We start from the raw sequence: 60948 nt of genomic DNA, 5'->3' as shown, positions 1-60948 counted from the left end.
GGTGTTTCAAAAAAAAATGTTTTGTATGAAGTGATGAAAAATACCATCAACAAACAGTATGTAAATAGTGTCTATAAATATTTTGCTAACTAGTTTTTGGCTGCAGCGGTGGTCGCGTGGGATAGTGATATATTTAGATGTGTGTTGTTGCGCCATCTATTGGTAGTCGCTTTGCCTTTTTTGGATTTCGCTGATATGAAAATGATTACGAATAATCTAAAATTAAAGAACCTATTAACAGATAATATTATTTAAGTAGGTATTAAAATTGTCTGTTCGCTAGAGTTTGCTCCGCTATCATACTACGAGTATCTTAGAAGGTGAGCTTATTTCTAAGCACCTGAAATGAATCTAGGCTTTTTGATACTACATACGTGTTTGTCTCAATTTTGGACAGCATAAAATAACTATGTCAATACCACAATAATTTCTAAGATACCTATTTAGCCATGAAACATTTTACTATAAGAAACATTCATTCATTGGTTTTAATATAAATTCGCGGGTGTGTAGCGACCAATAAAATCACGTTTGTTTAATAAGGTCACGCAGAAATAACTGTCGCGCCGAAAGCATTCCTTCAATTTACGTCGGCTGCGGCTAGACAAGAGAAATATTACTATGAGCTTGTCAGTTGAGCGGCATTTTGCATGTAACATGTAAAATAAATTAGGTATATCTTTTTGCAAGTAATAAATGTAACATTGACATTATTTTATAATAGCGGTGAAAAAAAAGTTGCCCATGATTATCATCACTATGAGGACTGCCTGGAGGACACGGTGGAGCATACGGTGTATGCTCTATCCTCAAGGATGTGGTCGGCGACGACGAACTCTCGCGTTCCGCATTGGTTCAGGCCATGGCGAGGGGGAATGGGAAGCCGTCTCCTCCTTCAGCCAAGAAGTCATGCTAGTTAAGGAAAGGGGCGGGGCGCGTGAGGGAACGAACCTCCACAAATGGCTATCAGACCACCGCAGATGGGGCCCATTAAGGCTAATGCCCGACTATATGATTATATTCAGCGTAAAATCTATGAGCTAAAAGTCATCTCGGGAGATTCAGCTCATGTACATGTGTATGTGTATGAGCATATTTTCACGCACAAATATTATTATTTGTGCGTGAAAATATAGCAAACTATATTTTTTGAATGTACTCGATTTAGCTTGTATGACGTTAGATTCTTACAATTTGTGTTTTTGGTGATTGAAATATGTGTGATATATAATACTGTTTTGATCTTTGTTTAGCCACTTAACACAATTCGCTCGTTTATTCCCCAACATTTTGTTAGTAATCACATCTTTGGTTTTCCAATAAATATACAAGAAAATAGTATGACATAATTTATTTAACCTATTTACAACAATAATTAAATTAACTTTATAATTATGTAAACTAATCACAGATTATCGTACTTCACTTAATGTAATTATCAAGAATACTGTTTTAAATAGTCTTTGTTTATTCAGTTTTCTGGTGAATCATTTCTATGGTATCAGAGATAGTGACGGTGCACCCTGAGACGAGACTGAACATGCCACAGAAGACGATGATGATGTTCTTGTATAGAATCCAGTTGTATCTGCCAAGGTCTTCCCATCGGAAGACGGTTTCAATGACGCCTGGTATGATGAGACCAAGGATGGAGTAGAACAGAGCACCGACCAGGTTGATGATCTGTTCCAAGAATGGAAGCGCGATACCAATGCCACCTGTGAACAATATAATTATATTAACATGGGTTAGTAGTAGTAGTAGTATGGGATGCATGGTTGGCGAGGTGGCTGAGCATCTGGCTGTCGTGCAACGTGTCGATTCTCGCACGGAACAAGTCTCCATGTGATCCACAGGTTGTGGTTTCGTGTCCAGACCAGAATACTAAGGTGTCATGTGTTATGTAAACATACACATGATACGCATGCACGACACGAGAGGAAATTAAGAGTGGGGCAACGTATTATTAAAAAAATGTAGATACGACGAAAATGGATAAGATGACCATTAACAGAAATTAATTAAACCAATAACTCCAAATATGTTTAGGAGGTAATGAGATTGTAGTTATATAATAACAAAAAGTAAGGTATAACAACTAAATGAGTAAAAATACTAAAACTGGAAATACCATTCTTCTCACACATCTTCTGAGATACTATTAAAAGTAATAAAGTAAATTGTAACAATTGACCCAGTAGTTACGACCAAAGTAATTTACTAATTAGCACTAAAATAAATAAACAGTGCCAGTATGTTAAGGTTATGTTTTACACAGGGCTTAGTACGAGTTTGTTTTACGTTGAACGAAAACAAAACGAGAGCGTGTTCGGCGCTCTGATAGGCCGGTGCGAATGAACCAATGGGAAAAAGGTACTGAAATGATACAAGGTCGCTATCCATTTAACATAAGTAGAACACTCATAACAATTTTCTAGGATTTAAATATTATGGCTTGTATTAAGGCGTAGGATTAAGACGACAATTTAAATTTATTATTGTATATTCTATATGTGGGTCAGTAATGTTTGTGCTGTTGAGATATTCATTTTATATATCAAGGTGCAAAATTATGTCTTTTATTTGCCCCTAATTTCATTAATCTCAGTAATCAAATCGTTTTAGTATCTGCTGAAATAAACTTTAAGACAAGTTCATGGTAGGCAGAGGTGTAAATTACGGCACGTAATGCCGCTGTACAATGTACACACACTTCTCACCATTTGTTTCAGGTAATAGTGGGTGAGCGTATTGTCATATACTGGGCACAATTCCAGACTTGGTGCTACGATTATTACTGAGAAATTTTCGGAAAACCGAAAAAAGCCCGACGCGGGATTCGAACCCGAGACCCATTATCCGATAGTCGCACTTGCGACCACTCGACAAACGATGTAGTCTACGATATACATACATACTAACATTTATGTCTTTCATCTTAAATTACTACAAGTTCTCATTTTAATAACTTACCACAAAAACAGACAATTATGATCCGGGTAGAGATTTGCATTACGTTGTGATACTTTTCTTGCACACGTGGTTGGACGTATCTTGTGAATATATCAATCACAACGAAGAAATGAAGAGGGTAGGTTAGGAAAATGGTCACTGATATGAAAGACTTTGCACATATTGCTGGCCTGAAACAAAAAAGACAAATTTAAATGTTGTATGTAACTATAATATTTGTTAATACGGATTTTATTTTAGTATTTTTGTATTACGGTGTTTGTTAAATAAACTAAAATTATTTACTTAGAATAAGACTTCTAAGTAAATAATTTTCTAAAATAATGAACTATAGATACGTTGGGCTTAATACCGGTCCCTGAGAAACACTGTTTCTTTACGAACGTTAAAAAATTCTACAAATTAATGGTCAGCTCGTTTAGGAACGTACGTAATAGTTTCTAAGTTCTACAAATATGGTTATAATCAATGGTATTATAATTTCATTCAATGGTCACGTTCAAAAGTAATTTCTAATCAAGTAATTAGTGTCAACTATAAACTTGATTAATCAAGTAATCATGCGTAAGTAATCGGCTTTCTCCTAAAACACCGTTACTTTCAACCGCAGTCTGAACAGGAAAAAATATTTTTGCTACGTCACGCCTTTTATCCCCAAAGAGGTAGGCAGAGGAGCACATTACGGCACGTAATGCCGCTATACAATGTACACCCATTTTTCACCATTTGTGTTAAAAGTCCCATGTAATAGGGGGGTGAGCCTATTGCCATATACTAGGCACAATTCCAGACTCCGTGCTACTACTGAGAAATTTTCACTCGACCAACAAGGCAACAGGAAAAAATAGTTAGTTCAAATACTAAAACTTACCAATCATCCATCGGGAGGTTTAACGTAATAGTTCCTCTGAGGGCTTCTCCATATCTGAGGTAGCCGAACACTCCTAAGATTGTATAGAAGCACATCACCAAAGACATTGCGATCACCATAACGCTTGGGCATCCGAGGAAATGTTGGGGTTTCTTCATCGTATTCTCCACTGGCATCACCACTCCTATTCCTTCCATTGCGAAGATCACAGTCCTGTGAAGAAGCATCACAAATCACAATTAGGCTCTAATGAATGTCACCCACCCAGTGACCTCATGGAAGACGGTGGTACAGTGGACATGTGCTGCGTGCAACTTGCACATTGAGGCTCATGGGAGACACAAGTCTCCTTAGGGATATGCCGTAACAGGCGTTGCACCGCGGGGGTCCAGAAGCAGGTCTACTAAGAGGACTCGGTGTCCCTTACAGGTGTTGAGGGTGGCCACCGGGGTGGTTTTATTAAGGTATAAATCCCAAAATCCCTAGACTTTTATCCCCAAGGCGCCTTTGAAGGTTTTCCCCGTTATAAAATAAAGTTTCTTATTTATGTCAAATAACTTGTTATTTAAATTTCTGCGAAGTGTTTATATAATTGACGCGTAATTGTGTTACTATAATTGCGTACTTCCAATAATTATTATAGTAAAACATTCAATCATTTATCACATACTTACGTATTTACAAACAAAAGGAACATAAAAATTAACTGTTCTATGGAAAAGCTAATTTCAACGTAAGCGTTCATTCATTTACTCTTAATTGTAGGGTCGTTATAGTAAATAAAGGTGACTAATTAATTCAGACAATAGAAAGAAATACGAAAACTGCCCATTGAGTATACCACATAATGCAAAATCATCATCATGTAAATAGGAACCTAATGGTGTTATAACTAGGTATAAGTATTCGCTGTAAAATTACAGCATTAGCAAAAACAATGGATAATTTTCATTATGACCATGGCATGGCGTCTAGATGTATCATTATTTATTACATGAATCTGCAACGTGACATCTAAGACGTGCTCAACCAGATATAAAGTAGAGGAGTTATGGAGGGTACTATATCTAGTTGTTGTTACTGACCTAAGGCACTAACTAGTTAATTCAGTTAGCAGTCTTTGCGTAACTTTATAAAGTAAATTGTTGTGCATAAAATACAATGTAACAAAAAATCTTTTTTTCTACAATCATCACATAGTGTATAAAACAAAGTCACTCTCTCTGTCCCTATGTCCTTTTGTATGCTTAAATCGTTAAAACTATGCAACGGATTTTGATGCGGTTTTTTTTTAATAGATAGAGTGATTCAAGAGAAATGTTTATATGTATATTACATGCATAATATATCACCATTGCACCTATACTATACTATAAACTTTTTAACATTTTATCACTTTCAACATTTTGACATCAAAATTACACAAAATTGAAGGGAAGATCCATAAGATAATTTAGGTACTTACGATAAAAACGCTGGTAGTCTTGATAAATCTCCAACAACACTTTTGTCGCTGACCGTCAGTGGTTCCCTGAATATGTAGTAGAGACATATTGCGAAGGTGGCGAACAGAAGGATGTTGGCAAGCAAGGAGAATGGAGCGAGCCACTTCAAGTGCCTGATCTGACAGAGAAGGCAAAGCGGCGCCAGTAGCATTAGGCAATATTGCTCCACTGGAATGTCCGTCGTCGTCAAGTATGTGTCAAATAACTGTAACAATTAATAGAAGTGATATAAAAAAGCCTTTACATACTGAGATAAACATAATCATCATCATTTTTAATCAGAATACGTACAATTTATTCCCACTTTTCACAATTTTGTGTTATAAGTCCCATATAATAGGGTGAGCCTATTGCCATATACTGGACACAATTCTAGAGTCCACTGTTGAATAGGAACCTCCCTTTTGAGAAGGGTATCTCATTAAAAAAATGTTGCTGCCCATCGCGGTCCACTATCGGTAGCTGGTCGCGGTTTTAGAACAACGAGTAAATCACACATACGTCTTTATAGTATTAGTAAATCACCGTTCGTAAATAGAGTGTGTTGTGTAAGAGAAAAGATAATGTAGGTAATAGGTAATTTCTAACAGATAATGGTGAGAAATCCCTGTATTTTCTTTATCAATTTCTTCATGAGAACATGATATAAAAATACAGAAAGATAAAAGAATAAAAGTAAATACTAGCTGCACTTGCTGTACATCAATATTAAAATAATATTAATTTCATCGTATCCTATCGCCACACCTTTTATCCCTTAGGAGGTGGGCAGAGGGGTACATTACGGCACGTAATGTCACTGTACAATGTTGGCCCACTTTTCACCATTTGTGATATAAGTTCCAATCACCATTGTGTGATAAGACCGCCGATAGAACGTATATTACTTAAAATGTATGTAACCTAGGCTACTTAAATGTGTACAATAAAGCATATATAAATAAATAAGTTCCATGTAATAAGGGATGAGCCTATTGCCATATACTGGGAACAATTCCAGACTCAGTGCTACTGCTGAGAAATTTTCGATAAGCCGAAAAAGGCCCAGCAATACTTTGTCCTACTTGGGAATCGAACCCGACAACTACCCGGCAGTCGCACTTGCGACAACTTGGCCAACGCCGAGCTCAATACTGATATACTATAAGTATATACATAATGTAATAACAACTGTTAATTTTATATAATACATGTTATTAATTATTCCATAAAAAATTACTAGCAAATTGAATTAACCGAAGCTGACAAATTGTCTTCATCATCAGATGACATTATCAAGTTATTGTAATAACAACTCTAGATCTTATCATTTAAGATGTGCAAACGAGATTAAGAAAGCATAATGTCATGAAGCATGAAGCACATGTCATGAAAATTAAAAATGTATTTTCTCGCACTGCATTATTATGACAGCAATCTATTTGTTGAGTTAATTACGTCCGTCATGTCGCTAGTTTCTTTTTCCAATGAGGTTTGGTACGTCACCCTGTTTTGGGTAATTAGTTCCGGTTTTCACCACCTGTATACATATTATTTTGGCGCAATAGCCTCGATGTCATTCAAATGAACTTACTGCTATATAATTTGTCATTGTTATTTCGTTGGTCGGTAATTAGCAGCTAATAAAGAATGTTTTTGAAACTTCTAGACTGTCTAACACTGTTATATGCGATGCAGCATCTTGTACAGTGCAGAGTTTATATTGTAGAATACAAGGAAATAAAATAGAATAAATAAAAATGTTAATATTGATATGTTGCCCTTACCTGCTTAATCGAAGTTGCTATTAGCACAGTAAATATACAACAGACGCCAAGGTACGTGAAGCATAAGGAAAATTCCGCAAACAAACTGTAACAAAGGAAAAATAACTTTATTTACACGACATCAAATGTTAAATTTTAACGAAATGTTTACTTTAAAGAATAGAATTTTTAAAATGGGTGTTTTTCTATGTAAATTGGTTAAAATGCGTGTTATTCTATGCAAACTGATACAAAAACTAGAAATTTTGAACGTTACTTCATTAAGATGCAAGTCTGATGATAATATGCAATATTATATAGATGTTTTTATTTTATTTGTTATAAAGGTCATTGAAATTGTGGTATACTGTGTCTGTTAATTTCTTGAATTAGTAACAGAAACAGAAATCAATAATATGTTGGGAAAATGCCTGTATTAAAGGAGAGTGGATCTTTGTTAACAAGTGAGCTAGAACTGCTAAGGTACACTGAGTAAGTAGATATTTCTCAGAAGAATCTTTGTAAATCTTACTGCGCAAAGTTGGCGAGTGGTCTGACACATTTGGGTCCATTTGCAAACGCTGACCGACACGTTTCAGAGTAACTTAGTAAAGGCTTCCTCTCTAATCGGCAGCACCCTCGGGATGTTTCTACCTGAAAAGTAATATTTGTTATTAATTTAAAACTTTGTAAACAGGAATAGTCACAAATTGTAATACAATTGTAAATAAATCGAAAATTGTAAAGGTGTTCTCAATCTTCCGAATCCCAAATTCCCCAACAAACCTTAAATTCCTAACCCAAAACGTCAAACGTCTAACGCCCAAAGGCGTCGCACTTGTAACACCTCTGGTGTTTCGGGTGATTGCTTACTATCAGGTGATTCGTCTCCTTGTTTACCAGCTTATACCACAAAAAAGAAGAAAGTTTATTGTTAATTCTGATTAAAATCCGACGGTCAAGATCCAGTACCTCGTGTTTTAAATAATTAGTTGTACCATACAAGGCCTGATAGCAGTTTTAACAGGCAAATATTTACTAAAGATTTAGTAGGATTTATTCAGTACATCTGTTCATTACTACAGCATCTTGAATACGCGTGAGGAAGTCGTAATTTTGCACATGAAATTAAGTAGTTTAAAAAGCCATTAAACCCTCTCGTTTTCAAGTGCACCGTATGGCGTACTTTTATTTGTTTACTGCACGTGCATTGCCATGCGCTACGCAAGTAAACAAAAAAGAAACACGCAGAGATTATAGGTACTTATTGATTTTAATCATGATTCCTATTCCGATTGATTGGTCTTTCTAATTCGCACTTCTGTAAGTATTAGTTTTAAGTAAAAATAACATAATAAAAGGAAAGAAAAATACTATCATTAGAACTTGAGACGGACTTGAAACATGGTAAATATACCATGTTTATTTATATCTATGAGTTTCTATTATGAACTTAGTTCATCCGTGATCATGGCACTTGCAACAGTGCCGAAATATCGGAAACTCATAGACATAAATAAACATGGTAAATATAATTTCTCAAGTTCTAATGATAGTGTTAGTGACCTAATGTCTGTTTAAAAACTCATATAAACAAAAATACTTACAAATATATGGACGCAGTGTCCACAGATAAATGCCACTATTATAGTTCCTACAATGCCGACTCCCCAACCAGCATTCGAGAATGCTAAAGGCATAGCAAGCAGTCCTGAACCCAATGAAGACTTTATAAGATTAGCCAAGGATCTGAGGTCTCTGGAAAATAAATATTTATTAATTGAAGATGTATGAAATTTTCTACGAGTATAATTCTTGCATCTTTGAAGTTGTGTGTGGAATATTTTGACAGGTCAAAAAGAGCAGACTAATACTTAAAATAAAATTGATTGGCCTTTTCATTGTAAGGTCACGGTTAGTCTCACTATATTCTAAAATAGACCATGTGAAAAGTAGGCCAAATTCTATCAATGATCGTAATAGGTATTGATTAAGCGTTGTCCATGATAGGGTAGGCTACAAATTTGCTGATTGTTTGCAATACACGCGTAGTATCCACAAATCATTTGGGCCACGTGCCGTCCCCAGTGATGCAATATTACAAACATGTTTTGGGACTTGACCGAATTGATCTACGGGACTGCAATGATAGGATGATTTAAATTTGACCGCAATGCAACGATCTTTTCACGGTCACCGGAATAGCATAATAACTTGACTGTTTGCGAACCTCAGAACGTATGATTAAAAGATAATTAAATATCACGCTTATCTCTAGTTAAAAAATTACGAGTATGTTCTGGATTTTTATGGGATTATGTAAGAAATAAATAACTTTACTTACGAATTTGGTTTCGCAACTTGCCGATGCTCGAAGGGATTGTATTCTTCAATATCTTTATTTTTTTCTTTCTCACCCATGTTTGTTAAACTAAAAGTCGCTCACAGGGAAATTATAGCCTGAAATGGCAGTGATTTTATTAATTTTCCGGTAGTTAAGTTCCTGTTACATCAGCTCTTGTTGTAGATAAACACTTAGTAGTTGTCAATAAACAATTAGCGTCCACTTCACCACGGGTATTTTGTGATATCACTTTACTATTCTACTTCAGGCATCAGTATGTGAAGGTTGCACACTTTTTCTTATTTGTATTGACGATTACTCTTACAAATATTTTACAGTCATTAACCCTTATCTCTTACGAAAGATAAATTCTTGAGAAGGATAACGTTTCTTTGGTTTGTCATTAAAGTGATAAAAATCTGCTCTAAAAATGTTCATCAAATAAAACTTCTCATAGTGACATAAAGTTAAGAAAAACGTGAGTTAACTTGATTGCTGGGATTAAAACTGTCCAAACACTTTTCCGAATCACTTTTGTTCTTGTTTATATATTTGGTTTTAACCAAACATTGGAATACACTATTAAAATTCTTGTTCCTTGCATAAATAATTTAATGAAATTTATTTGATTGAATTGGCTTGATGAATCGAATTACATTGGCTCTGCATATTTTTATTGCAATGAATATTTAGTTGCGAATACTTGAGAAAAGTGAGAGACGCGGTCACAGTAAACACGTACTAAAGCCGACTGATTCTCCATCGCCGCTCTTATAGATCCACGTGACGAGTACCGAACGCAATCTAGGCACTAACTCATGACAACATGGCTGTAAGATTATCAATATAAATGTGTGAATGACTTTTGATGTACTTACAATTTTTGTATTATAATGTGATGTGATATTTGCGGACTGCCTAGCGGGTTACCGGTTCGAAAAGCAAGAGTAGGAAAGGGGTGGTTTTTGGACATTAAGAGCCTGGCACTCCCTCTCGCCTCGCGCAAGGCGAGTGAAAGCATTGGGTAATTTTCCCCTTCAAAAAAAGACGACTGATTTATTTATTTCTTTCCCTTTTGTTAATTGGAGTCTTATCATTACTCCTTAACCATTTTCTCGAAAAGCTGGGCACGTATTAAAGGTTTTCGCTGTCACCAAAAAGGGTTGTTAGTAAATAATTATCCGTATTTTTCCTTACAATTATAACAAAATTTTTAGTGCTGAGGAATGTACAGTTCGTCTTATCATTACAATGTTATACAATGTTTGCGAAACAGCCTTTGGAGAGAGTACTTAAATAATAAAAGGTTATGATAATAATGTTATTGAAAACAGCCTTATCAAACATGTGTAATTAATAGTGAAATTACCATATAGCTCTCTTAATAAGAAAATTTAGATTCCTGTACTGCTGTACTGGGTTTTGTGTCTGTGTGGAGGTAAAAATAAGTCAAAAGTCAAATCATTTATTCCAATTAAACCATAAATAAGTACTTTTAAAAATATGGACAAATATAGAAATAAAGAATAGTCTGTCAGATTGTGTCTAGGGCGCTAGGCCCATGAAGGATCTCTGTACCTTGGACAATCGAAATACCCATAGTCTGCAAACAAAGAATTTAAATTTGAAATTGCGATATAAGTAGCTAACTAATTTTTACCTCTAGTATTAAAATTACGTCTATCGCTTCGTATTTCAAATGACTGTGTACTTAGTATTAGTGAAATAAAGAACCAGTAAATAGGTGTGATAACAATGTGCTATCATTGTACTAGTTAATTTATGGTACCTGTAATTATTAAATGACGTAATATTAGTACGTGGGTAAATCCGTAAATCCAATTAAAGAATGCATTTTTTAATTGGTATTTTTCCCTGAACAATCGTAATTGACGTCTACACTTATTTAATTATTTACTACTTACATATTAACGTAACATTGATCCTATCGTATATCACATCTATTACAATGATGTAGAGGTGAACATACGTAAGTCCTTTCTACGAGTTTTAACGTAACCGAGCACCATAATATTTTAGATTATTCATGAATCTTATAAAAAAAATTAGAAATGATATATTTTTTTTCAATTCTGGATTCAAACCCGAGTCTTGTATGTTAGTCACATTTGCGACTAGAAGGTATTTAATCATCTGTCTATCACAAATTATATCAAAATGACATACATCTATGAAATCATAAGCTTCTGCCATCGGCTCTCCCCGCGGCTGTAAAAGTATCCAACGTGTTATTCCAGACCATAATCTACTCCCATTCCAAATTTCATTCCGATCCATTTAGCCATTTTTACGTGATTTACTAACAAGTATACACACAAATACACAAACTCACAAACATTTGAGTAAGAGGTTCATTTTTCAACTTCATCAACGAAATTCAACACTTGAACCGTATAAAAGCCTTATTTTTTACACGTTCTTATTATCTTTAATAAGCAAAAACTACAATAAAACTGCAAAGATGTGACGTCATTGGATAAGTGTCCGCGTTATGTCAAGTGTAACTTGTTTGGTGTTTAATGATTGATAATAGGAGTCACAGATAGATTGAGAGTTTGTTAGCCCATTTCTTCATGAAGTATTGGTACATCCTGTATTGCAGCTATTGTTCGGAGATGACTCATTTCCAATGTTTCTTAGAATACAAAATAAGTCGGGAAAATCTTTAGAATCTCTTTCAAAGATGTATTAGATATTTTTTATTACGTAGATACATATTTACAACTAAACTAAAAAACTTAGAAACCTAAAATTAAAAGAAAACTTAAAAATAATGAACTAGTTCTTTCTAATAAGTTAATGATAATATGTAGTCAATTTATTCGTTTTCTAACAGACAATTAACATAAAGTAGTCTAAATTCAAGACCTTCATGTGCATGAGTTGCTTAGACAGTTATAATATAGAATTTTCTAAGAACGAAATTTTGGAGTTTCCAGGTAGCAGCAGAAACTAGAATAAAGACATTAAACATAGTAATTGTTCCACCAAATTACAATTTGGTTACCTTGTGAGTTAAACGTTTCATTTTAGGACAAATAAATAATGAGACACTCGTTGTATATAATTTACAATTTAATACTATATTTGGCTACATAAACATTGCTATTGTTACTCAGTTTTTTCGTTCAGAATCTTGATGATGTCCATGATTGTGACGGTACACCCTGACACGAGGCTGAACATCCCGAATAAGAAGATGAATCCATTCTTCCAGAGTATCCAGTTCCATTTGCCCAGGTTTTCCCATTTGAAGACGGTTTCTATGACACTTGGGATCACGAGGCCAAGGATGGAGTAGAACAGTGCTCCGACTATGTTGAGGATTTGTTCCAGTAGAGGAAGCGCCATTCCTATACCCACTGTAAAATAAATTGACAATATTGTTAAAGATTGTTTCATACTGTCTGGTTTTTAATTGTTAACCTAACCGACGGATAATTTCATGTATTTTCCATTTAAGGAAACTTTTCTACCAGAGATGTTCTATGTAGCTATGCTACGAAGATATAATAGGTAAGCTGTGAAACTATGTGACCGTTTTTACTGTTGTAGCTGTGCGGGTACACATCCATAGTACGAATCTATAGCACGCATCTTTCCATATTATAATAAACATAGTTTAGCTGAGTCCACCAGTGCTAAGCTATGTGTATCAATGAATATATGGTTAGCAGTGGTCACTCTTAGGCTGTTGATCAAGATGATGATATTTAGCCAGTTATGGAAAGTTGATTAAGACAATAAAATAGCACCAATAATAACTATTTAGAATTCTAGCAGTAGAATCTCGTCAATATTGATAATAAATCAATCCCGTACAAGTGTTATAGTACTTTAAATGTAGCGATAACGCGACCAACGGCGATCAATTAGGATACTGATTGAACAGTAATATTATTCGATATGGGAGGTGCATTTCTGATACCGATAAGTAATATAAGTAGCGAATGCAAAATAAAGTTGACTATACGAATAAAACTTAATATTTCACTATACCTCTTATCTTTTATAGGTTTTTAATGAATCAATTTAATCCGTACGAGTCAGTAAATTAAATTAAAAATATCATAACATTCGTCACAATTGACCGACATTTGCAATCAGTGGTTTAAACGTCGCGTCGGTTTAATTAGTAGGGCTGTCGAACGCATGTTTTTTTTTGTTTTATTACAATTTGGTTAGCTACAAGATTAGCTGTTGCATGGCTTCTATTGGAAAATGTACGTAATTATATGTAAGTATGTGCTTTTAAATATGATAGCAATAATTAGCTTTATTGCCTCAAAAAGTAGAATTGTACCTTATTCAATGAAATATCGTAACAGGGATCGTGATTTATATGTCTGTCAGTTATAATGAAAAAACTTTAGACCCGTTTTTTTTTTATTTTGTCGTATAGTACCGTAATACAATAGTTATATAAAATTAATCAAAGTTTTAAAATAATATCTCACTTTTGATTATAAAACGTTTACAAAAGTGACGTCATGTGATATTTCAAATAAAAAAGACGTGTCTAACGTTTTAAAATAATCTACCAGACGGACATTAACATAAGATTTGGTCATCTAGCTAGTTATATAGTTTATATTTACAATGCTCCATTAACTACATTATTTCATAGGAAACTACGTCAAATTACAGTAATTGAGTTTTAACTGGCACAAGTTAAATCATCGCAACAGTTGACATTACTAATGAGGTTTTCGAAATGAAAAACCTAATAAACCTTTTTTTTTGGAAAAACCTAGGTTTGTTAGTCAATTTTCCGCATAGGTATATTTGTGTGTTTCGAATTTCATTTATATATCTCTTAAAATATCTATACACATACAAACATTATATGGACAGTAAGAAAAAAAAAACACTTCTAGTAAAGAATTGGATTTCCTGAAGCGTTGTTTGGAAACCTCCTAATTTGTGGGTGAGCACAAAGTCACAATCAACGTTAAGCATAATATGGACCTACCACAACAGCACACTCCCACAGTCCTGGCCACAATTTGAGTCATCTGCTTATAGTTCTCCTTTATATAAGGCTGAGTGTATCTCGTGAAGATATCAATCACCACGTAGAATTGCAGTGGGTATGTCAAGAATATTGATAACGCTATAGAAACCTTTGCTAATACGGCTGGCCTGTAAACAAACGAAGATAGAAATAGGATTATTAAACTAATAAATTATAATGATCTATTTTTACCAATGATGGTATTTTTTTGGCAAAGATTAGTTAAATAGAAACGAATGCATTTAAACGTATAAGGAAAGATTACAAAAATATTAAGAAACAAGTTTAGAGACAAACATTTGATACATGTTGTTATAGGTATGTTTGGTTTATTTTGGGTAGGTATATATTTTAGGTGTTATGCGTTCAATTCGTGGTCTGTACCCTTAGTATGAATTTGCTTTACGTTTAAAGTAATCGAAATGAGAGCGCGTTAGGCGCTCTGATTGACCGGCGAATAAACCAACCAGTCCTAGTCAACTGAAATGGATTTCTATTGCACACAAACTGCAAAAGTCTTTGATTTTGGATTTTTGCAGTTGTATAGAAAAGACACCATTTATGTTTTTAAAATAAATAAATTAGTATTTAAAAAAAATCTTCCTTCAGTGCATAGAAATAACCACAAATGAGGTTTATCGATGCTGCGTTAGTCATATTACTAGCTTCACTGTCTCGATCAAGGTTATCAAGTTTATGGACTAAGTATTCAGTTGCTAGAATTTATTAGTTTACTGGACAAGAACTAACTCAAGATGAGATTATATTAAGTAGTTTAATATTTGTTGAGAAAAAGACAAAACGTGAGAATATTTAATAGAGAAAGAATTTTGAAAGTCAATCAAGTCCCTTTTGGCTGAAAGTACTTAAAGTATTATATATGTCTTACCACAGAAATGTGTACAAGACTATGTCCGTATATGGAGTTTAGATGGTTTATACAATTTAAAGTTTATTATATTTTTTCGGCTGACTCACGTAATAATTTCACGAGGAAATCGACTAGTTTCAAGCCATGCTATAGGCTCATTTTCATGAGCAGCGTTTCGCGACACACGGCTCAGCGACTGTCGCGCTTCTACAGTCATCGCGTTTAGTTGCGTAGATTTGTTTTTGATTTTATTTACCTAATATTTGAAGCAGATTGGAAATGTGTACATCGACTAACCATTCATCAGTAGGAAGATTGAGAGTGATAGATCCTCTTAACACGTCTCCATATCGGAGGTATCCAAACATGCCGAGGGTGCCGTAGAGGAAGACGATGGCTCCCATGGCTACCACCAGCACACTTGGACAGCCCAGGAAGTTCTGTGGCTTCTTCATCGTGTTCTCAATCGGCATCACCACTCCAACCCCTTCCATTGCGAATATTACTGTCCTGAAATGTAATTAACAATTATTAGAACAATTCAATAGCTGTAATATTGTATTTTTTTTTCTGCATAGTACTGGCCGATGTGGTCTCTTAGAGAACATACAAAACCCATCAATTCAATAAAAAAGTAAATTGCTTTATTGTTTAAACATTTATCATGTGATTTATTATTGAAATTTTATATTTATGGCGTATTGTTATTTTGCTTATAGAAAATAATAAAAACCTATATAAAATCTAATAATGCAGAAGTAGAATTTCATATTTCTGTTATAATATGTGAATAACAAATGTTGCATTGTGCCAGAAAGTTTAGGCTTAAACTTCTGTGGAGAATTTAGATTTGTAAGGTGATGATATATTATATTCTCTCCTAACTAAGACACCTTTTTAACGTTGCCACACACTGGGATTTTATTCTATGTCGTGGGTGCGTTTATAAACATACAATTTTACGTACTCATGACACCCAGACCCGAAACAACAATTTATGGACAAAGAGTTGCTCCGTGCGGGAATCGAACCGGTTACATGTTGCATGACAGTGACTTTGACACTGACCGGGGCTCCGGCTCGAGTAGGAACGGGGTGGTTTTTAGCCAGTAAGAGTCTGGCACTCAGTCCCCCGTCAAAAAAAGACGACTAATTATATATTATTTATTTATTTATATCGCTTTTGTTAAAATCCTGGTCATTATACTTACGATAAAAACGCTGGATATCTTGCAGGATCACCGGCAGCTTGTTTCCCTTGAAACGACAATTCGCCTCCAAAGATATAGTACAGACATACAACATATACAGTGAACAGTAAAATGTTGGCTATACCGGAGAATATCGCGAGGAACTTCAGATACTTGATCTGACATAGTAATATTATTGGTACCAGTATTATAAGGCAGTAGTATTCTACTGGTAGAATAGTAGATGGTACGTATTGATCGACCAACTGAAAAGAAGAAAAGTTTAAGTTATTATTTCTATTGTCAATAAGAACACAAAATAAAATCTAATTATGGTGTATTCTCATCCCTGAGTGCCGAGGTTTGCCTGTCTGTTGTATGAAAATCCACTCTGACCTCCCAAGTCCGCCCCAGGACTGGATGTGATGTGATGTGACCCCAGAGTGGATTTTGTCAGACTGGACCCCCGTCCAGTTTGAACTATGTTTAGGGGTCGGGTATACACCAATGAGTAAATCTTTTTTAGGGGCCGAGGGGCCGAGAGTGGCGTAAACGCCACACTAATAGGCAATAAGGATACTCTGAGTTAATGCAAATACAGTCTAGTTCTAGGTATAATCTAATGTCAAGGTCATTCTTATATTTATGTATGATAATGACAGTATTGAGTTAAGCCTGTTATTATTTAGCATACAAACGATAATTACAGTTGTATCTAATAAATCTGTTTGATGAGATCAGATTAAGATGAGATGAAATATACTCTCTAAGTATCTACGCATTAATGCATCGGGTGAACCGACTTTACAAAAATTTTCTCACACAAATTATTTTAATAATATTTTCATCTTCTGCCCGATGGGTAGATAGATAGATGCCCGATGTTAAAACAAAGGGTCAGTCCCATATTATAATGGAATTAGGTAATATTATGACTGTTATACTGTGGTATGTAAGTGCTCGGAGAAATCATAATAAAGATTCGCAGTGAAAAACCTCTCACACTTTTAATTGATAAAATAGTGTAGGCAAGCAATCTAAATTTAGGTACTTTAAAAATCAAGTCATTTGTTTGTGTAGTCAAGTGTAATTATGTTCGTTTATTTACCACTTCTAGCTCCTACAACGTCACTATAGTTATAAATGCCTTTACGATTGTCAACTTACTCACACATCTACGTAAATCTTGAGTGGCATTTATTGCCAGGCGTTAAAAGTATCAAGGAAGCTTAAACAGTTATCAATGTGTCATTAAATGATAAACGTTGGTGTAAACAGAAATAGTTTATGATTTTTTTTTATTTCTTTGTGCAGATGTGAATGTGGAGTAGGCGTCTCTAATCTGTTTGTTGTTGTAACGCCAGATAATACGAAAAGAAATGGTGTCATGTACACCCACCCACTTTTCACCATTTGCATATTTCATTCACGAATGTTAAATGAATGTGCATGTAAAATGAAAATGTAACACGTAATGCCACTGTACAATATACACCCGCTTTTCACCATTTATGTTATAAGTCCCACGTAATAGGAGATGTGCTAGATGCCCAGTATGTGTCTATTGTCATAAACTGGGCACAATTCCAGACTCCGTGCTACTGCTAAGTAATACCATAATGGACCCGGGATTCGAACCCGAAACCCCTGTCCGGTAGGAGCACTTGCAACCACTCTACCAACGAGGCAGTCTACGTGCCTCAACCAACGGCGTGACGTTCCAAATGTTGTTATTCTTCTAATAAGAGTCGCTGTTAAGGAACATTGGATTTTATATTTATTGCATGTTGATTCTTTACATCAATTTAACAAAGAATAAAAACGTCATTATTCTAAACCCAAAGTTAACAATTGTACCAATTAAAACGGAACTTATTAACTAAAGTAAGACCTACTGTGCTATTTTTCTTAAGCAGTTTAATAAGACGGTAATAAATTACAAAATATGTTTCTCACTCCGGGAGGATAAATAAGTTGCAAAGTTTTTTCGGAGAAGCACCCGTATTCGTCATTCGACTGGTTGTGTCGGTACTGGCATTAGATACTAGGTTTTCCGATTTTCAATATTCTGAGTAATCACGCTTCGTCTGAAATTATGGCTAATACAGGGCAATAGACTCGTCAGTCATCACCGTTTATTACGTAGGACTATGATTTCGTTGCAAGTTGCAATGATGAGTTGCAATTTGCATCTATCATGACTTGTAAAAGGAGCGTTTCTTCATGACATGATTTGTTCGCGTCGCAGTTGAAATAAATTAATAAAGAACGAAATTATTATACATACGAGTACATACCTGTTTTACTGAATCTGATATCAATACAGTATAGATACAGCAGACTCCCGCATACGTACATAGTAGAGCGAATTCAGCAAAAATACTGAAAAAAGAACATTATTCTCTTAGTCATAAGATCTTTTTTTATCTGTTATCTATAAAAATATAAAAACTACTTTTATACATATATCAGTAATTAAGGATATAAGAGCTCTTTGTCGGGAGTTCATGAAAGAAAACACTTAAAATAAACTTTTCCAGAATTGTTGAGTCATAGCAACCCAATCTTTAATGCTTTCATTTTAAGTGTCATATTGTTTACTTGATAAAGCTGTTTGAGAGACGTCGACACAATTATCGTGTCATAGGCTTAACACATAATTATATAATGGAAATATTTGGCCATCAAAGCACTTGTAAGAGGCTATTTATGATTGTGAACATTTTTGAGAAACTGTGATCATAAAAACTTGCGTAAATCCACATTTGGTTACTAAACTGGTCACTTGTCGTGAATTATCCATAAAAAAGTTTTATCTAAGCCTTGTTTTGCTAATCATTAACACGATCAAAGTCTTTGAATCAGTTATACTGAAACTGGAATTACTATTGCAAAGATAAAGTTTAATATATACTCTTATGCAGCTAATTTTATTATTTACTAAGATAAAATAAAAAATGTACTTTTTTATACCACGAACGGTGGCAAGAAAGCTCACGGCCTACCTGATGGTAAGTAGTTACCGTGGCCTATGAACGCTTGTAATACTTGGGGCATTACATGATTACATGCGCTTTGCCGAACCTCAAAAAAACTGTTTACTTTCTTGTTGAAGTACAATATGGGATTGTAGCCTACTAGGAAAACCTCGGCAGGGAGTTCATTCCACAATCGGATGGTTCATGGGAGGAAATTGCTCTGAAACCGAACTGTACCATTTGGGCTCCAATGTGTGAGCGTGAACTCTCTGTCGATGGCGAGCGGTACGATGACATTGATACTGCTTTGCAGCTATTTTTATTATTTACTAAGATAGAATTAAAAAAAAATATATCATATACCTGGCGAAGTTGGCAAATCTTCTAGCACCTTTCGGTCCATTCATGAAGGCAGATTTGCAAGTCTCTGCGTAACCGAGTGAAGGTTTCTTGTCTATAACGCAGCATTGTTGTGATGTCCTCACCTGTAATGTTCAGATATCAGATATAGATACTGTTTTAGGTAAATTACTTTATATCACATCTTTTTTTATTTATTTAAAAGCTTTTTGCACATAAATACATGGGTGGACATAATGCCGTTGGTATTTTCTGCCTGTCTGATCCTTGGGTGGTGCAGAGAAAATAACCAGCGGGTGCAAGGAGCATGCCAAGTAGTAATAAGTATAAATTATCATTAAGGTTTTTAATTAATTTTGATGCACAGACTTAAAAGTAAAACTCAGTTTTCATATCATCGTTTATGAGCTCTCTAAAATAAGGAGCTTACAATTTTACCAAAAATATATTGCATTAGGTAGAAATCAAATAAATTAACAAGAAAATGTGGCGTCTGCGTTGACGGGAGGAAGACGTAATCAGACCGTGTGCAGAGTGCTGTGCCTAGACTCTGATAATTCCGTAAAGCAACATTCGCTACTGTCATGTTTTCGACCACTCAACAGTCTTTAAATATTTACTTTTAACATTTGTTCCTTGTTGTACAAGTTGAAAGAAAGAAAATATTTATTGTGAAACTGGTTGTCATCTTATCGTTTCATGGAATTTTTATACACCTTGATCGTGGATAGTCTATGTGCGACTTCTGTCATCTGTCATTTGTCAGGGTGTCGCCACAATATCATCGTTTATGAGCTCTCTAAAATAAGGAGCATAATTTTTTACGAAAAATTGGGTATAAATCAAATAAATAAGAAAATGTGCTAATAAAGATACATAACTGAATTTTATGACTCGAAATCAGAACAATTTGGGATTAGTGATGAATCTTAATAAGTTAAAGGATAGTTAAAACAAAATAAAAAATGATTTTAAATCAATTTGAGCAATTCAAATGTTATAGACAGTGGATATATATTTTTTAAACCATAACCATAAACCATAGTTGCTCTCTTCAGGGACATTAAGTAATAAAGATAACTATGTCGCGGATTCGATTTCCGATTCTGTATATGGTTCATAAATTATTGTTCTGCGTTAGGGGTGTGTGAAAACGCACACAATCATTTCATTTTTTTTTTGTTAATGGGGGAAAATCATACAATGACTTCTCCCGCCTTGGGCGAGGCGAGAGGGAGTGTTAGACTATTACTGACTAAAAACCAACTAGTTTTCGAGCCGGAGCCCCGGTAAACCCTCTAGGTCATCCGCAGCTCCGGATCAACATAATTATGACACAGGAGAACATCCAAGTATTTTTTTTGGGTCTACCTTTATTAGTAGAATTTTTTTGCATAATTTTAGTTTGCATAACAACGCATGGCAGAAACTTCATTTCGCAGAAAATCATTTGGTATACCATCATTTGTAATACATTAAAAACGCATAATTTTGTAAGTCAGAATCATCTTTAGGCATAAATTGATACGCATAATAATTGAAAGGTAGAACCATCATATTGCAGAATATTCACTGTCAGAATCGTCTTTTGGCATAAATTTCATAACCATAATAATTAAAAACTAGAACCATCATACTCAGAATGTTCACAGTTAGAATCGTCTTTTGGCATACTTTTAATATAAAGACTCATCTATTACGCAAGCATGCAGCATACAAGCAAGCATGCAGTATGCAAGCAAGCATGCAAACAAGCAAGCAAGCAGCATGCAAGCAAGCATGCAAGCAAGCATGCTTGCTTGCATGCTGCTCGCTCATAGCCGCCTGCTCCTCAGCCCGCGGGCCGCCTCGCCCCTCCGCGCCTACGCGATTTTAAATTGCACTCTAGGGGTAGGACAAACAAGACTACGTGCAGTCGGTTTTGCAGCGATTCGGTTCTGTCACTTCACTAACTTTTATTCTACCATCTTCTTCATATGCCAAGTGAAATTATGCCAAACAATCGTCGCTCTAAATAAACGTTATGTGAAACAAAATTATGCAAAATTAAGCTGTGCCAAACGTAATTATGCGAAATAAAATTCTACCATCTTAAAAGTATGCCTTTGTAAATTCGGACATATAAACATTCGACAAAACAATAATTATATTAAATGATTTTTATGCCATATGTATATTCGTTTAAAGAAGATTCTGCCAAGTGTGTTATGCCAAACAAATTTCGGAGCATTAAAATTCTGCCAGATAGAGGGAACCCATTTTTTTTTGAGAGGAGAAAATCATCCAATGCCTTCTCCCGCCTTGGGTGAGGCAAAAGGGAGTTTTGAGACTCTTACTGTCTAAAAACCCCCCAGTTCTTACTCCTGCTTTTCGAGCTGGAGCCCCGGACCGTTTTAAAGATAATATATACTTACTAATATATGAATGCAGTGTCCACATATGACACCGACGAGCAATGTGCCGAACAGCCCGACGCCCCATCCTGCGTTGGAGAACGCCAATGGACCAGCCAACAAACCAGAGCCTAGGGAGGCTTTGATCAAGTTTGCTGTTGATCGTATATCTCTGAAAATAGTAAAACATCATTTTAAATCCTTTTGAACTGTAATAACAGGTAACAGGTAATAATAGGTAGACTAGTTCACTAGTTTTGACCGTCTATTATTATAATTTCAGTACTAGCTATACCCACGACTTTGTCAGCGTGGAATAGTGATTTTGCATAGTTTTCCCGCACTTACAAGTATGTCTCCTCGCCCGTTAGTAATATTTATGCAGAATTTGAAGTAAATCTAAAAACTATATTTTTCACTTTAATATCGATTGCAGCTTACGCCCCATATGATCCCCAGATGATCTCAATATTTCAACCTTCAAAAAGCTACGCATTGTTAATTTTACATTTGTACATAAAATATGGATATCTATGTAGAAAACTGACTACGCGGTTGGTGCGGTGGCTGGGCAACTGGCTGTCGCGCAACGGGTAGCGGGTTCGATTCCCGCACGGAGCAATTCTTTGTGTGATCCACAAATTGTTGTTTCGGGTCTGGGTGTCATGTGCATGTGAACTTGTATGTTTGTAAACGCACCCACGACACAGGAGAAAATCCTAATGTGGGGCAACGCTTTTTAATTTTTTTTTTTGGTACAAAAAATAAACTGGATTTAATTTTACCGTTTGCGTTTATTTTACTATTCGACACAAAGACTTTTATTTGCAAAGAACAAAAGTCGATCTAGATAAAAAAGTAAACTGAAATGAAAGTTGCTTTACTAATAAGGTCCTTAAATTTTATAATAAACTGATTATCACTTGTAATCAAATAAACGATAATTATAACTTACGAAGTTGGCTTTTCCACTTTTCGGTGCTCATAGGGGTTGTATTCCTTCTCAGCAGCATTTTCGACACTCATAGTTATTCAAGTTTCATTAAAAAATGTCTATACATATAAAATTATAGTCCTTTAGTACATAAGACACGTCGATTAATATTAATTACGCTTTAAATACATTTTCAACAATAGCACAAAGTTAACACAACTAAAGTTGATTCACAAAACGTTGTTATCATTCGTCGTGTAGAGTAATTGTTCACAAAAAAAATGAAAAGACGCAAACAGACACAGATTATCCGTTTTTCTTAAGACGAAGATGCGCGGTTTTCAACAGATTCCTCAAGGTAGTTTGTGTGTGACATCTAAGAAAATAGTTTCATGTAACAATAAACGGCTTTACTAGTATACATTATAAAGACTTTTATTGCTTTATATTTGACTGACACTGGCGTGAATCTTGATAGTGTGATAAGGACACATCTCTCAGATTTCACGTGTAAGTTACATATAATTTTAATGTAAGTACGTTTGTGCGGTACGAAGCGATTCGTTGTATTGTATAAATGAGTTCTTTCGCTTTATTTTGTTATGAAGATTGTGCCCTTATCATTACTACAAGGAGAATTTAATTAAACATGTAGATAGGACTAGAAGTGTTGGAATTAAATTTAAATTCTATGAGTATTTTATTGTACAACTGGTATACCGGGATTAAATGATAAACATGCTTGCTCATACTGAGTTGGGGAAACTACTTAATGGACAATTCAGTAAAAGATTAAATACTTGATATTTATCTATATTGATCACTTTGCTACCTTCTAGGCTACCTTTGCTACGTTCTAGGGCAGTTTGGTAGCCTCGAACAAAACTATATTAATGGGACTGCTTTTGTTTTCATACTGTCAAGGTCAGGTTATTGTTGATCAAATAATAATAATGCCATCATAAATAATACCATCGGATGATTTCCCATCATCCAATGTCTTCTCCCGGCTTGGGCGAGGCCACAGGGAGTGTCAGACTCTTACTGTGCCAAAAACCACCCCGTTCCTACTCCTGCCCAGTAAACCCGCTAGGTAGTCCGTAGCTATTTAAGGGTAATTTATATTTATGTTAAAATAAAAATAAAATTACATTTAAGTAAATCGTTTATTTCGTAAAAAAAAACATTAAATAACAGGTAACTTTCGCACACTATGGGCACGGTTTTAACCGTAATTATATTATTAAGCTACTGTACATGTATAATGTACGTAAAAATCTTATATTATAGTAATAATTTGATGATTATTAAAGGTACAATTTTCAACAACTTCTGTATACTTACGTGTTATAACCAAATAAATATTATCTAAATTAATGCCGTATTTAAAGATGGAAACTAATGAACACATGTCTTATAGTTGAGCTGAGTTTGAGTTAAGTTGGCAGATACATTTAACTATTGCAAATAATAGTTGATGTTCTGCAGCATGGTAAACGGCAAATATGAAATTGTATGTCAAAATACATTCACATATCTACTAAGAATTAACAGTAAGTTATGTATAGTAATTAGAACAGCCATTGTTGATTGGACATACAAATGTCCTAAGCAACATTGTATATCTCTTATTCTTAGTTATTTCGAATAAAAGTATTATATTCGATTTTAATGTTCGTATACTTCGTAGTTACGTTTATCGTGCCACCAGGGGTTCCTGCTGGAGTGAATGTAGGACTTTGGTCTTCCCGCAAGGTATGGGATTGCGGTTTGTTTAGGGAAGTTGATGTAGCTCTGCACAGTAGGTAACGAGTTCCTGATAATAGTTCCAGGCCTGAAGGTGCTAACTATTTCAGGCTGAGGAGATGAAACTGGAGAGTACAGCGAAAGAGCACCTCCTTGAATGGCCAGGGGGTTCGCGGTTACTCCCAAACCTGTTTCGTAAATCGAGTATGAGGGCTGCTGAGGAATGAGGCTAGTTGGCTGAACTGGTTTGAGGTTCTGCAGAAGCTGAGGAGTAGCCTGGCAAACAGTATCTTGAACAAGGACATCAATGGGAGCAGTGTACACTCTGAAGTTGATGTCGCTGTAATCTAAAGTAGATTCAAGGAACACTGGCATCCTGTCGGACATTACCCACACGTTTCTTTGAGAGTCAATTTTGATATCTGCAGGGAAAATAAGACCAGCATCGTCTTTGTCTACCACAGCAATGTTTTGTGGTTTGTAAGGTAGATCTTGCTTCCAGCAACCGATAGCGTTTTGGTCAATCAAATTGAACAATTCTATTCCAGTATATTCATCCATTACTTTAGAGGTAGTGTGACCGTTGGCACCTCGTTCTCCTACAACTTTGAAGTCGCGGTATGATCCAGTTACTTTGGATTCATCGCGTAAAATCCTAGTAGAGACAGCAAACTGAGTGTGACTAGCCAAGGGGCTGAAGTAGAGCGTTCTGAAACCGTCTGGTCCTGTAGGAGAAGCAGTGATTCCGAAAATACCTTCGGCGCTCCATTGGAAGTTTAGGCCGGCGATGTTGAAATCTCCGGTAAGAGGGTCAGGCATGAAGAATCCATGGCTGAATCTCCACGATTTGTTTTGTTGCCATGAGTAGGCGATAAGACCGTAGCCAAGCTCGTCGGAGAAGTAAGCGAAAGTATCATCACAGGTTCTTCCTTCGTCGAGAGCGATGTTGGCAATGAAGGTAGAGGAAACAATGTCTTCAGGACGGAATACATATCTTCGGATGCGTTGGTCGGTGTTCAGATCGTAAATGTTGAGTGAGTATGGGCAGAGGTTGGTTACGTTGGCATCTGAAAACAATTAATTATTCGTAATTGAATTAGGTACTTGATTACAGCACTTACATTCCGGCAACACTTAATTGATATTGTTTAATGTAAAGTAATTAAGGTTAACGCCTAGCAAAAAAGTGAAACTACTAAAATGAAGGAACTGCTTATCGTGATGTGTTTTATTTATTTTTATGATTATATTCATTGTAAGGTATTATTTACTTACCATATCCATATGTACCAACATCGAGGACCCAGAGACGGTCACATTTGTCGACCTTTATCCTGTAGACTGTGTTGAGACCCGATTGGCAGTTACCCAACTCGTTGCCTGCAAAACTTGGGTAGGGGTTTAGTTTTGGAGACGGGTCGTAGGGGGCATCCAAAGGAATGTAGTTCAGCGTAGCGGGTATACCTGGAAAAATACGATGGAATACAATTTGACACTTGTTTACTTACATATAGATACCTAGGTACGTACAACATCAAGCTTTATGTGTGTTGTGTGCCCTATCGTATTCTGTGTCTCTAGCACTATTCATGGTTCTAGTTTTGACTGCACTGTAAGAGTGGTGGCTGGGCAATCGCCTGCCGCGTAACTTGTGGCGGGTTTGATTCCCGCACGGAGCATCTCTCTGTGTGATCCACAAATTGTTATTTCGGGTCTGTGTGTCATGTGTATGTGAGCTTGTATGTTTGTAAACGCACCCACGACACAGAAGAAAATCTTAGTGTAGGTTTAAAAAAAAAGAAAATTCATCTGGCGCTAAAATATGAAATAAGGAAATAGTTACAAATCTTTCCGTCCATCCTCAAATAGTTGTGGTTTTAATAGGAAATTCATATCCGTTTCAACTTCCGTGATGTGGTTCTGGGTTAACCGAGAAATTACGAAGTGTCTATGAATAAAATATATGTATTGAGTTGCGTAATCCAATTAATTACAACGAAACCTTGAGCAATTAAACATTTACTTTAAAAATAATATCGTTATTTGAGGAAACAGTAAAAGGCAAATTAATGATATCTAACGACAATTTTGTGAACAAGAGTCATAAACGTAGATTTATAGGGCAGATACGGACACATTAGAAAAGTAACTTGTTGTACTTAACAAACTAAAGTAGGCCACAGACGAGTTTGTAGTAAGTTTCAAAATAATACAATCGCTTCCATTAATCTCAGCTATATTTGAAAAGTGTGTCTCAAAATTAAGGTTGATTAAAATAGAAATGGATATAACTATATATGGCGGACTCAGTTTGATCGCCTAGTATGGTAATGGGAGCATTTTCTCAACATACAGACACACAGACCTATTACGATGATGACATAAAACGTCTTCTACACGCAAAGAGAAATGCGTGACGGAAGTATCTGATGGCTCTGTATAATTGACGTTCTTATGTTATTAAGTTACGCTAACTCAATATTTACCGACATTTCGTAGAAGAAGAAATGAATTGTGATTAGTGCATGGATTTGTGTTGGCCTGAATATTTTACTCGCATTGAGTTTTAAAGCGCAAAATAAATCTTGGTGTTACTCTAAATCTTATTGTTACGTTAGCCATTAACTTTTATATCCACGATAATGTGTAAAGGAGCCAAAAATGACAAACAAAAAAAGATTGATATCTGACAAGATTTACCTAGAATTAAGATTAAGATAGACGTTGCAAAATTTTGTTCTACTTCAAAGAAACTCACCAGCCTTCCACCTAGGTACGCTGACGAAGAGCTTGTTCCTCCACCTTTCAATACCAACAGGGAGAGCATTCTCCTGCACGAGGGCTCCAGACTGAATGGCTTGCTGTCTCGAGTAAGGGTCAGGGTAGTTCCAGTCCATTACATTCCAAGAGAACAGTTCTTGGAGTTTTACAGCGGCTGTCGCGCTTGACACCACGGCTAATAACACCAGAAGCTTCGTAGCCATGTTGAAAGTCTGGGAAATAGGGATTACATTTATTAAATACATAGTGGATGGCGAGTTCAGGAACGTCGAGCTTATGGATTTATCAAGATAAATCAGAAAATATCGATTTCTGCGTTTTATTTGTCTTTCATTCTGTGTCAAACGATTTTCTTCACCTCATTTAAGTAGCAAGTGAAATGCATAGAACCAGTATTTGGTACCAGTGTATATCAACTTCTATGCCGAGGCCAGGCCAGTTACGTAGGACCATGGGTATTGCAACCAAGTCGAAGGGCCCAAGTGAGGGATTACGGCCTGTCATATTTCGGAAAGGTGTGACAGTTATGGATGTTTATAGCTTGATTGCTTGATTATGTCTACATAGCCATTACGAGTATATACCAAAGTTTTAACAGGATTGAGGTGAAGGTTGCCTAATAAAAAGTATTGTGTATAAGTAACTATTATGATAACGTATTATTATTTGCATATTACGATAATTATGTTATGAGAACTGCACGCATGGGTGCTTTCATTTGGTAATGCTAATTGTCTTTAAGTGTACATCTACTTAGTATATTATAGCCTTACATTGTTGCAGCTAATTGGTTCGATCAAATATTTACGGCTTACAATTAAATTTGATGTATGACCACGATGTATGTATTTCACTATAACACAACAATTGCATCTTTAAAACACCTAACAGGATAAAGCTTTCAAGAAATTAATTCTTAGAAGGGACCTATTTTTTATTCGTCCCATGACGACAGACGATGAGTACGATGTATGTATGTATTTATCTACAACAGAATAATTGTATCTTTACAATACCTAACAGGATAAGGCTTCCTAGAAACTAATTCTGAGAAGTCACCTATTTTTTATTTGTCTAATGATGACTTTTTTTGACAAGTTTTTGGGGCATTTCCCGATTATAGACCCAATTCTAAACCGGATTAAGATCCATTTTCGTCCGCGGTTTGGAAGCCAACCGGTTATGAATGTTAGCTAACCTTTACTGCCCTTTTCTTATTGTTACATTACTTTAAAGTGGGTAAGTGGATTACTGGCTTGTTCCATCACTCATGGCTACTAGTGCCCTGTAAGTGGGTGGAACTGATTACTCTAAGCCATTGTACAATGTTTATATTAAGAAGTATCATGTGAGAACAACAAACATTTGACTAAGGTCGATGAGCTAACTATTTGATTAATTTTGAATTTAAAATATGAACTGTCAATTGGAACTTTCTCTTTGTGACTTCTTCTCGGTTCGGCTCGGTTTTTGGCGATTTTTATGAATATTTACGAAGATTTATGTTTTTATCGAGTTTGCTTGCGGTAAATGGGCGTGTTTTTGACGTCGAGTTAAGTAATTTTCTAATAGAATATTATTGACTGCCTCGTTTCGTATTAAGATTAGTGGTTGAAAGTTTGACTGTCGAAAGAGATTCTAAAGATGTCTAAATTCCGGAGTTGACTGTTTAGCGGGTGTAATCGGGGCTCCGACTTGAAAAGCAGGAGTTGAAACCGAGTGGTTTTTAGTTCCTAAGAGTCTGATTCTCCGTCTCGCCTCGCCTAAGGCGGGAAAAGATCATAGACGATTTTACACCCGTAAAAAAAATTCTAAATTAGACAGTTTATTTTACTTTGGAATAAAATATCAGTTGTTGGGTTATCTAGTATTATCTGTCTGTAATGCGACTAGGATATATCTGCAAGACACAGACGGTGATCCGTTCGTTTTTAAATATTTTTTAGCGTGGTTCAAAATTATTACGCAACTTTACCGAAAGGAGTTTTTGGGCTAAACCAGAAACACACACATGTATTATTAAAATAGAAATATAAAATAAGTAAGCACTGAACTAAAAATCCTGTTGACTAGATTAGACTTAGAATTAATTTAAAGAGGTTCTTAATGAGTGTTTGAATTAAGGCATTGTAAGGTGTTTAAATTATCACTGGTTTGCAAAAAGGTATGCATGGCTAATTTTACTCGTTAACTCTTGATTTTAGTAAAGTAATTTAGTTTTTATTGTTAATAAAAATAAGTGCTTAATTACATTATACTGAATTTTCAGTTAAATCGTTTGGCGTCTGATTGGATTAGCCGTTTGAATGGTTTGATAAAAAAATATTTTTTGTACGGAGCAAATATTTTATCAAAATATATTTGGTTTTTAATAAAAATGGGCGTAATCCGGTAAATCCGTTGAGAGGACAAAGTGTCAAAAAGGAAAGTATGGATTAAGTAATATCTTCTGATTTTTATGTAAAAAACGCTGAGTGAAATGCCCAGAACCCTACTGAAAATATTTTCAGGACGTCTTTAGTTTAGAAAAGGGTGTAACTATTGTGTCTAGTTGCATGACCGTTCTTTTATATTTTACACAAAATTATTTAAAAACAGTATTAGGAATATTTTTGAAATTATTTTTGAGCTACAAAAAAACTAAAATTAATATTAGATTATCTATAAATCGAAAAAAAAATACAAAATAAAAAAATAGTAAAACCACAGAAATATAAAAGCACCCTCACACACGTAAACACAAAATAATCTTCAAAAATCCAAGCAGCAATTTCACTTTTAAAAAAAATCTAACGTTCCAAATTTAAAGCACGCAAACAGATTAAAAACTATGATTTAAAAAAAAAGTGTAAAACCTACATGGTTGTCCGAATGTGGCCAATGTTCGCGACAGTTGGTAGTGAACTGAAATGATAACATCCACCCCTACTATATAAAACATGGCCTCCGCTCGGGCGGCGTCCTACCATCGGCTACCAAATCGCCGTAGACCTACGAACGGTAATCTCAAAATAGATAAGTATCTGATTAACATTTCATTAGTTTTAATTTGCATATTACAGGCTCAGTGGGTTAGTAGTTGCAGTTGCGGTTGTTAGGTATGACGTCTTAGGTTCAATTCTTGCGTTGGAAATCTTATCATTTGTTGTAATTATCAAGATATTGAAAACAGCGCCATGATTCATTGCGTGGGAGCAATACCAAAAGTAACATAACAACAAAAAAAAAAAAAATTGAAATCATTTTGGAGATATGACTTTAGGTTTTATTTAAATAATTTTGGAAACTATTTTATACATATACATTTGTAAGTACTTGCTTGTATATTAGTAGTGTATTATATTTATAATCTTCTTTTTATTTCTGTTTGTGCACATATTTGCCATTTATTTGTTGTTCTTTTTTAAATATTCCATCCAAAGGTTGTCTGGAAGAAATCCCATTGTGTGATAGGACCGCCCATTGTACGCATATTACTTTAATGTATGTAACCTGGGCTACCTAAATGTGTACAATAAATAAATAAATAAACTATTATATTTTTGCTATTAGTTAAGAATCTACATATTAGTAGGCAGTTTATAGCCTGCTTTTAATTTCAAAATATAGGTAATAAGATGATTTTTTTGCAATAAAAATTTTCTATCATGTATAAACATGTAACTAACCGTATAACGTAACATTTTAGTTGATGTTTGTCATCACGGTTTTATTACAAGCATTTGCATAGAGAAAATTGTAATATGCATAATATCATTAGTTAGTAATTTAGTATCGGCAAGAAAATATTTCTTAGGTTTAGTTAGGTTTTTGTTAAATAATGGTCATTTATAAATGTGATTAGGTCAAATTAATTCAATGATAGTTGGTTAGAGTCCCGATATTTTTGGAACACGAATAGTAATTATTGTAACATTGAAAAAGTAGACACTTTTTGTAGGTTCCCCAGAAATTATCCGGGCTTGCAATTCTGCTTGCAGTGAATCCATTGCCAAAATTGAGAATCTAAAGATCACATTAAAATAAAATTTTGGATGTAGTCTTCATTTCAGAATAAGAAATAAAAATTACAATTCTTTCATTTATTGACATACATAATACTTACTGACATACAGTCTTTCATTATTTTTATAATTTGCCTCACACTAGATTTTTTTCTGTTTCGTTTACAAAGACACATTTCACAGCTAGATTCGGCACAATATAAGTTGTGTATCAGATAAACTATTTTTACTAGCGGGAATCGAACCTGCAACACGTTGCCCAGCAGTCAGCTGGTACGGCATCGACCATGAAGTCATAAATTAATTATACAAAAGTAAGATACTTAAGATTTTAAACATGTTTTTACTAAGTAGATATTCATTAAATTCCAACTTCCGATTCAGCTTTATATTTTACTATATTTATTATATTTGACGAACTTTTTAAGTGTTATTAGCACATTAATAGGCACAATGCAAACACATAATAGGTATATTGTCATACATTTATATAAGGTGTTCTAATATTATCTCCCACGGCTTTAATGGGAGGTAGTATTGTGATTGAATATTACAATACTGAAGAAATTTCATACCCGGACCAGTTAATTTAATTTGAGAAAATAAAAAAGTCAAATAAACATTAACTCTACTCTACATAAAATGAAATGGTCAAATACACACTATGCGAAAACAATAGATAGCAATATTATTGTTTTCATTGTTGAAGCGACGGATACAGTGAAAGAGATAGTTCTTTCATAACAACTCATACGTCAGATTTTTTGTATGAAAAAAAACTTTTAATCTATTAATTTATATTTACTATTGTATTTCAAATTCAATCTTAGTGGTTGCAAATAATTTTAGAACACCTTATATAGAACGTCAGGCCAATTAAAAAAATCCTAATGCTGTCTCAGGTACCTAACTTTTTCTGCACAAAAACACATTAATCTAATTTAAACATTATTTCAAAAAGTAAACGTCATAGTCATAGGCATATTTCGTAACGAGCATTTAAAAACTAATAAAAACGTCCGCGTAATGAGTTGAAGTTTTTTTTATTGTTTCTACGATTAGATAATGCTTTAAAATTTTAAGCAAAATAAACAAATTCTTTGCACTATAACAAAAAAATACGATTAGAAATGAATTTTATTTGTATTAAAAATAAAGTTGATAATTCTGTTGTCTTTTCTATTAGATTTAGAGGTGCGCGGCATGCGTTTGTGCCAGATATTTGAGTTGCTCGGGCGCACTTCATCAACGCCTCGTGACTAGTATGTGCTTTGTAGTCTAAATCACGGTAAACGCGTGATAAAACGTTGCAATTTCGCCTAAACACGTTAAAACGGTCAATGCCCATTTTGTTGTGCTTGACTTAGTAACATTTTGCATCATAAAGTGACATTGTTTGTTCTACATAAATATGCTACATTATGGTTTATTTTTATAAATACTAACTGCCAATTGAAGGCAAATCCTCCGCTAACATCGGTGACCGTGGCGTTTAAAGTGTTAAGTATGCAGTAGGCCGCGCGACGTCGCCGTGTCTACGCATGTTGGTCATGATGAAGAGTCCCTCTGTGACTCGAAACTAGTAGAGCTTTTCTCAATTAATTTACGTGAGTAAACTGTGATTTTTAGTTAATTTAAATTATGGTTACCTAATAATGTATTTTTTTAAGTACAGTATTATATTAATAAAGCATCTTCGAATTCTGAACATAATAAGGCAAATAAACAAAATAGGAAGATAAAAAATAATATATTCGCTAACGGATGTAAAGCGAATTAATTTAAATTTTACGATGTTTTGAAACAAAGTTTTGAGCCAAAGCAATTAACAACGTAATACCTATAATAAAAAATAAAAAAACTACGGAACAATCTGTTCATACTTAAGTTACATACTTCCCAAATAGTAATTGTAAATTAACCTTCATGGTGTGAGTGCTAAAGTCTATTGTTACGTGACGAGAGTTAGACACGACCTAGGTCAACGCAGAATAACTTGCCGACTGATTCGAAATCTAGCGTAACAAGTTCGGTACTATCGCACATTCTAAACACATAACTAGTTAATATAATACATATGTATTTTTTTTCCTATTCGATATTCGCCTTCAACGCTATCGCACAAAGATGTTACGTTAATTTACATAATTTTTGCGTGTTATCTGACAGTTATAATATTATAATTAATAGTAATTTGTTACTAATGCGAAAGTTTTTTTTAGGAAGCTATTGAAGATGTTTCCGTAGATTTAAGTCTGATTGGTAATTAAATGTGTTTTCGAGCATGGGAGTTTCCCCTCTTATAAAGGCGAGGCGGGAGGGAGTGTCAGACTCTTACTGACTAAAAACCACCCCGTTCCTACTCCTGCTTTTCGAGCCGGAGCCCCGATAAACCCGCTAGATAGTCCGCAGCTCCGGACCCTATTTCTAATTAAGTTTGAATATTCAGAATCAATTTGATGTTATTGTGTTTGTGTATTTTTTTTAACTTATTATAATAATGCAAATGTTTATCAGGTTTTTTAAAATAAACGAGTCTTCTAGACACCGAGTCGTCACTCCATCAATTTTGATATTCAAACAATCCTAATATTTTTTAAAGAAGTAAATACAGTCTTAATTTTGTAAATTAATTCCAAAGCTTTCAATTTGAGATCAAAAATCCAATAAAAAATTACTTAACCGACATTGACGTCAATCGAATGTAATAAAGATCAAAATTAGGTAAGTAAACAAAATTATTCTAGACCACGCAATTTGGTATATTCAATCGATTGGCAATATTTAGGGGCTGCTAGATACAGATCGCGTATATCATTAGAATATAAAATACTAGATTATTGCAAATTAAATGCATGAATAATATTTTTTGCTGACGCGTGTTTTGAGCTATAAAAATGTGTTAACTGTTTTTGTGACAGAAATTAAAGACCCTGTTTAACATAACACGCTACACTTTCCTCTTCTAAAAATTAGGCAATGTTTGAGGCATATAAAGTACTTTTAACATTTTCTTTATTACTCTCTCGAATTTCGAAATTAGAAAAAGTAACAGCCGAACCTAGGAGTCCGTGCTTCGCACTTCAATCAGTCCGGACTCTCGATTTCGAACAAAAACTTATTTATTTAAATATTTATTATTTTCACGTGCGTAGAGTTTGTGGGAACTGATCGTTTAAACGGAATGACTTTTCATTTCATTACCATACATGTTAATGACCTAAAGTCCGCTGAAACGGGCGGAACTGATTACTTTTAGAAAATGTTTCGTTATTCAATCCTGTTGTTACATCAACTTATAATTATAAGCAATAGGCGGTGCCGGATACTTGTAAGGCTACAATTTTTTGCTTCGCAACTGGGGCCTTAGACAAAGTAACAATTTAAAAAACGATAACGAAGTTAGAAAAGTCTAAAATGTATGGAGCTGCGTTAAGTCACGTGGTCCATCGACATCGTTATCGCAATTTGGTAGACAATGTAACATTTCATAACGAAACCATAAAGTAACGAATACGTTACCGAACGTTATCGTGTTTATTCCATACAAATGCGTAGACAAGCGGCACTTTAAGTGTTCGTCTTCGCCTCGATCGTGATCGTCATTAAGGATAACGAAACGAACGCTAAAACGTTGTAGTTATCGACTAATATCGACACAAGATGGCCGGATTTCATTCTACAGCTGATTTTTGACCTTGACCTCTATTTTATGTTAGAGGCATTACTGCAGGTTAAATAAATTATAAAATGCATTATCTTCGTTTATTGTGGGTTGTGCACAACGAGAACGCCTGGGAGAGGCGTCAAAACCGATTAAATGCGGCGACGGCTATTGGAAACAATTGGAGAAATGCCTGAATTGTTTTTCAACTAACATTTCAGACTTAATAAAAGAGCATTTAGGAAATTATGCAAGGAGCTAGAAGCTCATGTACGATTAAAAGGTTCTACTGAGATTCCCCTGGAACTAAAGGTAAGAAAATTTACATTAATTAAACATTATAATTATAGGTACCTATTGCAGGCAAACATATACTTTTGTTGTTGGTTATTGATCCTAATAACTGCAAGCATTATTCGTCGGTTAGTTTTATATATTATAGGAACTATATAACAAAAATATTGTGGTACGACACAATACTTTATTAACTGCTGTAGAGGTAAGTAAAAATAAAACCACATAATCTAAATCTGTATTATTATAATTTTCAGGTGCTGTGTGCTCTTAGCTTTTTAGCTACTCGCTTGCCGCTATCTCGAAGGGGGTCGCTCAAACGAGGGCCGGGAGAAACAGCAGACTGCGGTGTCGCTGGCGATCTCAACCGCGGACCACGCCTGGTGGATGGAGAAATATTATTTATATTAAATATTTATGTATAAGAATTTTTATAAATACTAATTCATCATTTATATAATAGGTAATATTTATAAATAATAATTCATAACCAGATTAACCAAGTTAAAAACTAATTTATCAAAAAAATTAATGGTGTCTTTCATGTAAGTGAAGTTACTTGGTTGACTAATGTTAATAAGAATACTTTATAAAACATTTCGATTTATTTATTTGCCATCTACCTACTAGAGACAATTAAGTAGCTTATTTTTTAGCAGATCCCTTGAAGGTGTATACCTAGTACTTACATTAATTTAAATCCTAGCTTTTCTATAGTCTTGTCCATAGTTATAAGTATAATATATGTGTATATGAGATTAAAAAGCCAATTTGTCAAGAACTTTTGAAATTAATTGAAAAATAACAATAACATGCAGGTTTGGACACCAAAGTATAGCTTGTACTATACTATATATGTACTTATTTGAATTTTTGTAGTAAGGAGGTTAATGTTTAGCTGTATGTTTTCTTTTACATATTTGCTTAAAAGAAAACTTACAACTAAGAAAGCAAATGTTTTATGGTATATGCCAATAAACATTTCTTGTTTCTTTCTTACTATGGGTGTCAGAGATTGATCATCATCATCATCATAATTATAAAAAGTCCCCAGTCTAGTTATAACAGAGAAAATTATTACAAGCCAATTTTCATAACCACAAGGGTGTGTCCACTTATCCAAAACCCTTTAGAAAATAGCTTGCTAGCCACTCTACCATCACACCAGTCTTTCCAAAAATGTTCATTAGATCCTTACTTTTTATCACTTGTCTGTAGTCTTGCTGCCACCACCACCAACAGCATTCAATATGTTTGTCAGTTCAGTCCACAGTCGGTCTGACTGTACCCAACCTAGTGATGCAGCAAGAGGCCTCGCCGGGTCACCATGACTGTAACATAAACAAACAAAGATTCAGTATAAGTACTTCATTGTTAAGATTGCGTCATTCGTACATTACATACTAGTGAATACAACTTGGATTTACTTACTTTGCTATATCCTCAAGCAGCATTGACAATTGTTGGGAACTTGTTCGCACTCTTGATTCCATGTTTCATCACTATCATTAAAAATTATAATAATCAATAGATTAGAACACCAGTCATTTACAAAAATGAGTCTATTTTGATTATCATTAAGACTAAAACTTAATATCAAAGTTAATGATAATTAAAACTTAATATCGCCCCGAAGGCTACCCACTGACCAACAATTTAGTATAATAATACTCTATTCACTTACTTACTAGTATAAAGTTGTTTTTATTATAATTTACAATACTTTAGCTACTCTTTATTTCTATGATTTCACTGAAGTAAAACGACTACTTAAAACAAAGACTATATTACTTACTAGAAATAACGTGGACTGTCTTATGCGAGGGCTAGTTCGAAATTGAACTTATAAAGTCATATTTCTCTTGGGAAGCACTTGAGCCCAGCAGTTTTCGGATATTTACGTCTGGGCATCGCAGCACAACCACTTGAAGCCCACCGGTGCGGCGACCACCGTGCCGATCCCGTGACGTCACCCAGCACTCCAACGTCGCTGACCGTGATATCATCACCCTCACGAAGTACGGCGATCGCCAACAACTCACTTATTCTTATCAGTAAAATTCGAAAACAGTAATAACTCGCGGGAATAATCCGATTTCAACTTCTTGAGTGACACTGACAGCTAAATTTTCGTTACCATAAACAATATTTTTGCTTTTTAACGAACAATCGATTCGACACAACGATAACGATCGCGATGTTACTTTGTCTAAGAAATGTTTGTCGTTATCGTTGAGACGATGACGATTTTAGATATCGTTTCGCTACCAAGCGATGTTACTTTGTCTAAGGACCCTGTTTATATTCAGACAACGTGAAACCTTTTTAGATATTGAAATCCCTAATGCATAATTGCTAATTGTTCGAATATTAATTCTAGGCGGAGGGAAAAGTATCAGTAAGTAAATTATCTCAAGGAAATAATAATTATTGTGAAATCTCTCTCTTTTTAAAGATTTGGAGTTTTCTCCAAATCTAACTCGTTTTATATTACTCCTTTTCGCTACTTATATTGCGGATATAAATCTACTGGCTTTGAGACTATAAGCCAAAGGAAACCGCGGAAGAACTAACAGGTTCTCGGGACTCCGGCTCGAAGAGCAGGAGTAGGAACGGGGTGGTTTTTAGTCACTAAGTCTGAAACTCCCTCTCGCCTCGCCCAAGGCGGGAGAAGTCGATATTTCCTACTTAAAGAAAGACGAAGAATTTTAATGATATAAATAAACATCTGACAACAAAGACATTCAGTCTACCAGTATCATATGATTTAATATTTGTTTATTCACGTCATTATATCATTCACACACTCGCGAAGTTCATCGTTCTGAATACTTTCATTGTGATTGTATTAGTTACACAATAAAAGAATCCTAACAATGTGTAATAAATTAAAAATTTATACTTTTAGCGAATAATATTTCAAACTTTTTGTACTAATTATAAAGTTTTTTATTATCTTATGCTATAAGAAATGCCAATTTAGAAGTGGTCTATATTTTCGAAAATGGTGCTATTAATTAGAAAGCAAAGATTTTTTTCATACTTTTGTTTCTTTTATGCTTATGTATAATAAAATTATAAATCATATCAACATCAATCATGTTTTTAAACACGACTTTAAAAGCCACGGGGTCACCGGTGACCGACGTTAGCGGAGGATTTGCCTTCAACAGTTTTCTATTGGCAGTCAAAGACTTAAACAAAAGTTAAAAGTCTGAAATCCCATACAGAAGAATCCTGTTTCTATAAGTCAAAAGACATAAATCTCCTACAGACTAATGTTGGATTATTAACTACACCATACACAAATTCAAATAGCGCTACATGTAATATACTATTTTTATAAAAAAGGAAAAGTCTTTGCCTAGTCAAAAGTACGTATAACCTCGTATTTCCTTAATGACTTGTTTACACTAGAGCAAGGACCTCTAATAAAATATAGTAAAATCATAATCTAAATAAAATATTATGCAGTATTAAATATAAAAAGCAGACAGCGTGAAAGGCGTCGGTTGTCAGCGTATCAGAATAAATTCAAACTATGTAACATATAAACTTGTTTTCGGTGACAGTTATGTTTAGTGCATAATGCAATTCAAATGTTAAATTATGTGTCCATATTAAGCACTAACTGGTCGCGATCGCAATAATAATATGCTAATGTCCTTAGAGATGTTTTTATGTATTAGAAATCACTTCCTCATTATTTAACTGGGTAATTTGGAGTTAAAAGTGCTTGCTAATTGATTACTCCATTATATATTATAGGATCTACTCGCAATGACGTCAAACTTTGGTATCAAGGGCATAATGTAGGCGGTCGGAAATGGATATAATTTTCGTAATGTATATTACAAGTGCCTATATCTACACACGCACGTAGGTAGGTGAGCCACATACAATTATGCAGCGATTTGAATCATGTACAAGCGTTTTTTGTATGGTAATAGTTTTGAGAATTCCCTCGGGCTATCCTAATCCGATATTTACGTAATGATAACGCATAATTTTATTATGCGTTGATCTATAATTCATTTCACTTATGACCTGTGTGTCAAGCCGATGACGCACGAGCATTCATTACATGCATAATTTGTAGGTTACACAGGAATTATTTACTCAAACTTATTCAAATATTATTTTTTATGAAGGTAATATCTGTTTTTAATGCAATTTATTACTTATGTGAATTATAATAATTACACAATTTGAGCGAAGTATTTATTAGAGCGAGTAAAGTAAACTCCGCTAATTGAATCAATTCTAACACTTTATAATTTAGATTTTTTCATTTTAAGTTAAGATTTTGGGACTATGAACTAACTCTATAATGAAAGTGTAGACATTAGTAGGCTAGTTTCGTAGTTAGGCTCAACAATGGTCGTGTTGACGGACAAACAGGAAATAGTCTGCCTTTCTCTTAGCGGACAAGTTGGCGGTCGGAATTCGCTTGGCATAGGTCAGTTCTTGATTTACATTCGTATATCTCTCTATTCAACCATGCTAATGTCTTGTTTGTATATCTTACGCGTTTGTATGTTGTCGCGTTCATTATTGTCTCAACACCATTGATTGATATAAAGCTATGCGAAGGTTACATGTTATTATCGGAAGCTATTACTTATGTAGTTAACAAAGTATAGTTCCTTAGCGAGCGAGCATACGAGGGTTACACACACAAGTATTATGTATATGACGTCGTGTCTCCGCCAAGGTGCCCGTCACCATAAACCAAAAATTATCTAAATCATTGCTCCATTGATCGGTTCTCGTACATGTAAACCCAATAAGTGTTTCCTACATAGAAGGTCTCATAAGGAATGGTGCACGGCCTCGTGGGAAAACGACTTCTTAATTGTAACAAGGTAGCCATGACATAATAATGTTGTTGCACCATAATTTTTCGGTGAAACTTTTTACTATCGGCACGTGGAAAGCTTAAATTTATGCATAGTTGTTAGGCGTTTGTATTATAACGTAATCAATGGAGTTAACGATATATATAGATTTAGTTAAACGAGAATGAAATCGTGATGTTGAAATGTTTACTAGTACATTGAACTATCTTCATCTCATTGGTCTGAAAATGCGACCATGATCACATAATATGAGGAAGATATAGTTAATAGATGCATCATGTATATTGATACAGTTCGGCAATCTGTTTTAAGTAAAGTGGCTCAACATGTTGTTATTACATGACCCTTTCGTTTCTGATGATGTATGAGACATTGTAGTTTGTCTAGTTCCCAATCGCTTCCGATTTCTAAATGAATCATGTCCGTTGTGGGTGTGTCGGGTTCTATAATTAATGGTGTAGTCTCACTCTGGTTTTATTGAATGTTGCGTAGCTTATTTTAAAGTTCTTATCATGATATATGATATAGACTAGCCTTAGGTTTTGAATTAGAATGTGCTATGACGTCTTTAGACTCCTTGACATTTTAAAGATATCATTTTGGTTTGGTTTACTATTCGAAGTGAGAGTTTAGTGAATATTTTTAGCGCAGTATCTTATAATTAGGAAAGTTGAGTAATGTAATGTTTAGTTATTTTGAAACTTTACAACAATGACGCTGCAAATATTGGGCTGTGAAAATAAATACTCTAGGCAAATTTAGATTATCATTTTATTACATCTAATGAACTACAATCGTAGTGAAGCTAGTTAATTCGTGCAGAATTTGTTGATTACCTGTTATTTTGCCTGCCATTATGTTTTACATTGGTTTGTAGCGAAGGTTAGAGGAGTTCGTACCTGAGTTACAACCGCATACTTCAGTCATTTTTAAGGTTAAGCGAACATTGTTATGGTCAGTATGTTATTATGTATCTGTAGATAGATAGGTGCCTTAAGTATTGTTAAGTAAAGTACGCAAAGCTTTGGCCAGTTCATCATCTTCCTGTTTTTATTATATGGAGTTTCTTGCTTGTCCTTTTCCATAGGAATCTACATTTTTGAAATTTCTTCACTAAGGGACTAACGGATAGGAGACATTTTTTTTTAAATATTTGCTTGCCGTTCAAAAGTGCCTTCCAGGTCTATTTGAAATAACTAATTTAGACTTTCACTTTGACTTTATTCCTATATGTTAATATTATAAATGCGTAAATTGGCTATTAAGTGTTTGTTATTCTTCTTGTATTGGAGAATAAGAGTGTGCAGAGATATAATTAGAAATAATTCATACAGGATTTAAGACAGCGACAAATTGGGTAACTGATATCTACTCGTACGAAATATTTCTAATTATAATTGCAATAAAGGATACATTAGTGTACAGTTAAATTAACCCACAGAGTGACTGTGACATTGACATAGAAATGATGTCTGTAAATACGTCAGCAGTGACCTTATTCGAAGCCAGCCTCTCTATCTATGAATCAGGTTTATTACTGCTGTAATTGCATTAAATGACAAATGAAAGTACGGAGCGGACTACCTAGCTGGTTAACAGGGGCTACGGCTCAAAAAGCAGGAGTAGGAACGGGGTGGTTTTTAGTCAGTAAGAGTCTAACACTCCCTTTTGCCTCACCCATGGCGGGAGAAGGCATTGGATGATTTTTCGCCCTACCTTACTCAAAGCGGGAAAAGTCATTAGATGATTTCCCTTCTTAAAAAAAATGCTGAAAGTTGTTAGATACTAAACTAAAATCTGGTAATTTGAGTTGGTAATTGTATGCATTGTATTATTGGGCGTAACATTTACGAAATTCTGTTTAAATATCTATTACTAGTCTCTTAGTTAAATCACTACAAACTAGACTTCTAAATGAGATTTCTCTATATCAATTTTGGCTATAAATTATTGCCTAACTTTCCAAAAAACCTATTAACTGTGCATTCATTGATTAATCTTGCATTTATTCACTACAGGCTGAACGAAATTAATTTTGTTATTTAAATTATGTGTGTTTAATGTGACAGGCTGTTGGTTTAGAAATAAAATTATATCAATTAATGTGGGTCAAATATCAACTTCTACATCGTATATATAAGATAGCTACTTCCGCGCGGTTTCACTCGCTCTGCCCAGGTCCTTTGGATCGTAGTGTAATTCGAGTAAAGAAGAGAATTACTTTCGTATTTACATAAATCTTCACCCACTGCTCGGTTTTTATTTGTCATAGCGTGATGTTAATAGCATATAATCTTCCTCGATAAATGCACTATCCAACACAAACATAATTATTTAAATCGGTTGAGTAGTTCCGGAGATTAGTGCGTTCAAACAAACAAACTCTTCAGCATTATATATTAGTATAGAAGATATGTTACGCAAGGACAAACTCCAATATCCGTAGAAAGTGCACAAAAAAGATCTAAATCTGTACTTATTTCGAATCAAGTTCTATATTATATCTAGACCGCCGGTCTAGATTTCTGAGTTAGGCAACATACTACACAATGTTAGGGTACACTGACTATAAAAGAAATAATTAAGTGCCCAGTAGGTGGTAACATGGCTACTCTACATAGAACTGTCAATACAGCTTAAATAAGATTACAATACAGAATTGATCATAGGTTACATCACACTTTACAGTATCTAGATATTATAAATGTGAAAGTTTTTTTCTTTGTGTGTCTGGATGTTTGTTCTTTAAACACGCTGAAACTACTGAAGGCATTTCATATAGTATACAGATATGTAATTTTTTTTTGAGTAATTTTTATCCCACGTGAACGCTGGTTTTCTTTGGCAGAAGCTAGTAGTTATATATGTCCAGATTTTCAGAAATGTCCAATGAAAGGTAGACTCTGTTATAAGTCATATCACAACAAATAAAAATAATATACCGATTCATCTCTGTATTACGTATCAGAAGAGCTCTAGGCGTGCAAATATAAAAGGGAGTGCTATATAATTAAACAATCTCCTGTAATTACACGTATGTTTACGAAACGTTTAGCGCCTAATTGTTTGTTGCACTATTAACAAAACGGCTTTGACCCTTATGATGATTTAATAACTCATTAAAGGTAAGTATGATTTCAATTTAGATGATTGGCTGACAAGATGATGTCAGACACTAGAGGTTGATACTGATTGGTTTGGAGAGGTGGAAACTACTTGCGCACGCGCCATGTAGCGATAAAAAGGTCAGGAAACATTAATGTATTAAGATTTTAATTAAGTTTGAAAAATATACTAATATGTTTAATTAACTCATTAATACCCTAGATTAAGGAAGGTAAATGATATTTTCATTTTAAAATATCAATAATAAGTCGAAATATGTATCCGGTGTATATGTTTAAATCTATTTATTACATGATTCAAGGATAAAATAGAAACGAATTTTCCAATATCCTTTATGTATAATATGTATTGAATTACTATTTAATTCTTTCCTATTTAGTAAGTACGTGAAGGTTTGCTTAACTTACTACAGGGAGGTTTAGGAGAAATTACGAACAATAATTATTTTCTAAGTATTCCTTACAAGTAAAACAAAGAAAGATAGATATTTTTTCCGCTCTCGCTTTTGTATTACACTCGAGCTCAAGTCAACTGCCGTGCAATGAGGCGTTCAAATGGACGCGCAATCGAACCGCGCTTGCTCTCACGCAACGCAGAAAAATATACTAGCGCTTTGTAGTTTGGACATACGATACCTTGATATGACTATGTAGTCATATAGTAAATTACACTAATACTTAGTGTATTGCTTACACGCTAAACATTTCGCTGTTAGTAGCAAATTGAAATGTTTCTGTTGTAATTTTATTTATAGCCAATAACATAGTCAAGGAATGTTTTCTATCCGAGGCGGGGTGGATAACGTAACAGATTACTAGGGCTTCGGCTCAAAGTAGTAGAAGGAACGGGGTGGTACTCCTACTCGCTTCACCCAAGACGCGAGAAGTCATTAGATGTTTTAAAAATAGTATATTTGCTCTCTTGAAAGTACATATTATAATTTAAAATTGGCCAGCCTTAGAACAAAGATCGATTGAAAGATCAATACACATGATTAAAACCGGAACCTCAATAGGATTTCAAAGACAAAGTACCCAAAATATTATAACATAGCACGCATTGCTTTGGGCCTCATTAATAATTCATTTATAAGCGTTTAATTAGTCTTCTAATCTATTTACATGATCTCCAATAACCGTGAGATTTATGCTAAAGGGCACGACGCAGAATAACTTCATTCCTGTGTAAACTTCAATTTATTAATTACTAAGTATGACTATGCGCTATGACGGCGATTACAAAGAAAATTAAGTAATTTATATAAAGTAGGTACTTTAGTTGCAAATTATATTTCATAAAAATCTATAAGAACTAATTAAAATGTTACATAAAGCTGTTCTAATCTACTGCCACAGTTGTAGGTTTTATGATTACGGAATATTATATTATACAAATAAAAACTTTGATGCGCGGTGGACGGCAAACAGTTTTATATACGGTAAATACGTTTTAATTTTATGTAACGATTAGGTGCGTAGAATGCAAGTATGCAGTTCGAATTTTGTTTTTTTTTATGTATACTTAGTAATAGAGGCTTGTTTCTTAGGAGAGATCTTGTTAGAAGGAATTCTTAATCGAAGAGAGATTTTATATCTTTCAAGACAAAGGGCATTAATTCATATCAATATTTGACATATCAGCTTCGTTGAATCGGTAACTACTAATCGGTAAGGCAAAAGTAGGTATTTTCTTAGGTGTTCTGAAACACATAATATTCCAAGCATTAGTGCCTGGAGTATTATGTACTGATAGGCCTCTGAATGATAATATCAACTGAAAGGTAATGGATAAGTTTGCCTCATCATTGAATGCATCGATCATAAGTAGGAAAGTATAAACAGGTTTGGGCGTAAGAAATAAAGAAAAAAATTAAAACTGTTCCACGGACCCGCCCTGTGCGTATTCAACAAGTGTGTTACGAAATCAAACATACCTACATAATATAGGTTTGTACTTCATTAGTGGATTAACAACTCATGTGGTAATTAGTCACCTTCATTATAATCAGAGAATTATTGTAATCAACCACAAGTTCACTTTGACACATATATGTATACCTTTGTATTTTTCCATTATATTTTCTGACATTTCCTTATTTAGAAAATTCGTTTAGATAAATAACTTACATTTGATCAAGGTATATTTGATCACACTATTAAAAATTTTGTTTAAGTGATTTTATTTGTTTGAATGTTTGGACGTTTATCCGTCAATCACGCTGAAACTACTGAAATAATTTTGATGAAATTTAGTATTCAGACAGGGTACGAGTTGACTTAGGTGATAGGATATTTTTTATCCGCTGGTAGAAGCTAGTTCTTACATAATTTAAGTGAACAAAGCATTTAAAAGTTTCAAACTTCAAAGAGCGGAATGATCAATCTGCTCTCCATGCTATCTTCTATACCTATATGTAGAGTTACTTCATAACTTCAATTTTGTCTATTTAAATTCAAACTATCTAAGTACATTGCACACACTACACTCAAAGGCGTAAGTCAGCTAAGTATATAAGGTATATTAGTTTAAAGAAGTCACAATACATAACACATTTAACCTAGAATACTGATAACAATTTTCCGGAACGATTCGGAACATCGTGAAACATGGTCGACTCTGAAATGGAAAGTGAATAGAAGATAATTATCGCCAGTTAACTGATAGTGGTAATGAGATGTTACGCATTGCATTGTGTGGTCACGAAATGTTGTAATACATCGATGCATGTTATCGCGAGCGGGTTTGGTTACACCTTAAAAAAGGCGTGGTTGCATCCTAACTGATAGCGCGTGCAACTATTGGGGTACCGTCGTTTGAGAACCGTGTAACTTTTAATTTATAATATTTTTAAGAGATTTTTTTTATAAGGTTCTTGAAAGATATTCAGGTCAACGTACAAATGGAAGTTTTCTAAGACGGTTTTCGCAATATTATGAAATATGTAAATACGTACAAAATAATAATTTTCGTGTACTGCAATAGACTTCTGCATTCATTATTAATACTTTTAACTAAGATTTTCTGCTGCGTCGTGGGTGCCTTTACAAACAAACATTCTCGTTCACATACACATGACATCCAGACCGGAAACAACAATTTGTGGGTCACACAAAGAATTTCTCCGTGCGGGAATCGAACTCGCCACACGTTGCGCGGCAGCCAGTTGGCCAGCCACCGCACCAACCGTGCAGTCATTATTAGCCTTTACGGCATTACTTAATTTTGTAATTACTTTTATAACATCGCTACAGACGGAACCCTCTAGATATGCTAAGTAGTGCTAATCAATATTTTTTTCTGTTGCATGAATTGAACCGAAACTCTAACATAATGAAAGTAAGTGTACGTGCACTAGTTTTATAGCTCTTACTGTAGTTTGTGAACATGATGGATCACAAGTGTCCGGTAGTGGTCAGTGTAAAAGGTGAAACAAATCAAATGTTAGATATGAATATAGATTGAATCTAACTCTGATTGAATTTAGTTAGTGCTACATGTCTGATCCATGATCTAGTGATCCCAAGCACGAGTATAGAACATCAATTATAGTATTGAAGGTTTATTGAATTCTGTTTGGTTCTATTTATTTTATTTACTTAAAAAGTTTAATGTACATGACTGCATATAAGGTGGACTTGAAATGAAGATGCGCATTTGCAATATAAATGAAATAGTTGCATTTTGAAAAGTTCGTCAGCAATATTTTAAAACATTTTCACAACCACAACATGAATGTCGAATACATTTATATACGTAATGAGAACCATGAAACATTTTTAATAAGTTAAAAAGTAGTTTGAGAAATGATCGGAATAATCTAGTTAATTCGTTCAGGGTGATATATAACATCAGTTAAGCAAATTACATGCATTATGCATGTTTTAGAATCACAGACGTGTGTTTGAATGCAGGAAATCTGTGTGGCTGTGGTGGTTTTCAGTGAAATTGCAATTGGTCAGTGGAATTGAAGTCGGACGGTAATCTAATACTTATTACGGGAACGATTAACTTTGTTCACGCGGAAGATGACGATTTGGAGCTAAAGTGTCGAACGAGACGTATTTCGTATGTTGATGTTGATACCTACTTAAAGTTAAGTAACCGAAGATTTGAAGAGTAATTTACATAATTGTTTGTGTTGCAATTGATCACGCTAATGTCTGGTTTATATGCTCGTGTGCAACGAAAGTCTATTAAGAGGATTAATCGTGACAAAGGCTGGCTCATTTGATAGGAAGTACAGGTTTCAATCTGTTCGACGAACCGAAGCATCAGACATAAGCGAAAAAATATCTGTTACGTATGTATCTATTTATTATGTATCTCAATCCATTTCACATTTAATTCCTAAGACTATAAAAGTGATAGTGGTAGGCATTTACTGAATAAATATGTAAATTAAAGCAATATATATTTTTATAGCAGCAAATGTTATGTTAGACGAAGATTTTATCCGTACAAGGATAATGAATTTACAATCTTAATCACGTAGCCTTATTAGTCTTATTTTGGCAATATCTATTTCACCGAGAAATGCCTGTTATAACATTTCTATGGTATAATTAAAAGTGTATCATATTATATTGGTGTTGTTTACATTATTATGAAAATATAGTAAGTATCGGGTAATTAATTAACAGACTTCCCAAAAAGAAGGGGGTTCTCAATTCGGCCGGTATTTATTTTTTACATCTACTTACTTACTCATTTATAGGCATGTGTGTCTTTCACCTTGCTATCGGTATATCTTGCTGACAGCCCACTTTAATATTACTTTAATGCAGTTCAGCTAGATAACCAGAACAGACAAGTGTCAAGTCAAATCGTCTTTGAACATCACATAATCAGAGTTACGCAATTGTTGCAAAGAAGCGTAGCCCTCGATTAGCTTTGGTTTTCGTCAGTATATGTAGTTTGAAACATAAATCAAATAAGTAGGTAAGTATACACATGTATACAAACAACTTCGTCTAAAATGATGCTCATTACAGCGGCCATCTGCTTTCTAATCAACGAATACTTCTGTTTTGTGGCCATTCGATTTAATCAAACCTTAGAAATTAAGACCATCGAGCCGTTGATCGAAAAACTTAATGAAACTAATGTTTTCTTTGAAGTAATTTCATGTTTAATGATCAAGTTGGCAATGCGCTTTAGTCGGTGACGGTGATAATTGTGAATACTTATTTAATCGAAGCGTTTTGGATTCTTGTTATGAGACCTTGAGTTTTTAACAAACTGATATTTATTTTCTTGTCTTTAAGACAATTTAAATTTGTTATTATTTATTTATAGACACATTTAGGAGGTGTTTATTGCTATACTGACATGGATTCTACAGCAATAGAGGATTTCCGAATTATAATATTGGTAATACTTTTACCAACTACGGAAGTGTGTAATCACTACGGATCTAGATGAGGCAAAAAATAATGGTAGGTGCAAACTCGTGCACTTAATATTTAACATTTCGATTAGCAGTTAAAACACGATTATATAGAGCAAGCACATAAAAACTATAATCTGAGAGATCACGAGAGACTCGATCCGATATCTTCGATAACCATTGTTACGATTTTATTGTCAGCAATTTTAAAGTTAAATGTCGTCTACGGATCAAATTTCCAATTAAAAATATAATAAATCATCCGCTGATCGAATCAGATATCTTTTGAATTTGTATCTTTGATTCGAACAAGATAAGATAAGTCTAATAGATGTAGATAAAGATCTGGTTTATTAATGAGAACTTGAAACCTAATTTATGAATTATTAAACGTTTTTAATCTTTTAAATTCACACATTGATGTCAGCTTAAAGGATTGTGTTGACTATTTTATTGATAAAACCTAATTTATGAGATTGTTTAGACATATTAAATTAAATATTTAGATAAGTTTATTTTTGTAGTTTAGTGATCATAGGCGTCAATATTATGAATATTGGACGATAACTGTAGCGGACACAACTTATTATTGGGTTTTCGGTACGAAAATTATGTTTGTTTTTCACATTTTTGAATAATCTTATATCTGTTACGGGCGATGTAAAAGTGTATGTAGAGGAATCTGGTGACTGGGCCTGGAAGTAACTGGGACCGCGGACTTGGTTGCAAGAACGATTATATTTGGTATCGGGCAATTGGGTCCTTCCCATATATTTTAGCAAAAATCTACTGCATACACTCAAACGGTACAATTCCGGCCCAGTAGCCAGATTCTGTGGTGTATAATTAATGTTGATTTATTTGAAAAAAAAAAGTACTCTGATGCCATATTGATCTTTTTTGTTTTTAGTGCCCAGCAATGATTAACAAGTTCGCAGTCAATAATGCCTTCATTCATCTTTTTTATGAATGCAAATAAACAATCTAACTCGATTGGTTGGCGGTTCCATCAAACAATTAAAACAACAAACAAGCTCTTCAGTTTTATTACATTAATTCAGATTAGACGAGTGTTAACAAATACTTGTAGTCGTACAAACAGACGTGACTCATAATATATTAAGTGTTTATAGCCTTTGTTCCGAGGCGCTGGTGGCAATGTATCGAACCAATAAAATTAAGATTTACCACTGTGTACTGAGAAATCGGATATTTCGGTGTTTCATGTAATCAAAACAGAGACAACTCCACCCCTATCATGTTTTATTAATTGTAGCCATATAATTGTGATGCCATTTTATGCTCTTTGCTTTATAGCTTCGCAATTAATTCCTGCTTTTTGAAGAGGTAAAAGGCCTCAGTACCTCTTGGAGGGAAAATTTTATATCAATAATAATTAGTTGCGTTTCGGCATGATTTTATTATATGCTATCATTTTTGTCTGTCTATAAGGGTGGGTTGAAGAGCACATGATATTATATACGTAGCTTAAGGCTTTAATAATTATTAATCGCTTCAGTTATTATCAAAAGGCGGCTTGCATTAATTGACGTGTGATCTTAAGATTTTATTATTAACCTCACAGAAAGGTGGCTGGTTATTTATGTGTGACTCGTTCATTTTAAGTCTTTACCCTTTGTTTGCTAGGATCGTGTAAGGTGACGCTCTGTAGTTCCTGTGTAGCTACATAGGATAAAGCCGTAACTTTATGAATAAACTGTTTTTATTATTGTATACAATTTAGACTATCTGCACAACTATAGGTAAACAAATCACAATGTGATTAAGTAGGTAATTATTTCGCGTCGTGTGTTGCGGAAAGCTGCTCATGAATATGAGTTTCTAACAAAGCTTGAAACTAGTCAAGTTCCTCGTCAAACAGTTACGTGAGTAAGTCGATAACATAATAATTAATTAAGTATTTCGAATTCAAAAGTTCCAATTTCTCAATTATTTACATCTTTACATTGTACAATTGTAAATAGGAAGAACAAATTATATCAACTACTCGAAATAAAGATACCTAACATGATACAACGAGTTTATCGAGCGCTCAAGACTTACATATCGATACAGACCAGCCTAAAGATATGACTGAAAAAAATCTCCTTCATACATATTTGCTAGCCGCATTACACAGTACAACTTAATTTTTTAGTTCTCCTTACGTCAATGTCATGGTAATCGAGCCCTATATAAATGCATTCCATCACCATTGTGTGAGTACAATGGCCAATGGAATAAATATAGGCAGAGCGATGTGGTGATAAATAAAACGCGACCTTTACAAGTGCGAGCTACGTCTGAATCTACGGATAGTATGTCGTTGTGCTTTTTTTGTGTTTGATGACTATTATGTTGTTTCGTAATCATGTAGTATCAGACCTGTTATGTCACCAAGGGGTAGGTAAGGTAGAGGTACACGTAAAGTGCCTATACTAATTTTAAGCCATTACCCGTCGCACTCAGAGTCTAAAATGGTTACTTATCTCAGTCCTTAGTAATTGATTTTAAACGAAATAGTTTAAGTAATCATTTAATGTCTCTGAGTACGGCAGTAAGTTTATCAGCAACCGGGAAGTATCTGCAATTTGGGAAACAAAGAATGTAATATCATGTATTCATTAAATATAATTAAAAAAATCTAATCACTTTTTTCAGTGAAATGGTTCAATGAAATGATTTCACGAAGCAATATAAAACAAACCAATAAAATTAATTCGCAATCTCTCGTACAAAATTAATTACTATAATAGACAAAATAAGTCATGTTTGTATTTAGCATCATACTCGTAACCGAACCGAACAAACTTTAATCCACAGCATATTTTAAAGTCAATACCAGTTATTAGCAAAAAAATAAGTATCAAATATGCAAACAACCCTGGCGTATGGAACTTGTTTTAGCCAACGTTCCTAGTGCTAAGTTCAAGTGGCTTAGCTAATAGGGCCCTATTAATTGTGGAGTCATAGTATCATGCTAATACAGAAACGTTTTTGCGGTTCCTTTTATTTTCAATTCAGCATTCTTGTGTGAGGACTCCTATTTAGGAAACTCGTCAATGTTTCCAGTCCCTGGTCCTCTAGTGACGCGTGCCTAGGAATGTGGTGACCGCTTGTTTCAGTTTGATAGAGACTTTTTTTGGTTTGAATTTGAAGTGCCATTCTTTGCTTTTTTGTTCGTGTCGTTTTGTTTTGATGTGTGGTGACGAAGATTTAGCTATTGTGTGTTTATTTAGTATATTTTGGAGTAGGTTTAGGAAAATTTATTTTTATTTTCTGAAGACTTAAATTATTTTTAACTTTATAATTCACTTGTGGCTTGTAGCTTTACAGGGCTGCTATTGCGCCCGTGATTTTAAACCGATATCAGTATAAAAATAATCTAATATCAGCTACAGTTGTTTCGAGCTTATGTGACTTAGAGCAAGGGCCCATTTATGCGTTGCGCAGCGTTGTGTCCTCGCAGCGTCGTTTTCCCTATATTTTTTTATGATATGCTCCTTTAGACCATTGGGACTTGGAGATTACCTACAGTTACACAAAAAATACTACAAATTAAATATGTAGTAGAATCGACATATAGAGTTTCGATTCAATATTAGTTGCGCAGTGACTATGTGAATATCTCTAACACACGTCATAGTCACCCTACTAACAGAATCTATTAAAACACTTGTCTAAAAATAGACAGGCATTGTGAACGTCCAGTATTTTGATCTTGATAGTTGATTTTTAATGCCTATCTAAATACGAGAGTGTAAATATCAATAAATTCTTATCTCCATTGAAATAAATATTACGTTATGATAAGGCAAGATTTGAGTGGAAATTATTCACACCAATAGGTATATAAAAATCGAGATTCTATGGTATATTGATACCTTAAGGATAATTGAATAACAAATAACATTACAGTAAATTCAAGTATTTTAATAAGTGATATGTATACATAGTGATGTGATTACAGTGACGATTAAATGTAGCTTAATACCGCGAGAATGTTACGAGCAAGCAATTTTCGGGTGTCACGTTGCTCACACTTTTGCTGTAGGCGTTACGTATAGGTAGAGCTACAATGTCCGTTCCACATACTCTTCAGTTCATGCATTTAAATATTGAGTAAACTGTCATAGATTTGTCACTTAAGTAATTGCACATTATACTTATCTTCGTTAGAAACCGCAATTCTGTTTACGAGTGATGGACATTGAACAAGTAAAAAAACTTTGTAATAGATTAGAGAATTAAATCCTAGCATCAATTATCAAAGCCCATATTGAGTTATAAAATCGTACGAATACGGCTTAATAGGACGTATGGCGTATTTTGAACAAATTCTTCCTTGATTATACCCCGCAGTGTTGCATTTTGTTACCACATTCGTATCCCCAATAAATCACATGAATTTTTCATAGCCATCCTTTTTCAAGAGACCTTGTTTATGTTCTGTAGTAGTACTTGCATTTAAATTGGATTTTAACCATCGATGACCACTTTATAAGAGTAATCAATGCCACTTCTAGTAGCTCCTGTTTTATTGCATGTATGTGTCATATGCAAAGAAGAATTGGCAATATTTTTATGTACCTATCTGAAATAGTTATTTCCCCAACTACATGCTGATGTATTAATTCTGTATTTTGTTTGTTCTATTTTTATAGTTTACTATTCTTTTATTGTTGAATATATTTAAATATTTAGTTATCTGTGATAAATTCTTAGCGTTTTGTTATCAACACTTTAAATGAATATTAATCTCTGAATATTAAAACTTGTATTAATAAAAATATAGTCACAAACAATTTAAGTTTTACATTACTTAGCCACAACATTGTAAACGAATACTTATGTTTCTGTCTGTCCAATTAACTCTTTGATAGCAACAGTAAACTTTCAAAAAAGTATCACAAGAAATTGCATTTAAAAACAAAACATCGAAATAATCAATAAATTATTATTAAAAATATTTTTTCTCAAACAATTTCTCTAATGAATAAAGAACGGTGTACATTACAATGCTTCGAAGTATAATCACACAATTTTCCTTATCACGAGCTCAGTTAACAAGAGAATAATGACAAGAGTGGATAATATTATTTTATGTCGATAACATCTAAGTTTTGTCGAAGACAGGCGCGACTACCATTCGGCAACAAAAAGTAAATGCGGATCGAGTTTCAGCCGGTCCCAGTTATTTTAATGGGTTCACATACGATGGGATTTCATATTCCGCTTACTGTACATTTACTGATATAATTAAGTCATTTGTGGACTATTTTGTTATTATTATAAAAAATATTGATTTTGTATGTAACACTAATAGCCGGATTCACCAGATAGGCATCCGTATTTAAAAATAAAATTACTAAATCGATGCAGAATACTTTAGATACTGACTAGTACCATTTTCGAAAGCTTATGTTCTTTTTTTGGGCTGGCTATTGTAGTCTCAAAGAACCATATAAATAAATAAAGAAATCTTAGCATATATAAAAATTAAAGTGCCGAGGAAGCTAACACTAAACAAAATCTTATTGTGATACTCAATGTTCTGATGTGAAATTGTGCACGTTATAATTATATCGATTTTGTAATTTATTTATTTAGAAAAGCAGTACGGTAGGTAAAGTTAAATACATTTTTGTGATTTTTGTCTTGTAATAAACACATGTACATACATAAACTAAATTAAACTTTACCTGATATCGTAATTTTATAAATATCTTGATAATTTACTATAATTATTGGGATCCACATATTTATTATATTATATATACCGTTTTACTTGTAACAAATATTTATCTCCACTACTTTCAGAGTGGAATAAACTAAGAATATGCTAAGAAGTACAAGAAATGGGTGGGAATCATAAAATTCGATTGAAAAATGATCAGCCTTTGCTATAAATTATTATTAAAATCTACATAACTTTAACTCTAACGATGAAATGATATTTATTCAATGAATAAACGCATTTAATTTGTTGAAAATAACGATCAAATCCATAAAATCTGATACTGTTTGTCGTAAACAAAGATTTTTTTAAGATTTTCGATTTTATCTTTAGGTTATTGGGTATTGTTTTGTCTGTCTATTGTATTCTAAAACCATTTATAGTTAAAATAGGTAGATAGATAGTAAGGAGCCGAGAGATCATACGATTGTTGCTATTTATGTTTTTGGAATTAAAATATTTCTAGTAACGCGTTGAACTCTTTTTCACTGCGCTACGGGGTGATTCGAGTCGAATTGGATAACATAATTATTTTTAAAGCTCAATTTTTCTGCTACTGCTATAGAAACTACATATTGCTGAAATCTAAGGATCTCTAAAATCACTATCATAAAAGTCACTTTCTGTGGTTTTTGAAAGATTTCTATATTATTAGAAAAAATATGTCTGTGATAAAGTTCACATAAATCAAAGACCTAGGAGGAGGAGGAAGAGGTGTGAAATATAATTAATAATTATTTGTGTTTTACGTGGAAAAAACTGATGATCAATTAAATTAAAAAAGAAGTACATAATAAAATACAATGAAGTTATTGTCCAATTTAAAATTAGTAAAATATATTTCAATAATTATTAACGATGTAATTTTACCGAGACGTCACACAGTTAGCAAGGACAACACTTACTTACTATAAGAATTTAAAAATAAAATAACTATTAAACGCATATTTATTTTATTTACTATCTAATATATTCAAATTAGAATGGAACATTCGCGGCGTACATACGAGGGTTTAATTATTACAGGATTTCTTAACTTTTTCCTATGGGTGGAAGTCGTAGAGGTCGGTTTATAGGGTTGAGCCACGTGCCTGTCTGTGGGCCAGCAGATGTCCCGTGACACCTGCCCTTGCCACCTCGCCCATCACTTTCTGATCAACACCAATCACCATATCCCCATCCCTTTCTAGTTGTGCTTATTTTTATATAATTTATACAAAGTGACGGTAACTAGAATGGACCCGAAGCGGTTATAATGACCAGTACCTACCTCAGCTGTGTTATTAATTGCGTAGTTAAATACACAGGCTAAGTACCTAGAGTAATGTTTGTAAGGCTTCTGCTTCTAACTTAGCTTTATGTATTAATCCAATCAGGTTCTGGGTATATAAGCAGAGTACAGAGAGAACAAAGAGACTCCATTATGTACTTGGTCGGTTAGAGCGCATGCGATTTTCCTTATGCGACCATCAACCCTTATTTGCTGCGAAGAATTGTATTTAATTTTAAATTAGAGTCTAGAACCTCATTGTTTATTTGTTCATAGGTGCTTGGTGTATAGAAATTCTTGTTTGACTGATTGCACTGTAAGCTACCCTTTGTATATATTGTATAATTTCCTTTAATATACATTTTGTGTCTATTAAGATTTAAAAAAAATATACAAATTATAAAAATTGTTTAATTAGTTATTTAAATGTTTTGTTCTTTCTATGTGCACGATTGCTTATAATTATTAAAAAAATATCTTGTAGGTGAAATCGTAGTACGAATTTGAGGAAATCATTGTCTGTTTTCGCTTCTTTTTACGCTTCTTTCTTGATTACCCGCGGGATCTTAAATGTCGGTGGTGGCATTTGTTGTTGTTTGTATCTCTGCTGTTACCACATGACGTAATTCTTATGATTGACGTTAATTAATAATAAGTTACACAAAGTTCAAAGATGCCAACAAAGATTCGTTCCATCGTGCAATATGTTTGTAGTAAACGTATGGCCAACATGTTCGTTACGCTTTATTAGTTAATATCAGTGGCGAGGTGAAAGTTTTCAGGGCAGCCGGTTCAAAAGGTGTGTTAAAAAGGACGTCTTGACTCACAATTAATTATGATACTAAGTATATTAAGCCTTACATATAGTCTGCTGATTACTATAATATACTTACAACATTGATGGCCCGTTTATCGCTCAGTAGACCAAATATGGATGTACTTCGTGAAGGCTTTAATTTTCAAATTGAAGCCTTTACGTGCTCTCTGCTATCTTTCATACTCTCCAGTTAATAATGGTCTGTTACTAATATTAGTTAAGAACGAGTGTAGACTTTAGTTAAACTCAAAGATTTTTTTGTATTCATGTATAGGTAGGTCTAGGCACATAGATAATACATAAACACATTAGTTCACATTAGTACTATTAACTAGATACAAAGAAATGGGGTGTTCATTGGATCTTTCATTGTAGAGCAACGCAACACTACGAAGGATTTTGTTGAAAGTTGTATGAATTTCCATTTAATCAGAACTTACATTCGAGTCGGTATTTGGAAAAGTTAAAGCAATTAATTTTTAATTAGATACATTTAGCAAATTCCTGGGATCGGTGCGTATTGATCGACTCTCGCGCAAACCCGACTGTGCACGCGCAGGTGCAACTTTTATTCCATTAAAATTTAATACAGATGTCGCGTGCGCCGCCTTTTTACTTCACGACGCTCCATTATAATTAAAGAATATTATTTTGTCGTAAAACTGTGGCAGCGCGCGTCTGCTCGCGACCGCCACGCGCCGTAAACGCTATTGGAAACAACGGGATTTCGGGATGTTATGATATTATTTATTTATTTATAAAAGGCTTAATAACATGCGGAACCGGTCGCGGTCGCAGACCCACTGAACACAATGTATGATAAGTGCATGCTTTGACTCCGAGTGTGAGTGACGGACACGGACAATGTACTTCAACCAAAAACAAGCTCGATGTACACTGCTTTTAATTTATTTGCTGATTTACATGATAGATTAAGTAATTTTAGTAATTTTCTGATATTTCAAACCAGTCGAAGGATTAAGAAAGTCATTACGGCTTACTTGTGATTTTAATTTAAGATTGTAACTAAAATTAATAACTTAACATTTTCCAAGGGACAGCGGATTTGCAGTTGTGTTCTGAAAGCAAAACAATATAATTGTAACGATAAATTTCCCACTATATATATTTGGTTGTGAAATTTTATTGCCTACTATATATTTGGTGGTCCGCATGCGATATTGTGACATTTAAAATCGTATACCTTCTTCAATTCAAATTTTTCTGCTGGAATCGTAAAAGAGGACCTAATTAAACCATTAAAAATTTTAATGCCAATTTCAGAGCGCATTATATATTACAATTAAATAATGAAATCATTAACATTTTCAGGGGTTAAGTTGGTCACAGTTTTGATGGCACATTCCAAGGTTCGGCGATGTGAGGTAGGTAGGTAATTAAACAGGCAATAAGAATAAAGTGAAGCGGAGTTTATATTCAGAGGTAAGTAAAACGTTTGAAGAAAAGAAGGCATGTAGGCGAGCGGATAGTTCACCGCGTCTGTCATTGATTTAAATGTGGAACAGTTGGGCGAGCGATTTCCCGCGCTGGAGAGGCGCCGCGGGCGCGCCCCGCCCCCCATTGTACCCCTACAATGCGTCGTTCCTCACGCTAACGAGCGCTCGCAGCAAACCAGACACATTTGTAAAAACCGCAATAAGCGTTCCATTTCGGCATATTGTTTTGACATATAATAAATATTTGCAAGATTACACCGCGCAAAGATTGCGGTTGTGATTTTAAAATCGATCGGTTTTGTTGTCCGGTTGGCTATTGTTTCCCGAGCGTCCGCCGTCCGCCGTCCGTCCGGTCGGTAGACGGTACGTGGGAGCTGGGAGCCGCGCTACTCCGGACCGTATTACACACGGTTGCGTTCGGCAGCTACGCGCCACACGCCTTTGAACTCTAGATCTTATCGCTGCGGCTTTTGTTCTACAACATTTATGTTAAAGGAAATCTTCTGTATCAGATGTAGCGTGCAACTTCCAGGTCTTAGCATAGCTTATATTAACTTAAACTCGTGTTACATTTACAAGTGTCGCTAAGCTATTTATGCTCTGCCAAAATGCGATTGTAATAAGCTTATTAGATTAGTTAATAAACAAAACCATTTTTACGAAAAGCCAGGAACTGAAGCAACCTCAAATGAGCTTATAATGAACACCATATAGTACTGCAAGCATAATACCATAATTCCCGTCTAATTTAAGTTCAGAACAATAATAAAACGTGAGTTAGAAATACATGGGCGTAAATTAAAGCAAATCAGTGCCTGTATACCGCCGCCCGCGCCGGCAGCGGACGCCGTACGTACGAAGCTTCGGTGTTGCACGTCGAGAAAATTGCAGGGTGCACTCCAGTTAGCGCCTCGTAGGTGTCAAGATTGCCATAATTTGCGTCCCAGTGTTGCCCGAAGCGGCTGTCGTCACGTGTTGCCATCTAAATACTTTTATTACTGGGAAAAAGCACAGATTTGTATTACAATAAAACGTTACGCCCCTAAATGGTACCGCCGAAGGAATAACATCGGACCAGTATGAAATTATTGCTTTATTTATCGCTTACTTAAAAGCACAAAAAGAAATATAAGAGTGGTAAAAGGTAATGAGGTTTTAATTAAGTCTTGATTAACAGGTAATTAGATGCGCGGCTGGAGTTAAATGTTATTACTTTCAAAAACATTCGGGATATTTCAGTTACTAATAATAACTAAAATACACCTTAGTACGTATACAAATGGCTTTATAAAAAGTGTACGCATTGATATGGTTTTTATTTTATGCGTTATGCATATAAATAAGTGTGAGCCTATAGTCACAAGTTACCTAAGTTACTACACATTTGGATTCTGGAGTATATCTGTATGGTAACACATGTTAGGTTAGGTTTATTGTACAAGTTACAAAAGTCTAGTACGTTTCTTATTTTTATTGATCTTATCTGAAACATTTACACCTAGTTCACGTTACTTAGGTAGGTTGATGCTGTATCGTATGCATAAATACATATTTTCATAAGACAAGTGATGATTTATGTATCCATTCATGCTAAATATCACGAGAAAAAATTGATTGATTTATCTATAGTCACAACTAAGAACAAGCATGCTGTAGTAAATTATTCACCGATTAAGGATTCATTGAGGGAGACGGGGATTTCTGTTTGTACGGGGAAACAGATTAAATCTTATTCAATCACGAAACGTGCTTTGGAAGCGAATGTCTTCTGATTTTAAGCAGATTAAAGTCAACTCTGAGTCTACTACAATGGAACCGCCTCTTAAAACTCAAGTCCTCATTTATATTAAAAGTATTTTTTAAATCCCGAAGTGTGTTTGGGAATAGTATCTTTTTGCCGCTCCCGAACGAACATGCATTAATATATAGATAAGATTATTAAAATTATGACTTATGTTTTTGAGTTTCACATTCAATTGTATTCTGCGGATGAAAACGAAATATTCTGCTAACGAGCCCCCGCGGGTTTCATAAAAATATGTCACATGGGAACGATTTCCAAAGGAGGTGAGTTTCTTCACACATTAATAAGCCGTTTTGACTTTGTGATTCGTCTAAGCACTGGCAATAAATTGTGGAAACATCAATATTGTATGACGAGATTAATGCCCATGTTCGGAGGACCATTAGGCCTGCATAATCCCATTGTGTTTTTTTCAGCGGCTTTGAATTCGAGCTCAGAGCCGCCAAATTGACGTCGACTCCTCAAAAGAAATGATTAAAGAGTGATGAATTTATCTATACATATAATAAAATCGTAGAAAAGTGCTGTCTGTACATTGAAAATAAAAATAAAAAAAATGGCAGGGGTTATTGTTATGTCGATGTCGAACCCAAAAATGTAATTAACTTTTTTTTTGTCTGTTTGTCTGTTTGTCTGTTTGTCTGTTCGTCTGTGCGCGCTAATCTCAGAAACGGCTGATCCGAGTTGGATGCGGTTTTCACGAATATATTGTGGGATGCTTAAATTTACATTTAGTGTTTGTTTCATGTCAATCGGTTCATAAATAAAAAAGTTATGTCAAATTAAAGAATCACGTCGAACATT

The 60948-nt window shown here is 34.3% G+C and overlaps 3 protein-coding genes and 2 long non-coding RNA genes across 6 annotated transcripts; 1 reads left to right on the top strand and 4 right to left on the bottom strand.

Annotated features, from left to right (window-relative positions):
• Positions 1 to 1336: 1336 nt before the first annotated feature.
• Positions 1337 to 10204, bottom strand: LOC118263391 (proton-coupled amino acid transporter-like protein pathetic). 2 transcript variants are annotated; one of them, XM_035575339.2, is made up of 9 exons: positions 10095 to 10204; positions 9439 to 9554; positions 8702 to 8852; positions 7627 to 7748; positions 7116 to 7200; positions 5310 to 5554; positions 3845 to 4057; positions 2974 to 3143; positions 1337 to 1718 (listed from the first exon to the last, which is right to left on the bottom strand). In XM_035575339.2, exons 2-9 carry the CDS (start codon positions 9513 to 9515, stop codon positions 1468 to 1470), a joined length of 1314 nt encoding a protein of 437 aa, XP_035431232.1. In that variant the 5' UTR covers positions 9516 to 9554; positions 10095 to 10204; the 3' UTR covers positions 1337 to 1467. The 2 variants fall into 2 exon arrangements, with proteins under 2 accessions (XP_035431232.1, XP_050561215.1); XM_050705258.1 differs by having other exon boundaries at positions 9439 to 10191.
• Positions 10205 to 12516: 2312 nt separating this feature from the next.
• On the bottom strand, positions 12517 to 23777 carry LOC118263859 (proton-coupled amino acid transporter-like protein pathetic). The gene is made up of 8 exons (XM_035576056.2): positions 23221 to 23777; positions 22287 to 22437; positions 19876 to 19997; positions 18832 to 18916; positions 16556 to 16800; positions 15642 to 15854; positions 14432 to 14601; positions 12517 to 12821 (listed from the first exon to the last, which is right to left on the bottom strand). The coding sequence occupies exons 1-8, from the start codon at positions 23289 to 23291 to the stop codon at positions 12571 to 12573; spliced, it is 1308 nt and encodes a 435-aa protein (XP_035431949.2). The 5' UTR covers positions 23292 to 23777; the 3' UTR covers positions 12517 to 12570.
• A 569-nt stretch (positions 23778 to 24346) lies between these two features.
• Positions 24347 to 30716, bottom strand: LOC118263854 (protein yellow). The gene is made up of 4 exons (XM_035576049.2): positions 30586 to 30716; positions 27704 to 27938; positions 26221 to 26409; positions 24347 to 26012 (listed from the first exon to the last, which is right to left on the bottom strand). Exons 1-4 carry the CDS (start codon positions 30643 to 30645, stop codon positions 24868 to 24870), a joined length of 1629 nt encoding a protein of 542 aa, XP_035431942.2. The 5' UTR covers positions 30646 to 30716; the 3' UTR covers positions 24347 to 24867.
• A 4728-nt stretch (positions 30717 to 35444) lies between these two features.
• On the top strand, positions 35445 to 36285 carry LOC126912581 (uncharacterized). Its single transcript, XR_007707287.1, has 2 exons — positions 35445 to 35706; positions 35946 to 36285. It is a non-coding gene; the product is annotated as an uncharacterized LOC126912581 (long non-coding RNA).
• On the bottom strand, positions 35918 to 37984 carry LOC118263530 (uncharacterized). The gene is made up of 3 exons (XR_007707286.1): positions 37120 to 37984; positions 36887 to 37019; positions 35918 to 36068 (listed from the first exon to the last, which is right to left on the bottom strand). It is a non-coding gene; the product is annotated as an uncharacterized LOC118263530 (long non-coding RNA).
• Positions 37985 to 60948: the final 22964 nt, after the last annotated feature.

This window comes from Spodoptera frugiperda, chromosome 27 (genome assembly GCF_023101765.2).
Source record: "Spodoptera frugiperda isolate SF20-4 chromosome 27, AGI-APGP_CSIRO_Sfru_2.0, whole genome shotgun sequence".
Taxonomy (NCBI): Eukaryota; Metazoa; Arthropoda; class Insecta; order Lepidoptera; family Noctuidae; genus Spodoptera; species Spodoptera frugiperda.
The sequence above is the reverse complement of the archived record's forward strand: the minus strand, read 5'-3'. Positions and strand labels throughout refer to the sequence as shown.

Bases quoted from the DNA above. Each gene is read 5' to 3' on its own strand.
- LOC118263854 (XM_035576049.2), bottom strand. From the start codon at position 30,645: ATGTTATCATTTCAGTTCACTACCAACTGTCGCGAACATTGGCCACAT. The intron at 27,939-30,585 runs GTAGGTTTTACA...CCTATTTCCCAG, and splicing joins GGCCACATTCGGACAACCAT to ACTTTCAACATGGCTACGAA. The intron at 26,410-27,703 runs GTGAGTTTCTTT...GTATTTTTCCAG, and splicing joins CGTACCTAGGTGGAAGGCTG to GTATACCCGCTACGCTGAAC.
- LOC118263859 (XM_035576056.2), bottom strand. From the start codon at position 23,291: ATGAGTGTCGAAAATGCTGCTGAGAAGGAATACAACCCCTATGAGCAC. The intron at 19,998-22,286 runs GTAAGTATATAT...TGAACATTACAG, and splicing joins GACACTGCATTCATATATTA to GTGAGGACATCACAACAATG. The intron at 16,801-18,831 runs GTATGTACTCGT...TCTTCTTTTCAG, and splicing joins TATCAGATTCAGTAAAACAG to TTGGTCGATCAATACGTACC.
- LOC118263391 (XM_035575339.2), bottom strand. From the start codon at position 9,515: ATGGGTGAGAAAGAAAAAAATAAAGATATTGAAGAATACAATCCCTTC. The intron at 8,853-9,438 runs GTAAGTAAAGTT...TTTATTTTCCAG, and splicing joins CAAGTTGCGAAACCAAATTC to AGACCTCAGATCCTTGGCTA. The intron at 4,058-5,309 runs GTAAGTACCTAA...GCTTCTTCACAG, and splicing joins AGACTACCAGCGTTTTTATC to GACTGTGATCTTCGCAATGG.